The sequence below is a fragment of the Brugia malayi genome (genome assembly GCF_000002995.4).
Source record: "Brugia malayi strain FR3 genome assembly, contig: Bm_v4_Chr1_scaffold_001, whole genome shotgun sequence".
Classification (NCBI taxonomy): Eukaryota; Metazoa; Nematoda; class Chromadorea; order Rhabditida; family Onchocercidae; genus Brugia; species Brugia malayi.
Window position 1 is genome coordinate 1,139,310 of NW_025062475.1, and position 59,804 is coordinate 1,199,113.

The window sequence follows — 59,804 nt, forward strand, 5'->3', positions numbered from 1 at the left end:
GTCTGTGTGTGTGTGTACGCATGAAGTAATTAGATTAAAAAATATTTCCATTATCTATGTATTACATTGAAAAAAAAAAATCTATGAAAAAGAGAGATCTTTTAGCTGTTTAGCTTTATTATTGTTAATTAATTAATTAATTAATCAAGAAAATAAATGGTGCGGAATAAATAAATATTTCATATTTATGTGTGTTACACATTTTTTCATACAAAAAATACATGGAGCAAGAAGATATTATTCAGTTATTTTTATTATTAATTAGTTAATTAATTAATTGAACTTTATAACTGATAATGGAAAAGGAAAAAAAAAAGGAGAGAAAGAGAAAAAAAAATAGATTGAATTATGAATTTTCATCCCTGATATATCCTATAAAATAATTCATTGATTAGAAGAAGCAGTTTGGAATTGAAATTTTCCCCATAGTATTAGCATTATAGTATCATTACTCTTTGATTATATTATATGAGAAAAAAGTCTTTGCAGTTTGTTTTTATTCAAAATATAATCGATTGAATTATTTCTTAAGTGACATCTGTGGAATACTTTATAAGAAAATAAAGAAAAAAAAAAATGATGAAGATTTGAAAACTCAAAATTTAATAATAATAGAAAAAAAGTTCGAGTGATTTATCCAAGTTTCATATCTACTTGTAGCATAAAATGCGTAGTCAGGAGTTGAAAATCTAGAATCAAAATTAGAAAGTTGATCGGTTCTCTGAAGTATTTCTGAAATCATTTTAATTTTTAAAATTATTTTTAAAATTTATTGGCATATTCATCAACATTTCCATAATTTCAATGCGACAAATTCAGTTTAATTTATTTATGTTTAAAGCAAAATAAAAATAATTTTAAAAATTTAATTTGCAATCATTAGAAATGAGTGAAGGAAAAGGAATGAAATAGAAAGAAAAAAAAAAAAAGAATTATAAACAAATTGATTGAATCAAAAGGAAATTTTTCATTCTTCTGATTTTATGACAATCACTAAGCTAAAGTCTAACTTTTGTTAATTTATTTCTGAAGATACAAATCAACAATAAAAAATGATCAAAATTCCATATTGTCTTTTTCATTATAAATAATTAATCAAAATTAAATAACAAAAAACATCATACATAAAATTAAATTAAATAAAAATAAAATAAAAAAATAAGGTAATTACTGTAATGTACGAAATAGACTTTTATATAGTTACTAAATTGCAGAGAAGACATCAAGTATAATCGAAATAAACAAACTTCAAAAAGTTTACAATGCAAATCAAAATGCATACAATATTTTTAATTTTGATGGGAAAAAAAGCTAGAATTGGTTAAAATATCACTTATTCATGTGAAATTTTAAATTAAATGAATTATAATTTTTAGTTCAAATGAAATCTAATAGCGAAAAATGGTCTAATTGAAATAAACCTTTTATTAATTGCACTCATCGTGTCATCAATATTTTAATTCTCCGTATATGGTGTTATCATCTATTTGCTAATGTAACAAAAAGAGAAAAAAAAAAATGAAAATGATCAAATGGTCCGTGAACTTTCACCCTGAATTTTTATCATAGCTTTAAGTGTTAGAAAAAAACAAAAAACAAAAAACAAAACAACAAAATAATCTATGTTTTAGCTATAGATTATAAATATAATTGATGTCATTTACGTAATAATTGATACGTGTTACTCACGTGAATACTATTGTCCGTACTGGATGAAGAATTAATCCTGTCTATGCAAAGATGAAATATTTCAGAAAATATATGCGAGCTTCTGTATACCTAAGTATAATTTACATTATTCAGCAATATGCTATCAGTTTATGGATTAACTGAATCCCTCAAATACCGCGAAGTCTCGAAGATTTCGTAGTCTGTATATCATCTGAGTCTCTCAAACACCGTGAAGTTTCGAGGACTTCGTGGTGTACGGACTACTGAATCTCTCAAACACCGCGAAACCTCCGAGACCCCTCAGTCCCATGAACTTCTGCTGTCGTTCACTCCTGCATTACATTGCACCGGCCAACGGTGAAATACCGTTACCGGTCATTCACCAGTGTTTCTATTAGTGGGCACCGATAATCATATCGCGGTGGCTTCTTTTCAAGTTCGGGAAAGTGACAATGCGTGATGGTTGTTACGTGTAACGTGGCTATAGTATTAGTGCTTTTTCAGAAATAGAACTGAAGAAAAAAGAGGTATCTTCTTTTATGTATTATAATATTTGATGCAAAGGTACTGTTAAACATTCACGTCGTTTTTTTTTTCCTGTAAGTTAACGAAAAAAAGAAAAGAACAGAAGTTTACTTTTTATTTGGTGTTTTTCACTACTGATAGTTTTATGTGTAACTTAATAGTTTACCCAAAAATATTGTCCGACATTTGCTTTGCTTTTTTTTTCCTTTGCATAATTTTACAATATTTATTCTTCGATTTGTTAATGTTATCAAAATAGTTCGATTGATTAAGCTAGTTACGTGATTTGAAAAAAAAAAAAACTAGGTTTTATCAAATATCTGACTGATCAGGTGCTTATTACTTAATTGAATGAAAGGAAAAAGAGGATTTAAAGGATAAATTTTGTAGTTTGTTAATGTCTAATTGCAGGTTGTGGTTTAAGAAAGACGTATTTTGAAGGGATACTATTGATAGCTTGAATAATCTGATGCACAAATAATGATGGTTTTAAGGCATCGAAAAGTAAATAGTCATGAATTGGATGTTAATAATCATGATTGTGTGAATTTGTCTGTGGCTGAATGTAAGTTTAATCTTTCGATTTTCTTTTTTTTTCTATATTTTAAAAATTTAGAAAACTAGGTTAATGGTATTCAATCTTTTTTTTTTTTTTTGCTCGAGAATGTATACTTGGACTTTTCCTATGAATTTTTGGCACTATTCCTTATGAATTTTGAAGTGAAGTGATAATATGACTTATGATATTCTTCATTTAATTTTTTCATAGGTTATTGTACTGAATTTTCGGTCTGTCTTACGTAAAGTTTTATCAGTAACTGCTACTAACAAGGTGTAATTTATTATTATTGTAACCTTATGAAGGAATTAGCTCTTTTAGTTAATTTTATATGATTATTCTTATTTCAAACGATAATGATTTGTTCTTTGCAGACCAAATTATCGAAGCTCCAGACTGGGATAATGGTAATGCTTATGATATGAAGAGAGATTTGGGAAAAACGATGACTCGAAGATTATTCCATTGGGGTCCACTGGCAGTGATTTGCATAACATTAACTGTATGTTCCAATCACTGTTTGTGCAATGATTCATGAAGATTTATAAAATTTTAACCTACTGTTTTGTTGTTACCTTTCAATTTTTCGATTCTTTAAATTTTGAATTGTTCTAGTTTCTAATTTTTGCCTCAATTACGCACAATATGTATTTAAACTCATAACTCGAATTTTTCTTTTAGATTGGAACTGCTACAACATATGTGCATTTGCAGTGGTGGCCTTTAACAACAATAACTTCATTCTTGCATCTCTCACTTTTCCTACTATTCAATTATCTAACTCTAATTAATCTTAGCAGATCATCATTCTTTGGTCCAGGATATGCTCCATATAATTGGAAACCACCGAGAAAGGTATGTATCATTTTTAGTACAATTTGTCATGTTATTCACAATCGTAGATATCCAGTGAACAGATTAAAGAAAACAGCTTTGATTGGTGGAATTATATGTTAACTTCTTTTGAGGTATGAGCACAGCTGTCATCCTGTAATTAGTGCTAAATAGGATTGTTTATGGATAACTTTTATTTTTGACTGTGGAAGAATAAAAATTTCAAGAATTCATAGTTTTAGGAGGATGAAGATCGATTACAATATTGCCGCATATGTGATGGCTTTAAGATGCCTCGTTCTCATCACTGCTCAAAATGTGGTCGCTGCGTTTGTAAAATGGATCATCATTGCCGTATGTTTTTTGATTGTTTTGAAAAGAAATTGGATTTATTGCGCTTATAAAACTTAGGGGACGCATCTTGAAGGAGGAGTAGGCTGCATTCAAAATTTTATCAACTTTAATTATACTTAAAAAGAAAAAACATTCCCAATAGGGCTCACCTAATCATCATGCTCCTCTATTTCTCTTTAGTTATATTAAGATAACGAAACTAAAAGCTAAACAGTAATTTAAATTGTTTGATCAGATTCAGTATTTATTTTGCTAGATGATGTTTATCTGTCAGTTTTTCAACTTTCCTTTTTATTTCACATATTATACTTTTAGCATGGATAAATAACTGTGTTGGATATCGAAATCATGCACTATTTGTACGTTTTCTTGCCTCAGCAATATTTGGTTGCATTCATGCTGCTATAATTCTATCTTTTGCTTTATATCGCTTTTTATTTCGGGTAATTTTTGTTTTCATTTTTTTTTTTTACATATCTGCTATTTGCGCAAGTAATTTATCCTTCTCTCTTTTTGTTGTTATTCGTTTTGCATAATGTAGTTATCTAATATCCATGCGTAATTGTAGTTACCCATGTTGTGGTTTTGCTGCTTTTTTGTTTCCACAAATATAATTCGCAAAAAAAAAGAAAATTTTTGATAATCAGAAAGCACTCTATTGTGATAAGTTACGTTCAGCTAATATTGATTAGCATTTATTTGCTTGTGGTGAGATATTATTCATGATATTGATGTTTTCTGAGCTATTCATTTTGTGTATTCTTGATTTTTTTTTCCTTTTTTTTTGAACATTTTCCAGTTTTTTTGCTTTTATAATTAGAGTCTTTAAGAATGCATGAATTCTATGATTTTTGATTGAAAGTTATTGTTAACAGGTCTTCCTAGTTTATTGGTGACCTCTATTTAGAAGAAGTATGCTGTTTATGAAATATATTTTTATCGGTCGACTGAAAGTTTCGAAATTAATCCTTTGCTAAACTTATTTATATTCACAATTTCAGGTGTGGTATTACAATTATGGTGGTAGCAATGAAATGATTATTTTATCATTATATTCATTTATTTTTGTTATATTTGCATTTGGTCTTACATTAGGTGTCATAATTTCAGTCGGTTTTTTATTAGGTATACAGATTCGAGGTATAATTCGGAATCGTACTGGTATTGAAGATTATATCGGTAATAATTGTTGAAACGATTTCAAACAACTCTTTACTAATATTTAATTTTTTTCTGAAATTGTTAAATGAGAAATTATTATAAGATGTATTAATACACATCAATTGCAGACGAGTTAACTTCTGAGTGAAATATATAGTATAAAATTTTTAAATGTTAACATCAAATAATTATGGCATTCATACTTGTTGCAGTTGATAAAGCAAACGCACGTGAACGAAATGCTGCATTTATCTATCCGTACGATTTGGGTTGGCGACGTAATATTTCTGATGTGTTATTAACATGGGATGGTATGCCAAAAGGAAATGGAATTTGGTGGCCTGTTATACATCCAACTACACAGTTTACACTTTCGGTTCGTTATTTTAAAGCAGAAAATTTTTTTTTTTGAACTAATTATAAATATAAAATCGAAAATGATTTAGGAAAACTGTTTGAATATAGCCCATTTTCTTTATGTTTTATAGGAATAAATTATTCTAGGTGGTCTTTGTCATTTTTCTAATAATAAAAGTTGGGTTACGTTTTTCCTAAATATATGTTACTTTTTTTTTTCAAAGGATCTTGTATTCGTTATTTTTTTTTTTTGCTAAGAATTTCTTTCATATAACTACCATAACTATAATTCCACTTCAGTTTTTGCTGAAAACAAAAAATTCAGTCAATAGAATTTTTCTGGTACATCTCAGAACACTTTTACGTATTAGTGCCTTTCTAAATCAACGCTTCAAGCTTACTATCTTGAATTTTTTCAGTCCAAGATGATATTAAATCTAATTAATTCCTCTAAAGAAGTAAAATAACATCAAGTAAATATTTGAATAAAATTATCAAGTGAATATTTGAATATGTAGTATTAAATATCTGAAGCTGATTAGGAGAAATTTGTTTCTCCATAACCATTGCGTCTGCATAGAAAAAGGAAGAAAAATTGATATTAAAAAGAATTGTGCTCTATTAAAGTTTCTAGACTTTAGAAAATTATTTCGAATTCTATCACAAATTCCAAAGGAGTTGAAAAAAAAAAAAAAAAAAAAGAAAAGAAAGAAAGAAATAAATAAAATCTGTAAACATTTTTACTTCAGTTTTTACCAAATATTTTCTGACATTGTTTGGACGAGGTTTATTTTCTTTTAAATGTTACTGTTATGCAAAATAATTATGAAAAGAAAATGAATTTTTCCTAAACCGTATTAGCAAATATTTTGTATAAACTGAAGTAAAAATTATCCCTCATCCTGATATGTAAAAAGAAAATTTCAAGTCCCTGTTTATTCTCAAAACTCAGTAGACAGTTAAGATTGGCGACATATTCATACATGCATTATTTAATATTTGCTATGTTGCGATGATTAAGGCATTGACTCAATGTCCTTCATTCTTCTTTTGAAGTATGCCTCTCACTTCTATCACAGCAAAGCTTTTAATTCGAGCCATTTAAGAGATTATTATTGTTATTATTCACAGTTTGGTTGATTTAGTAGTGGCGGTGATGGCGGTGCATCCTTTAGTTGTCAAATGACACACACATACGGAGACACTTATGCATAAACAAATGGATTCATCAATTTATCTAAAAGAAATGACATTTTTGGCTTAGCTCATTTTGATTATTAATTGCTTCATTTAGAGAATTTATTTTTTTAAACAAAAAGAAAAGAGATGGTTTTCTTTCATTTTATACTAAAGTTATAATATTAAAGTTATATTAAATGTTGCATGCAAATTACTTCTTATTGTCAAAGATTCTTGCATAATTCGTTCAAAGATAAGTACCATAATAATTTTGAAAGTAAACTAATTTATGATTATTCATTTTTATTACTAATTCTAATGGTATTTTTGATATTTGAACTTTTTTTTTTTTCGGATAACAAAATTTGCTGTTTTTTTTTACCATATTTGAACAAAATATTTTGAGGAAGAGCAGTTGTTGCAAAAGAAATACAAACGAGATAATGCTCATAAAGTTGAAATTATACGGGAATTCCCGGGTGGTTATTGTACATCTTTTAAATTTGGTATTTCTGTTTGGTTTTGTCAACCATGGTCAGACGAAATACGACAAATGGTTAGGGTGAGTTTTCATTTTTATTAAAGTTATCTAATTGTAAGTTATTGTTCATTCTCCACTTGCAATTTAATTTACAACACATGAAAATTTTGAATTCCAGAATCAAATTTTTGTTTGTGAATTAAGATTTGATCATAAACTTTTCCTGCTATAAGAAAGATTTTTAAGATTGGCGAAATTTGGATGGTAACTCGAGTCCGTAAACATTGGTTTTATGGTGCTTTACTGGATGGGCAGAAAGCTACGGAACAGGAAAAAGAAAAAATTATAATTAGAGGATGGTTTCCGCGAGTATGCGCTCGAAGATTATGATAAAAAATTAGAAATAATAATCTTTTTCTGCTTGAATTTCAAACCTTTTGAAAATTTTCGTTGTTATTTCATCGACAACATTCTTAATATTGTTGGAAAGGAGAAGTTGGACTATAAATCTGCAATATTTCATTTATTTACTTTAAATTTAATACTGATCAACCAGTATATCGTTGTATTTATGCTGGCAAATTTTTTCAAAGATTAGCAAAGCTTTTTTTGTTTGATTTTGGTGTATAATACTACTTTTAAAAAGAAATTAAATATATGGATGGTTCAAAATCTGCTCTCTCAAATTCTGAAATATTTTACTGCTGTTTAACATATTATAAATATATGAAAATTATTAAAGATTCGAAATCTCTCTAATGCAGATTATCTTTTTTTTTTTTTTCTCAGAAAGAAAAAAAAAAGAAATCTGAGATATGATCTTAATTAATGTTATTTATGATACTATTTTCTAGAATTTTCTGCAGCAGTATCAATCATTCTTTTTGCTAATAGATAATAAATGCTATTGTTGAATACTATTATCAGCATTTTCATTTAAAATTGTTAACATTATGTGCTAAATAGATTTTGGCAAATTTTTGTAAATCATGAACACATCATTTAGGCATTTTTATAAGTTGTGTATTGCCAATTGATATTGATTGGTGATTTTTTTGATATTATTTTTGGTCTTTTTCTCTGTTATTTATAAATTTTGTTTTCAATATTTTTGTGATATTTATATTTTGGATTTGTATAATTAGTAAAGCATACAATTTGACAAATGTTGTAGATTATAATGTGTGTTTGGCACAGATGACGAAGTTTATGAGTAATCTGAAGAAGATATTTTGAAAATGTAAGATTTGATGAAATAATTATGATGATCGTATCCTGTGATGATTGATACTGTAGGATGGATTACTGTATGTAAATTAGCGCTTCCTCTTTGAATTTATAGTTTTGTGTTTGCTGGAAGAGAATTTTTTATAGTTTCAATTTTAGTGCATGTATATTAACAAATGGATAATGCTTGGATACGGTAATGTTAATTGGTATTGATTTAATTTCATTTTTGCTATTATTTCTTTGTTATAAGTTTTTAAAATTAACTCCAGAGTTGCAGAAATTAGGAGTGAATGTATTCTGTAAGATAATTTATCAGATTTATTTATTGAGGAATAAAATTGTTAATCAGTTTCCTTAAGTATATGAGTTAGTGATATGATAAAATGGATTAATTGATGAGATCAGTATGTTTCTCATAAATAAATTTTAATCTAAAAATAAAAAAGAAAGCAATGAATGGAATAAATTTAGTTGCAAGCTAAAATTTTGGAAACATATGAGAAATTTCTGTTAATTATTAATTTTTTTTTTATTAGGATATATGTTGAATATTACTGCTGAAAGTTATACTTTTCCTGAAAATTATATTTTTCCTGAAAACTAAAATTATACTCAAATTGCAACATTTTATACGATTATATCTCCGATAGAATTATATCATAGAAAATTTCAATTCAATTTAACATTTCCATATAGTGACTGGACATTACTGATTTAATCAAATAATAAGAACATATATTTGTAGTTCAAAGTTATTGCTGGATGAAAAGTTGAAATACTTTTAATAAATTGAATGCATTCATGGTATTGTTCAATGATTTTGATTTTCCGGAAGAGATTGAACCAAGAAATTTGTTAAAGTATATAAACTTTATAAAATTCATAGAATGTTTAATTTAAAATGAGGATAAAATAAAAATTAGCTTCCATCTTTCGATGAATCATTGTAATATTTTATGAAACGATGATGTCATCATCCGGTAAATTATAATTGACAATTTTCATTCATTCATATTCATTTGTTTTTCCGATTCTTCTCATTGCGATAAAAAAAGAAAAGGAAAACACGAATCATCGATGGTATACGGTATTGATTATAGGTTATGATAAAAAAAAGAATTCAATTTTCATGCTGAAAATATTAAATGAGGATGAGAAATTTGAAAAGAATTTAAAGATATGATCAATAAAATTAAAATTCATCAATTTCACATATTATGTAAATTATTTAGAAATTGATATAATCTAGAATGGAATTTTTTAAATTCATGATATAGATTTCAAACACATAAAAGTGCGCTCTTACGGAATTTTTCTCAAATAGTTATGACTAACAGAGAATCATGAAGTAATGATAGATCGATAATCGATATGTTGATTATATTTTAAACGTAAGTAAATATCCTTAAGCATTGATTAAGCATTAATCATTATTGATTAGCTAACATAGTATTACTCATTCTATAAAGATCACAGTTTAGTGAAGATGTTCTTCTCAAAGGATGAAAAAAATCTTTGTATTTTATTAGCTGGAAATATGAATCATAGAAATAGAAAGGTCAACTTAATCAGTTAGATGAAATCATTATGTAAATATCGAACTTTCCGATAATTACGATGAAGGTAATTAAGAACTTAAAAAGAATGATAGAGATTTGAAAGAAAAAGAAAAGAAATTGCAAAAAAATAAAGTTAGAAAAAAGATTTCTGATTTATTTTTGATGAATTTCAGTATAATTAGTATAATGATTTTTCTTATTTTTAACTTAATATTATGGTAAATGATTCAGTAAAAACAAAATTTGCAAATGAAAATGTTATTTGATAGATCAATAAATTTACTTAATGCTTAAAAACTCAAATTATAATTAGCAAAGTTTTAGTTTTTCTCTTTACATAAATCTATTTATTTATTTACTTATTTATTCATCCATTTAAATATGTACAATTGCAACATAATAAAATTTCTTCCTTCAAAAAACTATTTTCATTTTAAAATTTAAACTAAGATCTTAATTAATGAATGAATTATTGAATTATCAATTAACTTATTTGATTTTGTCTTTATTTTCCCAATCCATAATTTACTCTTTCGCTTAATTTATAACCATCGAGATATGAGTTAAAACAAAATGAAGAAACATATACGATAAAGTCTTATTCAGGAAAATTCTATCAAATTATTCCTGTTCATTTCCGGATTATAATCATCCGGAATGTTTTCTAATACTAGTTTTCAAATCTTTCACAAATAGAGCTACCAATTTGTTATCCTTTTATTTCCTGATATTTTTCTAGGAAGCTATGGAAATTTTCGGTTATCCCTCAATTGATTAGCAAAGAATAGATCATTTCCGGCTTAAAAAATTTGACCTTTCATTTCAGGTTTAAAATTTTGAAAATGCACTAAGACAACCGGAAAGTATGTCATCATCAAAGACGGAGCACACAGCATGGAGACGACATACGATGACAATGACAATGATGATGACATCGGCGACACGAAAAATAATCTATCAGCTATCCGATCTACGAAAACAGAACAGACCTCCCTCTCTCTTCCTCTTCCTCCTCCTCCTCCTTCTCTCTGTGTACATTTAGTTATTGCTATTGCTGCTGTTGCTATTGCTTCGACTATCCCAATTCATATTATTTAGATCGAATCAGACTTGATCGAATTAGATCTGATCGAATTAGATTTAATCTCATTTAGAAATGCTTCAAGTTTAAATCTTATAAATTTGACAGTATATTTGACAAGCCGATTCAATTTCTCTCTTTTGTTGCAGTAAATTTACATCATTAATTAGTAGCTGAAATGAATTTTGAACTTTTTCATTTCTTTAAAAATATAACTTTAGTCAGTAGACGTAACCTGAATCCTAACTTATTACGTGTATATCAAGTTTTACGTTTGTATATAGTAAGCTAAGTTCCACGTTTAATATAAAATGATAATAATTATTAATGAAATTTTTGTTTCATTCAACTATTAAATATTTTTTCCCATAATAATTCGATCGTTTATCATTGCATCGATAGTATACAAAAATGTACAAAGTGTATTACTGTGACTATAAGAAATCTTAATTTATCGATGTTACGTGAAACGTGTAATTGTTTTTATATCGAGAAATATCACAAGATATAGTACGTCAGTTTTATTTTATATTTAATCAGAATTAATCTCAATGAACTAATTACCTCTGAGATAAAATATGTGAAATTTTACTACGTATTATCAAAATATTGCAATTGATTATTATTACACTTAATTAATATTGCATTTCTGTAATTAAAGCTAAAATTAGATCAACTTACTAATCTCGATCAAATAAATGGCGCAAAGTTATGTCGATATTGATTCATTGCTAGAAGATTATGCATGGCGGCATTTCAAAGATATTCAAAGTTTACGCAAAACACGTTTGGATGATTTCAAAGGTCTTGAGAAAGAAGACGTAGAATTTATTTTGGTAAGTTTATAATTTTATAACGCTAAAAGCAAATGAATTCTTTTTTCTCTACTGATAAAATTTAATTGAACTCTCAACTAACAAGTTTTAATATATTTTATCTTTTTTGTAGAATTCATCATTTTTACTGATTATTTTAAAAGTTTTTTTTTTTTTTTCAGAACCGTTAGCAAAGTTTTTTTTTTTAAGTTTTTGAATTTGCTGCGAATTGTTTGTATGACTATATCTTAGCTGATAAAAATGATTATTTAAGAGATCATTTCTCAATTTATCAGCTAATAATATTTTTACCTTTGCTACATTGCGGAATAATTTTACACATAATTTGATGATTAGATATAATTCATTTTTCTGAAATTTGATTTTATTTAGAAAAAGTTTTTCATGAAATTTCAATGTTTCTTTATTTTTATCACTATTTTCTCTTAATTCTTCAATTTTAACTCAATATTATCAGTTGAATTTTGTACACTAAACGATTAAAATAACACTAATCTATTGAATAAACATAATGTCAAATACTTTAGCAATTCTAAACGATTACAAAAATTTTTATTAATTTGAAAAACACTAATTATTTCATTTTTACTTACTTAAATGACTACAATTGTAGAATTACTTTATTCATCTAAAAATTAAATTAATTACTTGTTTACAACAATTTCATCATGTCTTCTTACCTTTATAACAATTGCTGTCCGAAAGGAATTATTTGACATTTTCCGAACAAATAATTTGTCGTCAACAGATCGACTGATATCCATCTATCATTAATTCTTTAATGTTTAACAGTTGATATCAAGTGAGTAAGTGATTCTTATCAAATCAACATAACTGTTCTTATCTTTTAGTAGGAATGTAACATTTTTGAAATGATTTGGTAAATTCCAACAATTTTATCTCACAATGAAAGCAAAATTAATTTGTTTCTTTTTCCTGAAATTTTTTTGTTTATTTTTTTCATTCTTAATGCATAATGCTTAGATTTGAACAATGCGAATAATTTTTAGATTTTAAATTTGCAATTATTTTTTTTTAATCTGTTTATTTCTTTTTACTAATTTTAACTTTAAATTTGTTTTCAGATAAAATCATTTTCATCATTTTTTAAGTATACTGTGATACATTTTTAAAGTTTTTTTTTTTCGTGCTTTTTCGAAATTTTATTGCATTAGCAACAAGAACAAAGTATGTTGCTGTAGTAAAGCAAATGTTTCATTCATTTTTCCTTTCAGTTTTTTTTTCCCCTCCGTTTCCTCATTTTTGAAATACACTAAACGAATAGATTTAGTTAAAAAAAAATAATGATAATAAAGTTTTGATATAAATGTAAAACTTAAATATTATCTCATATAATTTGAACATTCTGATGTAAATCTTAAATTATGTAAGGAATATCGTCGAAATGATAGAAAACTTTTCAGTAAATTATTAACTTCAAATTATCTTTTAAAATAATGAAAATGAAATTATATGGAAGATAAGACAAGATGAAATATAAAAGTGTAATTAGTGCTCTATTGAAAATGCTTAGCTTAAATAATACAAGCAATAAATAACTTTTGCTTGATTAGCTTTTTGTTATTTCACTCAAATAGTTGTTGATCTTATCATAAATGCTAATAGTGAAAAGATTGATATTGAAGAATTCAAAAATATTACAATCAAAATTTATAAGGAGATAATATCTTCATAATATTAATATAATCAATTCAATTTATAGTATTGATATTTCCAATCGATAACATTTACCACTTTTTTCTGATCCACCTATTACAATTCATTGAGAGACAAAGGGAGAGAGAGGGAGAGAGAGAGAAGAGAGAAAGGTAGAAATAAGAAATAATTCTTAATGTTGATTTTAAAATTCTATCCCTTTTCCAAATTTACTAATCCAAATGTTAGTAGGAGAAGCATTATATTTCCAATCATCGTTATCTGAAGTGCTTAACAAAATGGTACTAATCCCATTGGTAAATATAAAGCTTAAGCTTTTCGCTTCCAGTTGCTACTACTTATCTATGACAATAGCGCCAATGATGCTTCTCCACTTCTAGAAGTGAGAATATTTTCTCCTTCAGTGAGAAATAACACTCTCAAATTATTTCTATCTCTTATTTTTTTCATTGTATTTTATTAAAGTACTAAATAAAAATATTTCTTTTAAATGACAAAAAAAAAAAAACGGAAAATTCTAATACCAAATAGAATAAATAGTAAAAAAGATGAAAATTAAAAAAAAAATCAATTTAATAAATTAAATTCAGTTAGCAAAAATATACGTATGTCTATTTTCCTATGAATTATTTATCAGTTAATATGTTCATCTCCATGCAATCATCTAAACCAAATTTTCAAAAATGGCAAAAAGAAGGAAATGAAATATTTTTCCTAAAAAAAAATAAATAAATAAAAAATAAACAATTTAAAAATTTTTCTAAGATCAAGCAGTGAAAAGTATTATGAGGTGTCTTAGGGTGGTTGGTGAAAAATATCAAAAATTACATAAAATTCAAAAAAAAAGTCAATTTAGGAGAGGAAAAAAATATGTATTTCTGATTGAATTTTATTTTCTCAAATATTCAAATTTTTGTTATAGATTTAATGATAGCACAGTAATGATAATGATGATAATGTTGATAATGATGATGCTATTAAAATATCAGAGGAAAATGAATGAAGAAGAAGAGGAATCGATTGAAATGTGATAAACATTTTCTTAAAGTGGTCGTTTTCGAGTGAATGTAGAACAAAATGAAAGCTTTAGTAAATTTAAGCTATCCGTCAATCAAATGGTCGCTTCAGGGCTGTTTCAATCAATTTACGTTTCTATCTCGCAAATTCAAGATTAATAGCTTAGAGCAAGGGAATGAAGAAATGCAAGAAAATAATTATCATTTCCACTTAAGCTTTCCCCAGCAGGTGTTTAAATTGGGGCAAAACAACAACGAATTGCTTTAGTCATTCACATTTAATTCTTCTATAGAATATTTCCCTTCCTTAGAAAAAAAAAAAATAAAATAAAATAAAAACAAAAATTTTTTTTTCCTCTAAAAATATTTTTCTGAACAAATCTTAACAAAATCAATAAATTATGCAAAAATATTTTCAGTTTTCAAAATTGCAAATTAAATAAACTTTTAAGCTAGGAGTGATAACAAATATTATTTCATTTAAACTTTCCCGGAAGCAGGTGTTTTGGACGATAAAGCTAAAACCATTTGCCCTAATCTTTCTCATTTTATTTCCATAATGAATAAATGATTTCATCCATGATTAAAAAGAAATTTTAAAGAAGAATCTCCTCTTTTTTTTTAGGGGAAAAATTTTGTGTAAATTTTAGAGAGACTAATAAATTATGTATAATTATTTTATTTTAAAATTGCAATGAAATAACCATTATATAAAGGTTTTTTTCCACTTTAAAATTGTATTGTTTCCTTTTTGATCTTCATTGAAATTTCGTGATATTATTTGAAGGAAATGTTTTGTTAAACAAATAATGAAAGGGAAGTACGAGTAAATTCTGAATTTTAATTCAAAAGCAACTTTACATCAAATTTATTAATGACAGGAATCATTCGATATCTTCGTCACCATGCTAATGAAATAAAATAAATAAACATAAAAATTTAAGATGAAAATAATATTAAGTTATTGATACAATGTGAATTTACATCAATAATTGTTAATAACTTTTGAAAAAATAAAATATGAAGTGGAATCGAAATCAATTGATTCATTTGATTAATAAAAACAATTTTTATAAGTTTTATTGTGGTATTTTGCAACTATAAATTAAGTTTAATGTAACTTTGGATTTCTTCCAATAAAGTAATTCGAAAATTTTCCACTAAAAAATTTGAGCTTCTTCAAGTAAGTACTCGGATTTCTTTTACAATGATATTTCGAATTTACCCACTACGACATTTCAAGTGAAATACCTGAAATTTCTCCCACTGAAGCATTATTTTAATTTTTTAGTTTTTACCTCAAGGATAAAATACACGGTGTTTTTCTTTTATCATATCACTTTTTTCCCTTTTAATGTAATATATTCAACAAAGACAAAAAAATGTTGTATATGTGTTTCTCAGTAAACAAATTGCTTTTATTTAGCATTAGTTATTTTTTTTTTCTTTTTCATCACTGAAACTTATTCACAGATAGCATAAAGTAAATCAATATAGATCATTTATCATATTTGATCATTAATGACCGAAAAATTCATTTGCTGTTTCATTTTAGATACTTTATACAAGTATCTAAAATATGTCAAGAATTATATTATAACACATTTTATACAACTCTATTTTCAATTTACCCAAATGTAAAAGATACCCATTCTATCTTCTTTACTAAGTTTTTGGGTTTACCCACAAAAATGCAATGAAAACTGCAATAATTTCAAGCATTCACCTCATCAAGAGAGCAACCGATCATCAACAATGCATGCGATGTCGATTGATAATGCCTATCTGATCACAATCGTCTCTCTCTCTCTCTCTCTCTCTCTCTCCCTATTCCCTTATTTTATGTTTGACTCTCCTCTCTCCATACAAAAAAGAAAAAAAAAAGAAAAAATGGTATTATGCATATATCTCTCCTCTCCTTTCTTCCAAAACCAAATCAGACATTTTTGTACAAAGGATAACAAAATGATAAAACAGAAAAAAAAAAAAAAAAAAAAAAGAGAAGAAAAATCATGATAAAAAAAAAGAAAAGAAAAATCATGATAAAAAAAAGAAAAGAAAAATCATGATAAAAAAAAGAAAAGAAAAATCATGATAAAAAAAAAAGACAAAACCTCCTAATCCTTCTCTTCTGACAATTTTTTTTCTTTTATCATGATTGAAAAATTTTTAGTTTCATTAATGTTTTATAGACGATATATTGATGTTAAAACTATTATGTTAAGTAATAAAAGAGTTTCAGAAAAAAAAAAATTTTTTTTAAATTTTTTAGCTAAAGAAGACATTTAAGATTGTTTTACAAATTAATGTCCAATTATTAACATTGTAAATTAACACTAATTACATTTAATAGACTAAAATTATATGTAATTATGTGCATATATGAATAAAACACTATGAAATATACTATGCTTAACGGATTTAATTTATTTTCAATTTATTTTAATACATATTTTGTCCATTATTATAGGCATATATGTATCCTTAGAAGTGAAACAATCATCTGTTTAACCTTTTTTTGTTATTTATAATTTAGTCCAAAATTCCTCAAAATCATCTATACACTTCATTTCCAATTTTTATCTAATTAAATTTGTTTTGAAAAGAAAAGAAATCCAACGAGAAAATAAGGTAATTAATTAAAATGCCCACAAATTCTATAAATTATTTAACCTGATTCTTTTTCATACTTTGGCATTATTAATATTAACTTTTCCCTGCCATACAATTTTGATCTTCATAACCGAAATAGTCAAAGAATGAAATCAGCAATTTTAAATAACTCTCTTCTTTCTATATTCAAATATTTTAAAAGGGAAAAATTAGCATTTTCTCGAAGAAGAATTTTTATGAAAATTGTATGGCAGAGGAAAAAAATACAAAAAAAAAAAAAAAAAAATACACTTATAAAATAATTTATTTTTATCCTGCTACAGAAAAAAAAAAAAAAAAACTTTTCTCTTTAAAAGTTTCGAAAAAAATATTTGCAAGTCATGTGTAAGAAAGAATGATTGTTTTAAAAAAAGGAAAAAGAAAAAGTGAATTTGATAAATTTCAAATGTATTGTAGATTTTAATGATTGATATTGTAGGTATTAAAAAAAAAAAGAAAGAAAAAAAAAATCATTTAAATAGATAAAATTTCTCAAATGAATTGATTTAACAAAAGAATTTAACTATTTTAAATTTCTATTTGCAATACCTCAAATTGTTCACATTTTCAGCTTATTGAAAATTATTAAAAATCTCTTTTTTAACATAACTAATGCTTTTTTTTAAAAAAAAAACAATCTCTCCTTCTTTTCTCAATAAGCTTTATTCAACTTTTTCTCTTTTCTTTTTTCTTTCTATTTATTCATTTTTTTTTTCTTTCAACTAAAATTTTTCAGCAATGAAATGAAAATAAAAGTTACCGTAACCATCATCATATAGCACTTCACCGTCGTCATCCTATCATGTTTGTTCGTTTGTTCACTTCACATCTTCCTAACTCCCATCAAATGTCACCATTATTTGACGTCTCCTCTCTCCCTTTCTCTCTCTCTCTCTCTCTCTGATCTCTACTTTGCTTGGTCCAATTGTTATCGTTTCACTTTTTTCAACTAACCAGTTCATTGAGGGAAATTCGCAAGTTTAGCGCATTTTCAAATGGATTTTTAAAACTTAATTAACGTCTAGAGAATTGAAGTAGTAAAGCAAATGCAGAACAATAATAATTTAAAATGTATCAGATAGGATTTTGAAAAGCTTAACAATTTCATAAAATCAATTAAAAGGTCAACTAATAAACAATTATTAAATGAATATTTCGATTTTGCAGTCAATTCAAAAATTATGATTTTGAATTTTTGTATAAACTTTAAAAAAATTCGGAAATAGCTCTAAATAATTTCGTCCTCGAAAGCAATTTTTAAGTTTGAACCAATAATGATAATATTATATTATAAGTGAGAAAAATTAGTACTTAAATTAGTCAATAAATGGAGAAAATGTCATTTCGGTAGAAATAAATGATTAATTAGCAGTTATTGCACACAAATGTAGTTTAGAAAATATTCAATGAAAATTCAGTAAATAAAAGAAATAAATTTTTTCATTTATTATTGGCCCCGATTTTCGATTAATTTTTTGATAGGCTGCAAAAATATATTTGAAGAAATATGAAAATTTAATTTTGCTAATAATTGAGTTGTGCAAAAGGTGTAGTTTTTTTTTCTTTTTCTTTTTTTGAAAATACTCTTTGCCGAAGTGAAAGTCAATGAGTGAGTTAAAATCAATTTTTAAAAGAAAGCCATTAGCATATGCACAATAAATGAGAAGGCAGAACAATTATTAGTAATTACTTTCACTTCAATTTAATCACTTTATGACCAAAAACTTCTTAATGTATTAAGTAATTTTATTCCCTTACTGTTTTATGACAATTTTATGCCATTTACTTCATCTTGAAAAAAAAAATTACTTTGGAAAATTAAAAAAAGAAAATAAAAATTAAAATTTTTGTAATAACTATATTTTATTATTTACTTACATCCCATAGGAATTTATTATTTGGAAGATTATTTTAAATATATAAACTAAAATTTTGTTTAGAATCTTTTTAATAAATAGAATATTATTTTGATTTGGTAAGAAGTTTGAAATGTTGATCGATTCGACCTCGCATTATCGAACGATGATTTGGCACTTATCGCATTAGCAAGCGGAATTCCATTGGGATTGATTTCGGAACTCAATTAGCATTTTACGACAACTAACCAATTCTCATTCCTTCCACTTTTTTTTTCTTCCTTCCTTTTTCCCAACTGTCACCCATTTCATTTTTTTTTTTTTTTTGTCTAATAATACTGCCAGTTTTGACTAGGAAAAAAAATTATCACTTAAGCATTATATATTTGTTTCTCTCAAATTTGAACTTTATTTCTTAAAAAATTTTTAAAAGCTTACCAAATTAATTACTATTCAGTTCTTTCTAAAAATTTGATCACATACAAGTAGCAATGATAATACAATTACGTTTAATAATAATGCATACAATAAAAAAAATTTTTTTTTTCAAATAAATAAAACCAACAAAATTCAATTATTCAACTAGCATTGAGATGAGCATAACTTATAGTATGCAAAAATTATTTTTTTCAATTGATTTGATTTAATTGGCATGCTAAATGTAATTATATAAAATGACCTTATGTTTAATAATAAAATAAAGTTGCTATACTTCATCTCATTTCAACCATCTATTTAAAAGACATTAATGAATCTTCAAGATAAGATTATCCTATCTTATCTTTAATCATCATTACTTGATCGTTGCAAAATTACTGCATCAATGATAAATTTGCAAATGGAATTTTAAGTGAAAATACCTGAGATATTAGTCTCTCTGATTGTATTTTCACTTGTTACAGCATTCATTCTGACATAACTTCAAGCCACTATTATTTTACTGAATAATAAGCTTACATTTTAAATCGTCTTAACTATTTACTTTAATGTACCCACTGTCTAGAGTATCTCTTGCTGAAAATCTAATATCTGAGCAATCTTTAGTACTTTTAGCACAATTTATTTGCAATTCAGTTTTACCGTAATTTATCGTAGCTTTTTACCGTAATTTATCGTAGCTGTCTACCGTAATTTATCATAACTGTTTACCGTGTTTTCTATCGTAATTTTTTTCTATATATCACATACTTTCCTTTTTTTTTGTTATTATAAAATTAAACAATTGTAGAATCGGCGTAAATTGGTTGTAAGACATGAAGAGCCACAGTATTCACAATTAAACTGTCAAGGAGCTCGTCCATTTACGCTTTTCAAATCAGTTTATACAAATAATACTGATCGATCGCAGGAATATTCTTTTAAAACTGAACGTACCACCGAAAGTTTATGTAGCGTTGTACGTGAACAAGGTTATATGATCGGCGGTGAAACTGAATTAACATTAAAAACACCATGTTTGTTTGCTTTTTTTCTTCTTCTTCTTTATTTTTATTACAATTTCAAATTAATGAAATCTTAGAAAAATTTTTAAATTTGGATTTAATTCCATTTTATAGCATATAAAAAAGAATTTTTTAATTTATCGCATAAATTTATCAGAAATTTAGTGTTAAGGAGAGAGAGAGAGAGAGATGAAAAAAAAAAAAAGAGAGATAACGAATTATATATTTTATAAACAAAGTATAATTTAATCATTCAATCTGCCAAAAATTTCTCACCAACCTGCTCAGTTATTAACTCATTGTGCATGTGATTTTTGTTTACATTTCGATATTGTCGCTTATAGTCTATTCGGTTCATTTTATGATATATAATTTTTGTTTACCAGGCTATTCTCACTCACTTATCCAGTTTTTCCCTTAGATGCATGCATGCAAAATGTCAATAAGATGATTGCAAAGCAAATTTAGTTTTGAAAATGGGTTAAGGCAATTCGTTTTCGCTAAAATCAAATATTTTGTCGAATTTAAATTCTTTCTTCTGTAAACATTCATGAAATTTGATACTTTATTTACGCTTGCAATAAGCTTGCAATCTTAATCCTTAAATTTAAAGCTAAAACTATAGCTGAATTCAAATTTTTTTGATAGCATCACAAATTGTTGAGAAAAAAAAAAAAACGAAATGTAATGATAAAACAGAAATCAATTAAGCAAGTAGGCTTAAAATTTAATGAAGTTAAAAGAATTTAAGCACATTTTTTCTGAATTTTTTAAATTTTAGAAATTTATTTCTTATTGAATTTTCAAAACTCATTTTTCATTTCTATAGCCATCGGATTAAAATTAAAAGCATAAAAATTATCACATAAAATAAATTTAAATTTTTTTGAAAGTCAAATATTGAAAGGAGAATTTGATATCTGATTTCATGCTGAAAAGTGTTTGTATAGCGGTGCAAAGGTGAAAAACCTTCTATTTGCTATGTGAATTCATCAAAGACAATAAATTCAAACAGTGAAAATTGAAAGAAGCAAAGGAGGTGAACAAAGCAAATATTGTGGAAATTTTTTTTTTTCACAGGGCTTCCCGCTGATTAGCGGAACTTGTCAACAAAATGATGTAGTTAACAGTCAACGATTTCCTTTTATAATTCTGTTTCGGAAATGTCAAAATGATGACGGATAGTAAAGGACAACAAACTATTCAAGAAGGTCATTTAAGTGTAGTTCGAGAAGTTTAGTACGATTATAAATAAGGTAAAAGTAAATGAATGTAAGTAAAAGGAAGAAAGAAAGAAAGAAAGACAGGAAGGAGATTACAACTTCTATGACACTTGATTGACCTTCTGTCCCACTTTTCTTTAAATCGAAAATCAACAACTGAATTTTTTATTATCGATAGAATACGCAAACTCTTTTTTTTAAAAAAAAGTTCAAAAGGTTAGATTAATGATGATAATAATATTCATTTACTTCGTTTTAGACGAACAAAATTTTGAATAGCGAGAAAGGTATTAGAGAGATTTAAAAGTAATTGAAAAGACTTCACGGACGATTCACAGCAATTGAAAAAATTTTAAATAAGATTAATAATGGTTGCATAAATTAACTATTCAAGAAGGTCATTTAAAAGTAGTTCGAGAAGTTTAGTAAGATTTTATGCTATTTTCCAAATGATATAATCAAATTTTACGCTTATTTTCTTTCATTTTTATCCTAAAATGAACGAGAAAAAGCAAAATTAAAACTTAAAATCGATGAATTTCGTTCGTACCAGAAATGCATTTCTTTTTTTCTCTCTCTTTTTGCCATTTTTTTTTTCCTCCTAAAATTCGTTTATTTGCCGATCCAATTTGAAAAAATAGTAGTTAAATCATTATGTCTGTGATTTATGGGAACAAAACCTACTTGGCCTTCTCTTCATTTTTTTGCATTTCTCCTTTTTTGGCTTTTATTTTCTTGTCTATTGGCATGCGTGTTAAATAAGGCTTAGGCCAATGATTGATTGGAAGTAAAAATTGAAATTGCATGAATTGCATATTAAAGCACGAAGAATTATTTCATTTTATTTCATTTTTTCTTTTTTTTTTTTCTTTTTTTCAAAAAATAAAAGCAATTTGAACAAAGAAAAGAAAATGATAGCTAAGAAAATTTTTGATGCTAACAAAACAATAATGTAAAATAATCAATTTGCTTACTATTTTTATTGTATTATTTATTGCTTAAATTTTAAAAGAATAAATTTGAAGTAGTAATTGTTAAATTAACTAAATTATTGATAATAATGAAAAACAATAATAATAAATTAAAATAATAAAAAAAAAAAATAAATTAAACCAAGAAATAAATGAGGAAAAAAATTCAAGAATTATTTCACCTTTTTTTTTCAACAAAAAGAAAAACGAAGCAAAATTGATCAATATTTTCTATTAATTAAATGTTTTTGCAATAATTTTTCAGTTTATTTTTTCATGGGTAAATATTAGATTAAAACTCATATCATTAACTGTTGATTGTACCTAAAATGAAGTAAAATGCGAAGTTTGCTGTATTAAACGGAAATCATAAAATGTTTTTTTTTTTTTTTTTTTTTTTTTATGAAATGTTTTAAAAATACTAACAAATAATTTTACATAATAAGTAAGTAATAAATAGTTAATATTATACAATTGTTAATTTTTCTATGTATTGTTTAGGTGAAATAGCTGAATTGAAAGCAGGTTTCAAGAGTGAAATGAATTTCAATAATGTAAATGAAAATGCAAAATCAGAAATGATGTCATGGGCTGTTGATAGTACTGTTGTGGTACCACCACATTACAAAACGGAAGCATCAATTATCATCGAAGAAATGAATTATAAAGGCACATATAGTGTTGTTTCAGTATTGTCCGGTTTAGTGACAATATCAATTAGAAGGTTTGTTATATTATAATTTAAATATGTAAAATTTAATTTCAGTAATGAAATTATTCATGAAATATAAGTTTCATTTTGCATTCATAGAAAATGTTACAGACTTTAATAAAATTCATGGAATTAAAGATAAAAATAATAGGAATACATTTGTTTACTATATACATGTTAGTATTTATAAAAAAAATTAAATTCAAAGTTCTATTTGGATAGATGAAAATAGAAATGAAAAATATATTAATTGTTAATTTTTTTTTTCTTTGTATTATAAATTTGAATGCTATTTAGATTTAATTTTTTAGTGTAGAAAATATTTTAGGAGGAAAGATGGTGCCTTAGTATTACCTTTAACAATGAATATAGTTGAGATATTTCGTGATCATCTGGAATCAAGATATGCCAGGAAGGAAATTAAATCAGCTGTTATGATAGAGGGTACACAATTTGTACGATTAATATCAAAGGGTACCTGCTCATTTCAGGTTAACTTTTCTTTTTTTTGTTTTTGTTTTTTTTTGTAATTTTGATAATAATACTTTTATTAAGTTTATTTTTATTATTTTAGAATATTTTTTATAAATATAATGTTTGAAGATAGAAATTATTATTTATTTGCAAATTAGAAAGTTTTTTTTAAAAAATTTTTTTTTGATTAATTCAGCGTGAATATATCCTTTAAGTATTTACTGTAAACATTGTAAGTTGAATGTTTGTTTACTCAGTATTGATTATAAAAAAGGAAAGAAAATTTTTTTTGATTGCTATGAAAATTGCAATTGCATTTCATTTCATTTTTTTTTTTTTCTTTTTTTGATATGAAATAATGATAGGAACTGTACGGCAAAAATAACAAAAACTAGTTTCATTTATGTCAACAAAAATTGCCTTATGAAAAAAAAAAAAAGAAAAATTGAAAATTCAACAAAATTACCCTCATTACTTGGTCGTTTCTTTTCTTTTCTTGTCTCGAGATTTAACAATAAATAACCTTGAAGAAAAAGAAGACAAATATGTTGTTGACATATATATTATAAATAATTCTGGAAAAAGATTACGATATAAGAAGTACGAATTATAAAAATACTATTTTATTTTAACATAAAAAAAAAGAAAACATTACAACCACTTTTATTATTTCAATTTTTTATTTATAAAGTTAAAAAAAAAAAAAATTAATTAAAAAATAAGTTGAAATGTTTACAAAAGTCTTAGTTGCATTTATTGTTATTACCGGTTTTTCTCTTTTTGTTGATTTATAACATGCAGCTGTACGTGATATATTAGGTAGTTACTTTTATTTAAAATTAAGATATCTTTTAATTTTTTCAAAATACTATAAAAGGCTCAAAATAAAATTTAAATTTAATCTGTAAAAATATAGTGAGAAATTTTGAGAGAAAAGAAATATGCATAAGAAATTATGAAAATGAAATTTAAAAAATTGCTATTTTTTTTTTGCTAAATGTTTTATTATTTAGGAGATGAAAAAATAAACTCCCCGTATTAGTTATTTTAAAATTTTAATTATGTTTTAAAATTATTATAAAGAGTGCATGCATGAAATACCTGTAATTAATAATGAGTTGAGATGCCGTGACAAACAACGATAAATAATTTTGCTAAAATTCATATCGATTATTTTTCAATTTATTGGAGGGATGAATGAGCGAAATGTGTTTTCATAAGAAATTATACCAAGGCATGCTGAAGAATTTTATAAATTTATTAAATTTGAAATTTTATTTCAACTTCTTTCCCTCTTTTTTTTTTTCACTCAAATTACAAAAAGAAAAAGTATGGAAGAAAATTTATAATAAATTAAAAATTTTTTTAAACTATTCTAACTAAATTTTTGTTCCTATATTTCTTACTTAATGTTATAAATTTGTCACATTTCATTATTGAGTGAGTATTTTACTCTATCGTCTAAATCACTGCTAAACAATTTTTGCTTTATTAATTGATAATAATTTCAGGTAGTTTCTTCCTAAATTTCTGGTTTTAAATTTCTTTTTCTTTTTTTTTTTTTAAATAAAGCAAATAATTTGGAACAAATAATTGTGATAAAAATTTTTTTATACGCTTTTTTCAAAAAATAAAAGTAGTAATAATAATAAATTTTACCTCAGTAATTTGAAATGATAATTTAAATTTCAGTTTGCATTGAAACAACGAATCGATCTCAAAGAAGAACCATTTGGTGATAAAGAGAAAATGATGGTTGATTAAATTTTAAAATTCTCCAACAAAAAAAAAAAAAAAAATTTCATTGTTTATTTTTGTGTATAAAATATATTTATTTTTACTTGCATCATGTCAAATGTTTCAAATAATTTGTCCATTTATAATGAAATTGCAAAGAGGTAGAAAGAAAAAGGATGAAACAAACATTTTTTTTTTTAGCATCCGAAAACGAAAAAATAATTCCGGATTTTTTTTTTTTTAAAGTTTAATAAAAAAGTCGAAACATTATCATATCATACTTAACGGAACATTGATTCTTCTTCCCTTCTTGTTACATTTGTTCGAGAATTGGTTTAGTTTATAAATTTTGCTATTTTTGAAAACTTTCCGGAATCATATTACATGACCAGAATTATTTAAATTAGTGATTATATGCTAATTATTAGGAAACGATTGAATCCAGTAATCGGTCAATTAATTTACACTGTTGTACAGTTCGAAATACTTGATCTTTGATCTTTGGTTTTTATCGGTTATTTTTTTGAAAATTTTCTACCCAAAAGATTGTATGATTATATTATATCATAGCTTAATTAAAGATCAAAAAGAAAAGTCTAGAAATTCTGCATTATAAGCAAGCATTTTTGCAAAAGAATGGGAAAGTGTCGGGAAAATAACCCTAAGGGGTGGGCAACTTGTCGATTATCTATTTTCAATGTATTGAAAAATCTATTAGAATAATATCTTTTTAATGACAAATTTTGCATATATTTTCATGTTAACTTTTTATGTAAAATTTAAATTTTCATAATTCAACTTTCATAAAAAAATTATTGCATAGATCAAAATTTTCAGGAAATGAACGAAAATGATAGTTAATTTAATGAAAAACCATTGAGTGCCTAAATTTTGACATCTTCTTAAGTAAACAACCAATGTTTAATTCTTATAAAAGAAATAAAAAAAAAAAAAAAAAAGGTTTGATTCTTTCAAAAAATAACCAATCCGGAATCGGAATAGACTATTTTTGATTTGATTTGCGTAGATTGTTGTTTCATAGATAAAATAGTTATTAATCAATACAACAAGTTTTCTGCCTGATTACTGATAAATAAAGAAATTGCTTTGAAGTTTGAAAAAGAGGAAATTGGTAAGGAATTGGTTAAGTTAAGATAAGAACTTGATTAATCTAGGAGAGCACAGCTCTTAAATTGTCGAAGTTAAAATTTTCGGTAAAGAATGGATAAGTAAGTAAGTAAGTAATTGCTTAGATATGATAAGTAATAGCATTAATTTCTATAATATGGAAAAATTCACAAAGATATTTTTGTGATAAAATTCTATTCGATATAAAAGATAGTTATGCGGGTGAAAGAGCTATTTTACATTTTATAACTTTGAATATAATCATTAAATATAAATTTTTTAAAATATTTTTTTTAAATAATTTTTAAAATATAAATTTAGTTTTAGAATGCAAGAATTTATATGTGAATTAATTCATCAGATGTTTACGATTTATCAGTTCGTTGCTTAAAGCATAAAAAATTTAAACCGGAAAAATTTACATATGAATTTGAATAAATGATAGAAATAGAACAAATTTCTAGAATAAAAATATTTTATAAGATTATTTGCGCTTTTCGTCACTTTATTATATCGCAATTTATAAGCTACCGTTTCAGGATTTGAAAATACAGTTTCAATGAAATGATACAGTAACACAATTTTTTCTTTTTTGAAAGGAAGCGGCAAATTTTACTATGATTGACTGACATTAACTGTTTGCAAATAAATTTAATTTAATCAGAAATTCTTCCAACCTTAATTAAACCAAATTTTAAATACCTATGAAAAATGTCAATAAAAGCAGAAACAAAAATGAGGAACGAAATCAAAATTTCATTTCTAAATTACGGTATTACGGTAGAAGAAAATAAAAAAAATAGAAAATATGATATTATATAAAATTTAAAATATTATCTACAAAAAAAAAAAATAAATTTTTTGCAACAGATGAAAACTTCTATATAATTTGTGCTATTTGCAATATGCCAATATATTCGTATAATTTTTTTTTTTTTTTTTCTTTAAATCATCATCCAATTATTATTGTATCATAAAATTGAGATAAATGAATTAAACAAATTAGCATAAATGAACAAAAAAAGGGAAATGACAAATTATAGTTAATGGAAAAAATAGAGGTATGAAGCATATTAACTTCCATACTAAATTGAAATAAAAATATAACTTAATTTAACTTTTTTTTTCTTGTTGTTTTGAGGAGTATAAAAAAATGTTTTTTCTTTTAAAACTTAATAAAATTAATTTTTCATTTTTTACTACTGTTATCATTGTTACCCGTATCATATCAACATCTACATGGTATTTTCTTCCTCATTTTGAAGTTGATCAAATTGTACAATTCGTTGACTGCTTAAGCGCAATCGTCGTTTTCGTTTCCACAATTGTATACCGCCAACTATACTTAGCGCTACGATAAGCACTAAACAAATTTCACCGAATGTACTAATTGCGCTTATTGATTGAGTTGATGGCACTGGTAATACTGTAAAAGAATTAAATAAACTTTATTTTTGTTCAAATAATTTCACAAATTAGAAAATTTGAAAATTAACAATTCATTAATTATTGATAGTAATTGTGATATAATTTGAGGGAGAGAGAAAGAGGGAGAGAAGAAGAAGATAAGAAATAGAAAACTTAATAATTACTTTATATATTATAATGTAATTTAGATAGAATAGAAATGAAAAACTTAATGAATATTAAAATATTGTAAACTGTTGCATAAACTATAATTGAATAACTATATATAACAGTGAGCAATTAATATCAATATTTCAATTCAAATTTTGACTACAGTTTATACCGTAATTGCTATTAATAATTAATCAGAAATGAATCTAATTAAATAGCCTATCAAGTTTTAATTTTAATTAAGCCTTAGAAGAAAAATCTAGCACAAAGTAAGAATAAAACATTATGATAATTAACTTTAGTCTTAGGAATTAACGATATTTAATTTCAGATAATTTGCTTCACATTTAGCTTTTGAACACTAACTTTGTTATTTCTTTTATATGCTATAACTTTTAATTGAAAGTAAATCTTAATCAGGCTAAATTAAATTAGACTGAATTTGAGTTTTATTCAAATATTATATAATTTATCTGTCAATCATGATTCTTGCATAGCAACATACATAATTTTACCTATTCCACTGCTTTCTTTTCTTAACAACAATTCATATAAGTTAAAAAATATCAATTTTAGCACTTTCAAATGATTTAATCAATAAATCCTTTTTATTTTAAAAATTTAAAACAAAAAAAAAAAAGTAGTTAAAATGTAAATACTTACAACTTTGATCTGTTTTACTAGAATAACTATCATAATCGTTGGGTAATTTCTTCCTACTATTTCGTTCCTTATCATATGATAATTGTTGCGATGAAAATCCTTCATTTTTATCATTTTCTCCTAAAACAAAAATTTTTCATTAAAAAAAAATTAAATTAATCTAATTTAATAATTAATTACCTTCATCGATTTACTATTTAGTTATTGATGGAAAAAAAAAAATTTTTTTTTTTTCTTCATAATACATTCAAAATTATTTGCAAATAAATAATAAAAATTTGAAATTTAAATTTTAGAAAAAGAAAAAGTTAATATTTTATAAAAATTACTTGCAGAAGGATTGTAGTTTACATTAACAACTGGTGTTGAACATAAGAAATGTGTACTTTGCCAACAGCTAAGACTATGCCAAGTGTAATTACCATTAAGTTGCATTTTCACACATTGTTGAATTATTCGACCTTTCGTATCAGCCGGTTCATCTTCAGCCCAATTCAGAAATGTCACCGGTGACAAATCTTTCCAAGCATATGAACCTGAAAAAAAATATTTGTCACCAACTCTTCTTTCCCCTTTTTTTTTTCTTTTTTCAAAATTTAATTTTAATTTTTCAAAGAGTTAATTGTATAAATTAAAATTTTTGTAAAAATTATTTTACTCAATTGCAGTTTATTTGAAATCATTGCTTCAATTATTGTTTGTTATTGATGTTACTGTTGTTGTTGTTTTTTTCATTATTATCACTATCATTACTATTATCATTATGAAATACCTACTAGTGTCATTATTATTCACTTTTCTTATTAAAAATTATCATAATTATCAATATTATCACCAGATATGAGTCCCTTTTTTCACTCTTTTTATCATAATTATAAGAATAACAATTTATGCTTATCATTTATATTTGCTATTTTTTTATCATTAATTTTTTTTTTTTTTGGAAATTTTAGAGTAATGATTACCGTGTTGTTGTCGAATGAGCCCAATTAAAGCATTTGATACGGATAATTCATTATGCAGTATGTGACTTTTGAATAATTCAAAATCTTTTTGTGTTTCAAAACTTGCCAATGTTGCATTAAAATACTAAAATTAATTAACAATTAAAAAAAAAATATAAACAATTTAAAAATTCACAAAAATAAAAATATGAAAATATGTACATTTAACAAAAAAAAAAAAATGAATAATCTTCGAAATAGTAATTAGCAAGTAAAAAAAGTAATTAAAATTGTAACACAACAATTATTGTTTAAAAGTGTTACTCAGAAACTAATAGAAATTCAAATAGAATAGAATGAAAAATAATAGAAATAGAATATTGAAATAGAATAGAATGAAAAAAAAAGTCAAACATCAAAAAGTAATACTCTATTTGAGTAAATGCATAAACATATTATTTTGTATAATTAATTTCATCTACTAATTTGCATAAATTTCAGAAAAAAAAAAAAAAAAGAAAGTAAAAGTAATTTTGTAGCAAATGATGCAAATTAGTTAACAGATAAATCATTAAGGAAAAGTATTTAAACTATCACAATTCAATAAAAATATTTCATTTCAATTTTGCTTTTCGACGTATACCGTTACGAACGATTTCACGTTTTTACGTTTAGTCATTTATTTACAAAAATATATTTCAAAGGTACTATAATTTAGGATGGCAATGAATATCGATCCTCCCGATGTAACATTCCAAGCATCTGGAGGTAACGCTACTGTTAATATAATCAATCAAACCGAAGGCAGACTTGGTTTTAAAGTTTGTTTCATTCTCATCTATGAATTTTTTAAAAATTTTTATTTTGTAAAATAGTTTTACAAAAAAAAAAAATGTTTTAAAAATTTTTTATAAATTAATAAATAAAAATAATGTGTAATTTTCATACTAATTATCTTATTTTTATAAATTCCTTCATTTTTTTTTCTTTTTCTTTTGTAAGATTATCAGTATTGATGATAAATTATAGTATAAATAGATAAAATTTGAAATTGAAATTTCAGGTGAAATCAACCAACAATGATCATTATCGTGTTACACCAGTATATGGTTTTGTTTCAAAAGGTGACAAAACAGAATTGACAATAATTCGTCTAGAAGGACCACCTAAAGAGGATAAATTTGTCATTCAATGGGCTGAGGTACCAGACGAAGAAGATGATCCACAGGCACCATTTAAAGCTGGAGCGCAAGCAGGCGAAGTAATTTTGCCCATTAAAGCAGAATGATTTTGATATCATATTAAAATTCTCTTATCAATAAATATTTTATTTGTATAAAAGAATTAATTATTATCAAAGTATAATTAATACATAATTAATTGAAAAATAAAAGTAAGATTTGAATAATTTTTGATAGAATAAAAAAAATAAAAAAAAAAAAATCCGATGAATATGTTTTTTTTTTTTTTTTTTTAAACTATATGTTACAATATTGATTCCCTGTATTATTAATGAATTAGCTAATTAGCATACTTTTATACTTACCTTGAAACAATCATGATCTGCTTTAAATCCTGAGCTAAACATTGATGTATTACTCACTAAATGATAACAATGTGTTTCACCAAGAATCCAATCCTCTTTACCATCTGGGCAACGTACTGTTTGTGGTACCATACTCATTGGTTCTTCTAAAATTAAGTTTAGCAATGATTTAGTAATAATACATTAGCCTATTAAATATATCACGTAATTATAATGTTATCCGATTAAATATATCACGTAATTATAATGTTATCCGATTAAATATATCACGTAATTATAATGTTATCCGATTAAATATATCACGTAATTACAACGTTATCCTATCAAACATATCACGTAATCATAAATTAGAAAATAGTAATATTACGTATCCTATTAAACATATCACGTTGCTATAATCTAGAAAATAGTAATATTACGTATCATATTAAACATATCACGTTGCTATAATCTAGAAAGTAGTAATATTACGTATCATATTAAACATATCACGTTGCTATAATCTAGAAAATAGTAATATTACGTATCATATTAAACATATCACGTTGCTATAATCTAGAAAATAGTAATATTACGTATCATATTAAACATATCACGTTGCTATAATCTAGAAAGTAGTAATATTACGTATCATATTAAACATATCACGTTGCTATAATCTAGAAAATAGTAATATTACGTATCATATTAAACATATCACGTTGCTATAATCTAGAAAATAGTAATATTACGTATCATATTAAACATATCACGTTGCTATCAATTAAAGTAACAATTAAAAATACCATTTTTTTTTTTTTTTTTTAATCCTTTAATGTTAACTGATATAGTCATAACATCTATCAGAAGACTTTATGATTTATGTGTTTCACAAAATATTTCAATTAATCCACATTAATTATCAACAAAGAATGATTAAATGTTTAAATTTTGTAATTTATCGTAGTGTTTTACAAAAGTTATTTTTAAATTTTTTTTCAATTCAATTAATTCACATTAGCATACGTAAAAAAATTGTCAAAATTAATTTCGCAAAAAAAAAAAAAAAAATTAATGTAATTTAAATTTGAAATAAATTTTTACCATTTGTAAGTCGACAAACGATCGGTTTACGTTTCATACAATCATCAATGTACCATGCAGGACCATTTCTGCCAATTTTCAAAACAACACAATTGCCATTTTTTAAATTTGGTTCACCAATATCCCAAGGTGCTAGACGTAATCGAAGGTTATCTGTTCTTTCAAACCTGAAAAAGGAAATGCATTCATTCAGGAAGAAATCGGTATTTGTTATCAAAACAAGAAAAGACTATATCCTTCATTCCGGATGCTTTATTTCAAAAAACTGATCAAGAAAAAATTGATTTAATTGATTGAAAATTGCATCTTATCTAGAAGTAAAAATAACACTGCGATCAGAATTTTATAATTTAAAACGAGTAGAAAATAAATTAATTAATAAATATGGATATTGAATTAATAATTTCTAAATTATCCACAACATTCTCGAAATTTCTGAATTTTATTAAACTATTCAGTGAGATAAAATTTTTAAATATTGCATGCGTTATTCAACAAATTTCAAAAAACATTAAACTATCGTTTTTATTACTCTAATATTTAAATTAATTCGCATTTGTTCTTGAATTTCTTATATTACTTTATTTTTAAAAAAGTGTTTCATCATTTTATCTAAGATTCGCTTATAAATTACAATCATAATTAATAATAATGGTAATACTTGTAACCATAATAATAATAATCTTAAAAAAAACAATGATAGATTAATAAATTAATAAATTTAGCAAAAATTATATTACCTAAAAAATACTTTTAGCAATAGATTAGATAATTTAAATTGTAATAAATAGCAAAAGAGAAGGTGGCAATTTTTCAAAGTACTCTAACAAATATTAAATTTTAGTAAAATTTCAGCTAAAAATTTGCAATATCGGACTGACCCAACTGATTTTCGGAGTTTTAGAAAGTGATTAGATAATTTAAATTATTGTAAATATCAAAAGAAAGTGGCAATTTATTTTAAAATACTCTAACAGTTATTAAATTTTCAGGGTTTTTCATGCAAGTTTCATACAGAAATTTGCAATGCCGGACTAACCCAACTGATTTCCGGAAACGAATACCCATAAAGAATTCATCGTAATCATTCTCCAATGCCATTGCTGTCAAAAATAACCATTCGAAAATGTTATCAGCTTGTGCTAATTGACCATATTTTCTACCGTAATTTGTATATTTTGTTGGTAATGTTGCACAAATTTCAGATGCATCAACAAAATTAAAATGACCATTAACTGAAAATTTTTATAAAAATTTTCTAAACAAGAAAAAAAATTTTTAGCAAAAAAATTTTAAACTAATATTTTTTGCATCATTTTGTGCTTTTGTCTCAAATTACATGAAAATAAAACAAAATGAGAATTCAAAATTATCAAAAAAAAAAAATGGTAATTTTGAAGAAAATTTTGATGAAAAAAAAAAGAAAAATTTAAACAAAAAATTTTTAACTTTCATAGTTGAAAAAAATGAGTAAAATGCAAGAAATACAAAATAATTTTTTTCAACAAAAATCAAAAAAAAAATGAAATTGTAATTTAGAAAAATTCATAAAAATTATAACATAAGGAAATTATTGAATTTGAAAAGAAAAAAAAAGGTTAAATATGACTAATTAATATTTCATATTTGAAAAAATAAATTACAAAAATTACAAAAAAAAAAGGCCATAATCTTTTTCATTCTTTAGTAATGGTAATGTAAAATGTATCAAATACATTTAAATATTTCTTTTTATTTTTGCATTAAAAAAAAAATTTCATTTTTGTTTCAAAAAAAAAAAAAATTAAAAAATGAAAAAATTTCATTTATTGATAACAAACTATGCTTATTAGGATCATTGAGAAGAAAACAGTATGTAATATCATCGATTTCATTGCATGTCTTTTTGTTTTGAATTACATTTGCTGATTCATCTGAAATATTTAATTGATTAATTAATTAATTAAAACTGTAGAATTCATTAAAAATTAATTCTGACATCATACCTACATTTTATCTACTCTTTTTTTGTTGGTACTTCAAGTTTGAATTTCTTTTTTTTTTAATTAATTAAATAAATCATCATTCAATATAATACATGAAATAGTTTAAGTTAAACATTTAATAAACTTTCAACAATTCCCTCTTATCTTATCTTATCTTATCATTTCAGACTTAACACTTCTTAAAATAAATGATAAATGATAACAGTGCAAAATCATTAACCTGCATAAGTTTCACAAATATATGGTAATTCCATTGTATCACACTGATTTGATTTGTTATCTGCTTTTGTTGAACCACTAGGAAAAACATAATCTAAAACAATCAATAAGTTTCATTTTTCAAATTACAAAATTTGAATTTAAAAAAAAAATTCCACAATTTGAAACTAATTATCTCTTAGCAAAAAAAAAAAAAAATCTAATTGAATCATTTTTCTAATAAACAAAAAAAAAAAAGAGAAACTATTTATAAAAGTAAAATATATGGAATAATCTAAAATAAAAGTTAAATTTAAATTTCTCATTAGCTAAAGCTAGTAAATTATTTGAAATTTTTAATAATATTGCTTCAATGTTTTAACCTTTTTATACCATTTAAAAGTTTAATTTGAAATTCGCTTAGTATAAGCTAGACATTAAGATTATTAGTTTATTAAATGAATTTAGTACTCATTAAAAGATCTCATTAATCAAGATAGTTCATGTTTGATAACTAAAATTGATAAATGAGTACGGATTGAACTAGGAAATTAAATCTAATTAAATCTAAATTAAAATTAAATCTTATTTAATCTAATTTTAGCATTTACGAAATGATAAAATTGAATGAAAAAGTAGTTATTAACTAACTTATTATACCAGCAATTCATAGATAATTATTAGAATGAATTAAATTTTCAGTTCATTTCAAATATTTTTGAAAGAAATGGGATTTACTAGTTTTATTGAAGATAATATTCCAATATCCGACCATATTAGTAGCATCTAATGCAACACAAGCCTAAAAATATTTACAATTAAATAAAAAAAAAAAAACATTTTTTTTTTTTTGACATATTTAAAATGTATTTTTAGCAAAATGAATTTGCTAAATAAATATAAAAATATATAAATGATAAATTAAATAATAAATTAAATTATTAAATGTTGAAATACATAAATATATGTAGGAAAATAAAATATATAATAACCTCATTGGAAAAACCAGGTTCACCAACATTTTGAAAAATATGTCGATCACCGCCAATCCGGATTACTCGATTATCTGGACCAAAACGGATCAATTTTAACGGTTCACCATCCAACCATCGTACTCGTCCATCTGTCATATCCATACCAATCCATGCATTACTATTTAAATTTTGCAACATTGATGTAACAAATCCTATTAAATGAGGTTTATTTTAAAATTTAAGTTAAATAATTGTAGAAATAAAAATATAAATTTTTTTTAAAAAAAAGAAAAATTTAATTTTTACATATTAAATAATTTTGTGAATATTTGCATGCTTCGTTTTATTTAGAAATGAGAAAAGAAATATTATATCTGTGCAAGTAAATTAAAACAATAAAATCAGTTGAATGTGTTTAGTATTAATTAGGAAATTATTAGACAGCTTGAACAATACCGAAATTATAAAGAAACAATAATAAAATTCAAATTTACTTGCATAATTGTTTTTGTTAGTAAGGAATAAATTTAGTTGTTTGTTTGTTTATTTTTTTAGTAAGGACTAAATGTAGTAGTTGTTTGTTTGTTTTAAATAAAGACTAAATTTAGTTGTTTATTTGTTTGTTTTTTTTAGTAAGGACTAAATTTAGTTGTTTGTTTGTTTATTTTTTTAGTAAGGACTAAATGTAGTAGTTGTTTGTTTGTTTGTTTATTTTTTTAGTAAGGACTAAATGTAGTAGTTGTTTGTTTGTTTGTTTATTTTTTAGTAAGGACTAAATTTAGCTAAAAATGTTTGTTTATTTTGATGATATTTAAATTATTAATTGAAATATTTCCTCCTAATTTCTTTTCCAAAAAAAAAATAAATTCTTACCATTTTCATACATATCAGTTAAGCTAACCAAATTAGCTTTTTCATTTTTGCAACGTTGAATAGCTTCACTGAATGTTACACCATTATTATTTGTTCCATATAATTTATAACACATTCCTCCTTAACAATAAATTAAAGATTAAATTTTTTTTTTTTCTAAATTTAATTTTGACTCTTTTTTTTTCTAATTCTTCACAATTTCTCAAATAGCTAATAAGATTTTTAATTTCTCAGTAACATTTTGAATTTTTTCAAAGAGGGCAATCAAATTTTAAATCTGATATTATTAATTACTTCAATTACAAATGCTAATCATTAATTGTAATTAATTTCTATATATTAATTATATAAGCTTCTTTTTTTTTCTGTTAATTATTTGTATTTATTTATCAATGTTGGAAATTAATTTTAATGGTAATAAATAAAGAATGAAAAAAATACATAAAGAAAATTAATTAATTTAATGAATAAAAGAAAGATAAAAAATAAAGTTATTTGATTTAATAAATTTTTTACTAGAAATTGCTTGCTAAAATTCAACTGTAAGAAAAAAAAATTAAATTCAAATTTTAATATCATTTCAAATTTAAGTTGCAAATAACTAAATTATGAATCTGATATATAAATTAAAAAAAAAAAAAAATCAACGGAAAATTTACTGTTTGAGCAAAAAAAAAAAAAAGAAAAAAAAGATTGATGAATAATTTAGTGTAATGAAATTCATTTCATCATTTAAAAATTTATTTTTTAAAAAGAAAAAAAAAAAACGAAAGAGAGAGAGGGAGAGAGAGAGAGAGAGAAGAAAACGAACTGAATAATTTGTATCCGTTTGAACATTTCCAGTTGCTTTGCTTTTTCAATCTTCTTTCTTCTTTTGCTGATAATTCAAAACGAGAATGATAATCAAAGCCTGGTTTACGACATATCGCCAAATGACGATTATCACATCGTTGATGTGTCCAAAAATATGCTACAAAAATATTTCATTCATTTTAAAATTTTTAAATTTTCATTTTTTTTTTTTTTTTTTTTAAAATATGCTAAAAAAAATGATCCGTTGATTAATGAAACATTTTAAATTTTTAATTTAAAAAAAATTAAAAAAAAAAAAAAAAAACAGAGAAGCAGTGAACCTGGAGTATTCTTTGTTACTTGAATTGGAACACCAAAAAGATTATATAGCGGTTGTTTCTGGAGTAATTTCGTACTAAAATATTCAACAATTCATCATTCAAATATGATTTTAAATTTTTAAATCAAAATTTGTAAACTTTCAGAATTTTTAAATTGAAATTTATAAATTTTCAAAATTTTTTAAATCAAAATTTCTGTTTTCTACATTTATAATCTCTTTTTTCATTTTTTTTTTTACTTTTTTAAAATAAAAATTATAAAATGAAAAAAATATTTTTGTGGAGAAACAAAAAAAAACAAAAAACAAACCTAACATTGAATTGTATTGCAACACAAATACCTCTCTCTTCATCCGGATCGTCATTTCTTAATCGTTCCAATAAATAATCAAATGATGAACCATCAGACCATTCGTATTGACTACAAATTTATTTCATTTTCATTTTTTAAAATTATCTTATTTTACTTAAAAATTTTATTTAAAAAAAAAAAAAAAAAAAACATAAAGAAAAATTAAACTTTCTTTCTGTTCATAATTAATAGAATCAAAAATAAATAAATAAATAAAATAAAATAAAAAAGATTATTTTGATGATAAAATAAAAAATAAAAAACGATGATCATAAATTGATTATTTTGTTTAATTCGGTGATCATTTCTGGAAATTTTTTTTGACTCGAATTATTAGCAGTAGATAACTACGACAGGTAAAAAAAATGATACCTTTGGGCATTTCTTCGATGCAATCCAATCCAATATTTTGTTTCACCACTTATTGATGGTTGTAATTGTACCTTAATAATTCATTTTTCTTTTCCAATTTATTATAATAAAATTATTGTATCTAAATTTTTAGTAGTAAAATTAACAAAATTATTTTGAATGAATTTTTAATCAAAATTAGTAAAATTATTTTGATTCAATTTATCATTGTTAAATATTTTAAAAAATATTTTAAATTTGACTACAATGAAAAGTTATTCAAAAAAAAAAAAAAAAAAAAAAATGTTTTTATTTACTTTATCCTTAATAAAAATATTTGTGATAATCTTTCCCACATCATTAAGCTATTTTAAGTAATTAAATTAAATATTTTAAATAAAATTGAATACTACTGATTAATTTATAGCATAAATTTTAGCTAACTAAAAAATTTTTTCACACTTCTTTAAACTTCTCAAAATGGATATCTTACCTAATCAATTATACTGATAAATTTACTTCTCTTTATGTTTCAATCATTTTAAAAGTAACGTTTTTTTTTTTTTTTTTTTTTTTTTTTCCAGGAAGATAAGAAATAAATAATTTATCTTAAGTTGCATTCATTTCAATTCTTTATCACTTCTTCAAATTATCCAAATTGCATGGATATATCCTTATCTAATCAATTCTACTGATAAATTTGTTTATTTTTTCTTCTTAATAAACATATTTGTTTACGAGAAATTTTTCGTATTAAAATTTAAAAAAAAAAAAAAGAAAACACTGCCATTTCATAAATGAAATTTGCTTCTTCTTTTGAATGAATTGAAGTAAGATCAGATTGATGTTTTGCATCACATTCTTTCATTGCTTGTTCCCAATAAAATGGCTCAGTTTGTAAACGATAGCATACAGTTCCTTGGCTTGTTTTTAATGGACAAAATAATGGATCAACACCACATGGAACTATAATTTAATTAATTAATTAAAAATAATATAATAATATATTTATTCATTTAATTATATTTTAAAATTATATAATTTATATTTTATTATATTTATCTAATTATATTTTACTTTTTTTCACTTTTTTTTTTTTGGCCAAATTGTTAAAATTATTGTTAGTAAATATTAAAAATGATAAAAAGTTGAAATTAATTTTTTTTTAAATGAAATAAATAAATAGAAAAAAAAAAAGCAAACAAATGGCTAACAATCAGCGGTAAGTTCACTATTTGCGCTTTCCGTAATTTCTACTTCTTCCTCTGTTACAATAGCACTACCACCACTAGAAAGTTGATCCTAAAATATCAATCCAAAATTTTTGATAATAAAATGATAAAAAACTTAAAATTAAATTTTTTTTTTTTAAATGAAATAATTAAATTACATTATTGACAGAAATTTTAGAATAAGTTCTTCATTGTTTATTTTTTTCAATTGTTTATTTATTTACTTAATAAATTTTTCTTTTTTTTTTCTTTTTTGAACAAAATTTTATTTATAAGTTCAGTGTTAAATTTACCTGTGAAAAAGCTGGCATTTGACAAATAAATCGTCGACGATCTGAACATGTGGTAATATTGAATGTTCGATGTGTTGCTAATCCGGTAGGAGATTTTTGAACTGTAATTTTAGTAATAATAATAACAATACGGAATTTGATGCTTCTTTTTTTTTTTTTTTTTTTTTTTTATTAAAACTTTTTTCTTATTAACTACTTCCTGAATTTTTACAAAAATTCATATTTATGCTAATTAATAATTTCATTCCTAATTGATATATAGCACAATTTAAGCAAATAATAGCAAAAATTGATGAATTAAATTTTAAATTTTCAGAAAACATACAATCATAAAAAACACAATAATGATTATCCCATTTGTTTGATTTTGGTACGGTAAGTTTTACATCACCAATTATCAATTTATCATTTGCAAATAATTTTCCATCAGTCCATCTATAATTAAATATTATTAATTTTTAATAAATTCTGAAATCATTTATTTCAAAAATTTTGCCGGAAATTTGCCGAAAATATGAAAAAAAAAAAAAAAAAAAAGAGAAGAAAAGAAAAAAGCAAATAATGAAGAGAAAATTTTTATTTCTTATCAACATTTACCATTATTAGCAATCCAACAAGAAATTAAATTCAACTTTTAGGTGAAAATTTTTTGACTATATTATTGCTATTGATAAGTAGTACTTATAAGACGTATGAAATATCACGTGAATCACGTGTATTCTTGATGGTACAATGATTTTTATTCTCTCTTTTTCTTCCTTTTTTTTTATCTTGGAAATTAATTAATGTATAAATTTTTGATTTCATTTTAAGCCATCTTTTTTTTTTTTTTTTTTTTGTTTTTTGATACATTCAATGAAAATGCAAAGTTGTAAATTTGAAATTGATATAAAACTTGGAAATTAAACCTGAAGGAAGGCATTTGATCACTTTGACTCTTCGGACATAATTGGCCAAGTCCAATCCACCAGCCAGAATCAAACCATGGAGAATTTTTTGGAAATAATGTATACAATGATTTCCCTTTTATTTGCATTTCTCTATCAATCTTTAAATAAAGTTATTATCAATTATTATCAGTAAAATTGATCTATATATATTTAAATTATTATATTTAAATATAAATTAGCAAGAAAAGAAGAAGGGAAAAAAGCAAAATAAAACTAAATCAATTATTTGATAATAAATTAAAATAAATACAAACAATTAATTTTATTTTATTTTTGAGTATTTGTGTGTGTGTGTGTGTTGTTTTCCCCAAAAAAATTTAAAATTCAAAATATCAAAAATAAATTAAAATTTGTTATAATAACACATCAGCAATTTCTATTATTCTGCTAATAATATTTATAATAATTATTTACAAATATTTGAAGTTGCAAATTTTGAAATTGAAATTATTTAAAAAATTAAACCGCTTCTGTAAGCCAGCTAATTTGTTCCATAGTTTGTATCGAAACTAGATGAGCATCTTTTCCAACTTGTCGACAGCTTTCTTCAGCTTGTTGCCATGTCATCCGGAATACCGTTAAAATCTTCAAGCAATGAGTGTATTTAACTGATCCGGTTGATGCATACGGTACCCAGCCATTATGACACGATAATTTATTTCCTAGAAATTACATTAGCAAAAAAAAAAAAAAAAAATTATTGACAAAAAGGAAGTATTTCATTATTTATCCATTATTTAAAGAGGAAAACTGAAGAAATAATTTTTATCAGAAATATCACGAAATATCACTACTAATCAATAATTAATTAATTAATCAATTTTTATCAGAAATATCACTACTAATCAATAATTAATTAATTAATCAATTTTTATCAGAAATATCACTACTATCAATAATTAATTAATTAATCAATTTTTTTTTATCAGAAATATCACTACTGATCAATAATTAATTAATTAATCAATTTTTATCAGAAATATCACTACTAATCAATAATTAAATAATTTCATCTCCATCGATTACTAATTTATTTATAATTTCTTCTTTTCTTATATTCAATAATCTATTTTAACATTTTTGCTATTATTTTTTTTCAAAAAAAAAGAAATAAATATTAACTTTCTATTTGTATTTTTGCTTCTGCGATATTTTCCTTCTTACCATTTATTTTATCAATTATATCAAATGTTGATAATAAAAATAGAATTAGCATATACATATGTGTATAAGCAGGCAAATTACAGTAATAATTTAATAGCCAATTCTTAATTCTGTAAATTAGACAATGTAATTAGAAAAAAAAAAAAAATTTAAATAATAAACCAACAAATGAAATTTATTGAAAAAACGTTTAAACATAAAATAATCATTGAAATTACATATTTTTATTATTTAAAAGATTTTTTCTTTCTTTTTTTTTCTTTAAAAAATTTAAAAAGTTTTTAATTCTTAAAAAAAAAGACATTATTATTTATCAAAAATAGAAAAAAAAATTTCTTTTTTAATTAATTAATTAATTTTTTTATTCAATGATCCGATTGATACAAAATATTAATATCACTACACTTAGCAACATCAAATGAAATTCAAAAAATTTCAAAAAAATAAAAAATAAAAAGACGACGATTGCGGTGAAAAGTGATTTAGAAAGAAATTAAATTCACTTTTCAATCAATCTATAATACATTTTGGCATTGCTACAAACAGAAAAAAATTCGATGATTTTTGGCTTTTAAAAAAAAAAAATAAAAAATTAACTAAAAGTTGAAATATTTTCCAAAAAAAAAAAATTTAAAAATTTAAAAATTAGAGAGAAAAAAAAATTGAAGAAAATGCGATAAAATAAAAGAAAGAATAAAAAAAGTATTTACTATTATAAGAAATAATAATATGTTGAATGTTTTACTTAGTGTTTATCTTCTAATCAGTAAATAAATTTGACCATGAATTATCATTTTTGTTATTTTATTTTGAAAGTTTTTAGAAATGAAAAAGGAAAAAAAAAAAACAAATTAAAAGTAAACAGTATCAATAGAATAAGGAGAAAAAAATGATTATCAAAATAAAAAAAAAAAAAAAATAAATAAATAATAAACAAAACAAATTAAAGTAACAATATCAGTAAAATATATAACGTAAAAATGTCAGCAAAAAAATGATTATCAAAATTTTAAAAAAAAAAAATAATTAAATAATAAACAAAACAAATTAAAATAACAAAATCTGTGGAATAAGGAGAAAAAATGATTATCAAAATTAAAAAAAAAAAAAAAAAAATTAAATAATAAACAAAAAAAATTAAAGTAACAAAATCAGTAGAAAAAGGAGAAAAAATAATTATTAAAATTAAAAAAAAATAAAAATTTAAATAATAAAAAGAAATAATATTTTATATAGCGCTAAAGTTTTACATCGTTACAATTGAAATTGGTCGATGAAATTGCTAAGAGAAGTAGAAAAAATGTTTCTCTTTTCTTTTCTTCTCTTCTCTTCCCCTCTCTCTCTCTCTCTTCATTTTTTTTCCTCTTTCTTATCAATATCAAATCAGCATGATTTCATTGGTAATCACTACTTGATCATATAAAAAAAAAACCATAAGTGTCAAAAAAAAAAAAAATAAAATAAAATAATGAAAAGCTTTTATGATCCGTTTTGCAGATATATTACAAATAAATTTATAATGCAAGTATTATCATCGCATAAATAAAATAGAAATTCTTATTTTTTAGTTTTATAAATTTTTAAAATAAACAAGCATAAAAGCAAATTGTAACAAATAAAAATTTGATAAAACCAAATAAATAAGTGAAATAAATAAGCAAATAAAATAAAATAAAATAAATAAAAATAAAAAGCAAAGAGAAATAAAAAAAAAATTCAAATAGCGTTCTGTTAGAATTAAATTTTTTTTTTTTAATACAAGCAAAAAAAAAAATTATGTATATATTTATAGCACAATAACTTTATTTATTTATTTTTTTTTTTTTTGATAAACAAATATAAACAAGTTGAAATAATTAGAATATGCACAAAGAAAAAAAAAAGGATAAGCAAAATAATTAGAAAAAAAGAAGAAGAAAATAAGCAAATAACATTTTTTGGAATTAATTTAAATATCAATGATTAAAATGAAATGTAACTCTCTTTCTTTTTTTCTTTGCATTTATTTATTTATTAATGCATTAGAAGAAACGTTTACATTACTAATATGAATCATTGAATTATTTGTGCTAATTGAGGTGAAAAAGAAAAAGGTTACAAAAATTTATGAATCATATAAAAAAAAAGGTAAAACTGTAATGGAAAAATGAGAGAGAGAGAGAGAGAGAGAGGGAGAAATACAACTGAATTTTCATATATTATTGTTAGATGAAATTGTATCAACAATAAGTAAATAGTAATAACACCAACAACAACAGTAACAGTGACAATAACAATAACAACAATAGACAATAAAGATATAGTACTGAAAAATAAGTGAAACATCAGATTATTACTTTCCCAGCATTCTGATTAAAAAAAAAAAAAAGGAATGAAAATAAAAAGTAGAAAATGGTAAATGGAATAATATTAGAAGTTAATCACGTTGAAATAATGACGGAAGTGATGGTCGAATGATAGTGAATGGACGTGAGTGACGCTTAAATAATGACGGAAATGATGGTCGAATGATGGTGAATGGACGTGAATGACGCTTAAATAATGACGGAAATGATGGTCGAATGATGGTGAATGGACGTGGGTGACGCTTAAATAATGACGGAAATGATGGTCGAATGATGGTGAATGGACGTGAATGACGCTTAAATAATGACGGAATGATGGTCGAATGATGGTGAATGGACGTGAGTGACGCTTAAATAATGACGGAAATGATGGTCGAATGATGGTGAATGGACGTGAATGACGCTTAAATAATGACGGAAGTGATGGTCGAATGATAGTGAATGGACGTGAATGACGCTTAAATAATGACGGAAGTATAAGTAACGCTGAAATAATAGCATAAGTAAGTGATATATGGAAGTAGGAGCAGAAAAATAAGTATATGAATTGTGTGATTTGACCACGTGGAAAGGATCCATTGAATCAATCGGTGCATTCATTTTTGCAACACGTTTTAGCAGCTTCGTCTTCTTCATTATCATCGATACAATCAATCAATCATGATCAAATGGCAATGGATCGGAGAAGAAATGAGCGCTGAGCGCAGAAGAGTAAGCTAATAGAGGCGCAGAAGACAAGGAAATATGGGAAAGGAAGGGATTTATTTGGGCGGAAAGTGTTGTTATTGCTAGCAAATTTCTAAAGAAGGATGAAATAGATGATATGCTTTTTATTGTTTATTTTATTTCATTCAAATTAAAACAAATAAATTTCTCTCAAATAACAGTTGGCAAAAAATTATTCTAGTAAAAAAAAAAAATGAAAAGAATTGAATTTAAATTAAACTAAATTACGATGAAAAAAAAATGAAAAAAGGAGAAAAAATTTAAATCAAATATTAATAAAATATTAGCGATAAAAGATAATCTAAATATTATATAAATTTCTGGTATAAAAATTTATTAAAATATTTACTAATAGTTGTATTTGAGTCAAATTTTATTATTTTAATATTTTACTAATTAGCTATTTCATTTTTTTTTCTTTTTGCTTGTTTCAAATTTGAAATTTTCAAAAACAAGAAAAAAAAAATTCTAAATTAAGAATTAAATTAGATTTCTCTCATATTGTAAATATTATAATTTGTCGTCGTGAATTTAAATAATATTTTGAAATTTTAAAATATATAATATTACGCTTTAAATTTATCCTATAAATATGTAACATCATCAATTGCAAATTGTCAATATTTTAATTCATCTAAAACATTATTAAACAAATTTAATGCTTAATAGTTGCTTTGAACCAAATTTTATTGCACTATATACTGACTAGCTAATTTGGATTTTCAAAATTTAAACTTTACATTTTAATCCTATTTTCGAAATGCTACAAATGTAATTTCGCTTTGGTTGACAAATTTTGAGAAAGCTAAGCAAATTATCATTCGTCAAATAAACAAAATGACAGATGGTGATATTTGCACTTAATAGTATGCAAAAGCAAACAAATCGATTTGTTATATTTTTACATTAAATTTAAAAAAATAAACAAACAGTGTACAAATAAGGCTCCTCCTTAATTATTTAAAAATATTGCAAAAAAAAAAAAAAAACAAAAAAAAACAAAAAAAAAAGCAAAATTTGGGTAAATTATGGAAGAAAATATGTGTAAAAGACAATAAAGTTATAATTTATCTTTTTTAATTTTTTTTTTTTTTTTTAAATATAAATGGCAAATCTAATATGAAAGAAATTTTCTATAAAGAGAAATTCTTTTATAAATGGCATACACAAAGCAATAGAAAAAAATATTGAATATGAATTGAGAAATAGTTTGAATTGAATAATTAATAAAATTTAGTTAATTAAAATATTGGTATTTCATCTTATCACTTGCATAATTTTTTCTAATTTATTCATTTCTCAAATTCTATTAGGTATTTGATTTCTTTTTTGTTTACACAACAATTAAGTATCAAAGACAATTTGTTTACACAACAATTAAGTATCAAAGAAGGAAAAATAATTAATTAACAAATAACAATTATTAAATACTTATTCGTATTACTTAATGCTTTATTTTGTATTATTACTAATTTGAATGATATCAATTGGTCACACAGAAATAAAATAATAAAAAAGAGAAAAAAAAATAAATAACAAATAAACAATCATTAATTAATGCTTACTCATATTAATAATAACTTTTTAATTTTTATTTTCCTCGCCTTTATAATAGTTTACAACATGAGAATTGCACATGAAAATAAAAAATAAAATAAAAATGAAATTTAACAAATATTTAGCTTTCATTTTTTTTTTCCTTTTCGATGATCACAACGAATTTTTTTGTCTTTTTTTTCGATCTGCTTTCATTATATTAATATTATATATATTTGTATAAACAGAATATTTCATTAAATTTAATTATTTGAAATAAATGTTCGGTGGATGCGAGAAATGATAATAACCTTTTGCTGACAAATCATCCGATCAAGCACAAAATAAATTCTGACAAATTAGCAATTCTATCCATTTACTAATTAGCATATTAATGATGAAAAAAAAAAAAAAAAGTATATGATTAATTCAGTTTTAAATCAGCCATTTTTGAATGCTTTCTCATGAAAATATTATCAAATAATCATAGCAAATAAACTTTAAACATTTGCAAAGTATTACTTAAACGATTTTAAAAAATAAAGTTCAAAAAAAAAAAAAAAAATTGGAAGATAATTATTTGGAATTTGCAATAACAACTGCGAAGTGAAAAATGGAAGCTAATATTAGTAAGCATTGTTTTGATCAAAGATTTGTCAATAGAAAAAACTTTCAAAAATGAAATTAATTAGTTAAATTAGCAATTAGCAGTTTTTTTTTTTTTTTTTTTTGTTTTTAACATTGAAATTTAATGAGAAATATTATATCAAAATTGTTTACAAAATATTGTTTACCCTTTATTTTTTTAGAGATTAACAATAAATAATTGTTTATTATTTTGTTATATACAAATTTTTTATGTCATATATAAATATACCAAATATTAAAAAAATAAAATGCAGAAAAAGGAGAAAAAAATAGACGAAAAAGATGAAAAACTAAAACATTTCATTAAATGATCATTTATAACTGCAACTTTTTTATCCTTTATCTCCTCCTCCTTTTTTTTATTTATATCCTTTTCTCTCTCTCTCTCTCTCTCTCTCTCTTCGCATTATTATTAAAAACTAAAATAAAATGAAAGAAAAATAGAGAAGAAATTATAAAGTATGAAAATATTAAATATATTTTTAAAAAAAAAAGTGTTTGATAAATTTAAAAAAAAATTTGTGTTTTGTTATTTCAAATTACGCAAATTTTAATTTCAAATTTAATTGATATCATTTTATATTTAATTTTTTTTTTTTTTTATTTTGCATGTTTTTTTGATATTATTTCGTTTTCAAATTTATTGAAGTAATCCTTCTCATACTACTAACTTTTCCTAATTCTATCGTTTTCCTCATTGCTAATAATTTTTGATGACAAATAAAAAAGTATGATCAAATCTATGTCATTGATCAAAAGACTAAAAGAATTGATCAAAAGACTGAAAGAATTGATCAAAAGACTGAAAGAATTGATCGAAAACTGAAAGAATTTGTTTGATTCTAAAATTCAATTGAATCGAACATTTGAATTAATGGAATAAAAATGGCAATATATGATGCTGAAAAAATTTTCTCTATTTTACGGCAATTATTCTTCTAAAAAATTTAATTTATTACTAAAAAAAAAAAAATTAATTTTCACATTTTTTTATCTCTTCATAACTTCTAAAGCTTTTTTACTTTAAAAAATATTTTAGCCAGTGGCAAAATTTATGTTTCTTCCCTTTTTTTTTTTTTTTTTTTAAATTAAAATGCTAAAAATATATTATAGAATTTAATTATTTGCGGATAATGTTAAGTGCATAAAATACGATTGTCTATGTTTTTCAAGAAATAAAAAAGTTTAATATAAAAGTTAAAAAGTAGGCCATAACATAACGATTATTAATCTTTAAAATTAAAGTGTATTATTTAAGAGAGATCGATAAGAAGGAAGCAAACTACGTCATCGATAATATATATATGATAGCTTAAAATTTATCTTTGTTTACGAAATGGCTCGAATTGGATCAGCATTGGTTGGCTTTAAATTTCATATTTTTCCTTTTATGGCTTAGAGATGAATTTATTCTCATTTTAGTTGTAATATGAGATTAGCAAATGAAATTCCCATAGAATTAGCTAATTAATTAAGAGCATTGAAAATCTGTATAAGAAAATCACATTCAAAAATTTTGCATACATATGCATAAATTATGTTGACAAAATTATTCGCACTTAAATTACAGGGAAGATTTTAGGATTACGTGAAATACGTGAAGGTGATCGTGAAGAATTGACATACATTAAATATTGCTTTACATTGAAACGTCAATTTATCTTACTTGCATCACGTATCTGATCTACATCGCAACGCTAGCTTTTTAATTTTTTTTCGTTTTTCTCCACGTTTTAAGTGATTGTAAAGTTTGATGAACAAAGCGCATAAGTCACATTTGCGCTTTTTTACTGCTTATTAAAATATTTATATTAAAAAATTATTTAAATTTTAGCAATGAAATTCATATTTGGTTGAAAATAGTGCAAGCGATGCTTCTATGAAATACATTAATTACTTTTTCTTACCTTATGCTTCAATTAACTCATACTCTAATTAACTCATCTTTAATTAACTTACAGATATTACAAATAAAGTTTTAAAATTTAAGCAAATCGCATTATGATCAAAGTAACTTTGTCAATCAGAATTTGCAAGAAAATTTTTCTAAATTATTATTATTATTATTTAATATTTCTTAAATCATTTTAACAAATTTAATATTTATTATATCATTAATACTTGATCAATATTATAAAAACTTATATTATACCTAAAATGCTTATATATATCTCAAAAAATTTTTTATAATTTTAATAAAATTTATATTTGCTAGAAAAAAAAAATGTAATAAATGTGTTGGAGAAATTAACAATGTATGCGTAAAAATTAAATATTTTATTGTGAGAAAACTGTTTCAATGTCATTTTTCGTTCTATCTTCAGCATAAATGATACTATTGCTTATGTATTTGATGTTTTTTTTTTTTTTTTTTTTTTTTTTTCTGAATATATTTCTGATTAATTTATTTTAAATGAATAGAAAGACATTAATTAATTTATTACTTAGAAAATTAAGAGTTACCGGAGAATCAATTTTTTCATTTCACTTAAAAATTTCATTTCTCATTGCATATTCCACTCTATTTCAGGACATTATCAACACCATTGACGTTACCTAAAAATTGAAATTATTATTTCGAGTAATTTCGAAACGTACGATTTTAGCATTATAATATCAATCTAAATATCTTTAATTAAATTTCTTATCTGCGCTTGATATAAAATTTAAGTTTCAAACTTCATTATGCTTGAAGACCATTCGAGAAAATAAACCAAGATAGATTTTTTTTTCAAGATTCACATAATATTAAGTCATTTATCAAGCATAATAAAATATATTAACTTACATTGTTATTACTCAAAAATGAAAAATAAAGTATTAGTAAAAATTAATTGATTAATTTATTCAATTATCATTTAGTTTACACCGGGAAAATATCATTTAATAATCACAGAACTATCATGATTTATCTTGTGAAATTAATAATTACATAAATGAAATCATGCAGAAATCCTTCATTTTATGCGATTGATAAAATTGCTAAAATAATTTTCTATTATTCAACACTTTGCTGTAAAATAAATTAACCATAGCAAACGACGGTTACCATTAACATTATTATTAATCATTATTAATTTCATTTTTTGGTCAACTATGTATTCTTTTGCTTCATTTAAGGATTAAAATCATTCATAGCTTTAATCCATCACTGCAAAGTCAGTTTCTAAGCTTAAAATTGCATCAAACTTCAAAATTTTCAAAATTTTCCAAATTATTAGTTTGCTTTTATTGAATCAGACTAAACTTTAGGTTTTGTTGAACTTTAAGTTCGCAATTTAACACTACAATCATAGCTATTGATTTAAGATTTATAAATTTTCATCTAAAATGCTAGACATTAATTTGGTTTTTAGACAGCGTTAAATTGAGCATTTAAATGCTCAAATAGAAGATGTTGATGTTGATTTCATGGAATAAAAGAATTGAAACATTTTTTTTTCTTGCAAAATATTTAAATCATTCAGAATATTTTAAGATTATTGTTCGTTACTCAAATATTCTTGCATATTCTCGAAAATATTGGAAGGAAAATGTACTTTTGATCGTATTTAAAAAAGAAATGTATGATCATTAGGTTTAATTCTTAGTAATAATTCTGCAAATATTTCTTCTCCACCTATTATGCAGCATTGTATTCTTTTTTTTAATTCTATCAATCTTTTTCTTTCTTTTTTTTTTTAATTTTTCATTCAAATTAGTTTGCCGAAATATTCTTGTAAATGATGAAATTTCGACTTGGGTTATAAAAAAAAAATTGGAACAGAAGAAGGTAAAAGGTTCAAACAAATCTTGACATCCTTGAAAGCTAAAATGACTAAGATCTAGCCGGTATGATCAAAGCAATTTTACTTCTAGTAAATTATGATATTCAGATATGAAATTTGATAATTTCAACATTCGAATGTTTGACTTAAATACGTTTTCGCATAATTCGTTTTACGTTCTGTTTTCACTGTGATTCTTTTTTCAAGACCATACTTTTACCAATATGAAATCTCAATTTAATTTTTTAGAGCATATTAATGATTATTGAGATTTATGTGAATTCGGAGAGAAAAGTAGTACTTATGCATTGTATTATTTTTTAATTCTGATATTACTTTTATCATATTTAATAAAGAAAGGAATGATGAGAAAATTTTTTCTGGTGCAAAATTAAATTTCTCTTCAAATGTTGCTTTATTATGATTTTGATGAATAATGAGATTTTCACAAGTAGATTCCTCATTTAAATCTATCCATTGAAGTACGAAGTGCTCGAAGGTACTTTTTTTTTCTCCTTTTTTAATAATAATAGACTAATTAACGGTTGAAATGTTCAGCAATTATATAATAATGTACTGAAAGAGCATAAATAAATTTTATCAATTAATTTTTTGCTATTCATTCGTAGACAACTCATTTTAACTTATTGAATAAACAAAATTACAAGAAATATAACTTTTATTAATATACAAAGCATAAATCTGCCAATTTTGATAAATTTGAAAAATCATTTTGCAGAAGAGTCGCTTTACTTTGAAATGCTAGAAAATATACGAAATGAGCCTAATCTTTAAATATCTTTTTCATCTTGAATTAATATACTTACTACACTTTTAAACTTACTTGCTTAGATCCGAAAGCCTTCAATAGTGAAAGCTTTACCAACCCACTTACCAATGGCTGCTGGTTGTGTCAGAAACCAGTTCTTACACAATAACTTGAAATGTTGACGGGTCAACCACAATTGGTAAATTTAAATTCGTTTGATTGGTGTGTTAAAAGGTTTACCATGAATAATTTGAATTCGTTCGGAATTGCTGTTATATTTTCAGAATGCACTATATGTCCCCAATAAATTTGGGAACTTGAACAGATGACAAATCCACAATGTCACAAAGTGCAGAGACAGAATGGTAAGTTTCACATTATACTACTACTACTATTGTTAAAAGAAAGAGCAGTTTTAAACTTTTTCAAAATTCCTTTGTTAACATTAATTTTAGCTAAGAAAATAAGACACTTTTCATTATGCTATGTGCATTTGCAGACTTTTGCAAAAAAATGCAGCTATTTCAGTGATATGTGTCACATGTCATCTCTGCTGCAACTTTTCCTTTTTCTATTGATTACTTTATTTTGAAGGTATGCACTTATTCTTTCTTTTTTTTTATAATATTACCTCAGGCAGAGAAATTATTTTATTTTTGACTTTTTCAGATTAATACTGCAACTTCCTGCTTTTGCAGAAGCCTAAATGTGTTATTTGTTGTTTTAATTATCGTGATAAAGGGATTTATTTGCTCAGGTATTTTGTTTTAATGCAACGTCTGCAATAAGTAAACAATTGGTTTTTTATGTGGATTATGACAAAGATTTGAGCCGTTTCCAATTATAAAAATGGATCGATTAATCATAGAAATATTATAACATGTTATAATTGCTATTTCATGTTCCCTGAGTTTATTTTATTTATTTTTGCTGATAATTTGCATAAGAATTTTGCATATCTTTTCCAAATACTACTATTTTTCCCCCGACAATGCTTTCTTCATATTTGCTATAATTGCTAGTAAATATTAGCTGTGCATATAAATAAATATTTTAAAATTATCTTTACGGTGAAAAAATGAAATTTGTTTCATTTGTCAACGGTTGTACGTTGTGCAGAAATTAAATAACTTGTTATTACTGGTATTGTTTCATTATTGTACACTGTTATTACTTATTATTTATCATTAATAATTATTGGTTATTACTATTAATTTGTATTATTGTTGTCACTCACCAGTGTCACAATTATTTCTACAAAAATGGATTTCCCTTCGCTTTTTTTTTTCTGAAATTTTAACAAATTAAAAAAGGGTCTTTTTTTAGTTTTAGTTAAAAAATTTATAGGCTTTTGCACTCTAATTTAATGTTTAAGATGATATTATTAATTTCGATGCAGTGATAAAGAGAGCAACTAATTTTCCATTAATATAAAAATTTTGTTGCATGAAGTTATGATGATTATTTTATATGATGCAATTGCGAGTTACTGTGCCACAATAAATTCACACACATCATAAAGAAGACTCATTCCCTAAAATAGGAAATATTATTTAATTTGTAAATAAATCAATAGAAAGCGATATTAAGCTTATACTTAACCGTATTTAAATTTTTCAAATTTGAAACATCTAAAGGAAATATTTGACAGGAAAAGCCTCTGATCACCAGTCCATCTCTGCAGTTCATCGAATTGCTTCTTCAGAGATAAACTAAATTTGCTGATCAGATTTTCTATGTTCCAGAAATGATTGATCACTCGTTTAGCATTTAACTCAACAGAACCACTTTCCGCAAACTAACTTTTAATATCATTTCTTACATCCTTTTAAATCTCAATTCTCTACATTTCAAATACGACAATTCACATTTTCTCATTCACCTCGAGTAGTACTACAAATCCAACCGTAAATTTAAAAAAAAAAAAAAAAAATTATTATCCAAATATTATCTCGTGCAACATTAGTTACATCAGTTTCATCATACATATATAGTCTGTCAAAATTTTCCACTAATTTTTGAAAAATTTTTAGTTTTTTCTTGAAATTTTTAAAAATTTTAATTGAATATGAAAGCGCTCTTTTACCCGAAATTTTTTTTTCTTTACAGGAAAGTAAATTAAACTTTCTTTCTGTTAATAATTATAAGATAAAAAATATAAAAAAAGATCATTTTGACGCTAAAATAAAGAACAAAAAAGAATAGAAAAATGAGAAAAGATTGTGATCATAAAGTGATTATTCGTTTAATTCGGTGATCATTTCTGGAAATTAATTTTGATACATTTGTGCATTTCTTCGATGTAATCCAATCCAATATTTTGTTTCACCACTCATGGATGATTGTAATTGTACCTAAAGATTTCATCTTTTTACAAAATTATTTTCATCAGTTCTATCAAAATTATTTTAACTAAATTCGTTACTAATTTAAAAAAATTCAAAAATATCTTAATTGAATTTGTCGTCTTTATATATCAAAAATGCCTTTGTATGTGCTGGAATAAATGTTTATGAATTATAAATCTATTAAATCAGGAAAAAATGATAATGGAGGGTGAACTCTTTGCACAAATTTACGTATTTTCTTTTTTTTTTTTTTTGCTTCCTTTAATAATCGAAATATAGCAAAGCCATTTATCAAACTGTCGAAAATGAAAAAAGATAAGTTTAACTGTTTGAAATTTTAATTAGTTTTATAACTTATACTTTATTATTACTATTCTTTTATCATTTGGAAATATTATTTTTAATCACTGTTTATTATCATTATTATCATTACCGCTAATATTAATATTACTATTGCTATTATTATTAATTATTATTATCGTCTGTATATTAATAATATTATTAATACCGTTAATATTACTATTGCTACAAATTCAAGTATTTCAAACATAAGTTATTGCATAATTTGATTTGGTTTTTTTATTAACATTATCATTGTAAATAATTAATTTAATTTTAGTGATCAAAGTTTGAACATTTTAAAATTCTTTTAAATCAATCGTTATAATGTGAAATATTTTGTTCTGGTGATTCATTTAGTAATTGTTCCTTTCTACAAGTTATCACTTCAATGTATCAGTAATTATTCACATTTCTTTTATTTCATAAAATTTCATAAATTATTATTTTGATTTATAAACGATTCATTAATCGTTTGAATTGTTTCCAATTCTAAACTTGAAATTTTTTAATGCATTAAATTATGGAAATTATTTCAAAAATTTTCATTTGAAAATGTCTCCATGTGCTAGCTTTTATGGGTTACATAATTTAGACTCTCTGTTCGTTCTGTTTGTAACTTTTAAATATTGTCATTTAAGTTAATTCAAACTTTTTTTTTTTGCCATAGACTTGCAAACTTTTGATTAATTTATATTGCAAAAATGAGAAGTAGTAATAAGAATTTTATTTCACTGTGGAAAATAGCATTTTTTTTTTTTTCGGATTTCAATTTCTGGCGCAAATTTTTTACTATTTCACATTTTATAAAATGAATCAATTAATTGCTTGAAGAATGTGACAAATAAAATTTGCATTGTATACCATTTTTAAGCCTAATGAAAAATCATTTTCAGATTTTTGCTACCAGATGAAAAGGATTTAATTATGGAATACTGTTGTAGTTGATAAAGAAATGAAAGAATTAGCATGCTAATTAATGCTAGTTAATGTTATTTCGTTTATTTGAAATTTTTTATATTAGAAAATTATTTACCTACTATATTCCTTGCAAAAGCAAAATGAAATATTCCTTTCATTTTAAAAGTAAAAAAAAAAAAAAAAAATCACTTTCAATAATAACAAATAGCTAATCAAAGTATTTTGTCATCTTGCAAAAAGCGCAATCAATTTAGAAATTAATTGCAGATTATATCAATGTGAGTTGTAATTTCGGAAATTTATAAAAAATAAGCAAATTATTTTTCATGTAAAAACAATGCTTAATTCTTAAAAAATTTTTTTATTCTTAAAAAAAAAAAAAAATATTTTTTCTAAATATTTATTTGCACTTATATAATTGCAAAATTAAACGAAATAGCTTAGTAATAATTTGTAAATGTCACATTTAATTTTAAGTAATTTCATCAAAAATGGTTAGTGCAATTTATTATTTTTGAAATAATAATTTCTAAAATTAAATGACATATTTGAAATAATAAATAAGTCATTCAGCTTAATTATTTTGTCATATTTGTTTTATCAAAATAAGAAAAAAAAGTAAGTAAATAATTTATCTAATTTTCTCATAAGATAGTTGTCATAAACTTTTCTTATAGTATCTTTAATTTATATGAATTTTTTGTCAATTTAGAAATCAATTTTCAAGAACATTCTTGTAATACAATGAAATTAGGAATGCACATAGTTCAAAGTTCAAATATTATAGAAATTTTTTTGTTTTAAAGTTAGACTTTTTTTACAAAGTATTTTCTTTTCTCTTACATTTATTTTTTAAAGTAATTTTCATGTGACATATTTTTCTTTAAAGTAAAATGCATATTTTAATTTTTTTAATTAGCTATCTAATATCAGTTGCATTAAAAAATTATTTATCTGATAATTCAATAAGCATAATTTACTCTAACCGGATTCAGTCCTGATTTGGATTGTAACATAATTTTAATCAAACATATCAATTCTATGCAATTTTGATAAATACTATAAATTTGTTCTTTTTTAGTAAATTATTGAGAGAATCAAATTAAGAGAACATTCATTTGTAATTTTATTTAAACCAAAAAAAAAAGAGATGAAAATTTTTAAATTGATTAATTTTTACTTTTATTTTAAATCTTGATTTTTGATCGAATTATGCAATCGCTATATAATAACTATTGATTTTCTAATAATTTATGATTTTGACATTTTTAAAATAATGTTGACAATGGTGACAATAGCAATTCAATGTTGCTTCATCTCTCAAAATACATTGAAACTATCAATTGTTCGTCATATTGCTATTATTTTTATTTTCATTTTTTTTTTTTTTTTTTTTTTTTAATTTGTAAAAGACATGCAAAGAAAAGTAAATAAATAAATAAATCATTTTATTCGGGAAACGATTATTCATTTCTTTTAATATATCTATCAATCATTCTAGTTTAGATGAAAAATAAAGCTAAATTTCGAACATTCTCCGATAAGCGTCACAAAAAGGACGTAAGAAAGTAAAAAAGTTCCGTGACGTCGTTCACGCTATCATATTAAAATGTTGTGGCCAAATTATAATTTCATTTTAACATTTAATTTGTTTTTATTTTCTTTATTATCTCATATTTTACAGGAAAGGCATAAACATACCACTTGAAGTAAAATGTAAAATTCAATGAAAAGTATTTAAATGTATAAACAATTGAAATAATTTATAGATTTGAAAATGTAGAAGTTAGCACCGAATAATTTGCAATGAAAATTAACACAACAAATAAATTAAGCAAATTTAAATATAAAAAAAAAACCTGAAAGTTTTATCTTTATTTAATTATTACATTTTCTTTCTTATTATTTTATTAATTTCAATTTAACATGCAAAGTATTCTTTTCAATTCAACATAAGTAATGAAAAAGTATTGATAGAAAGCAGAAGTAACATAAACTTAAACATATCGAACAAATTTTCTTCTCTTCAAATTTACTCAATTTTAAATGATAAATTTTTTTTTTCTATTTAAACTTAAAAAAAAAAAAAAAACTTCTACCAGGTATCTGTTGATGAAAAGTTTTGTAAATTACCCGTTAAAAGTGATAATCAGAAAAACTTTCAAACGTTTTTAACTTTCTTAGAAATGATTTTCACTTACTTAATATATGAAACTTACTAATATATGGAAAATACTTATTAATATACTTACTAATATATGGAAAATAAGTTTTTTTTTACTTATACTTATTATATAGAAATATAAGTAAAATTTTTTGCTTATTATATGGAAAATAAGTAAAAATGATTAAGACAAGTCATAATTAATTATAACTGTGATAAAACAAAGTATTAATTATTTGTCATTTGTCAAAAATTCTGCTTTTGCGCCATTCCGTTCGTTTCATTTCACAAAAATGCAATTGCAATTAATTTTTGTTCACAGTACATTTTAAAATAAAATGCATTCAAATTTGAAATATTATAATAGAAAATATCGAAAAAATATTGTATGCATTAGTTATAAGATAAATTAAAATATTTTTGAAAGTAAAATTTCAAATATTTCAAATACGTATTTGAAATTTAATTTAGCGTTGATATTTTAGAGATTACAATTTCAACAAAATTTTAATTTTTCTCATCGCAACTTGCTTATTGCTCAAAAAAATTTATTTTGGATAGTAATTATTCATATTCACAGGCGAAAGAAAAAATTAGCTTTATTATTACTGTTTCTAATGCTTAAAGAACTTTTCATTTTTATTGAAACTTTTTGAGTAATTGCAATCGATCAAATTGAAAAAACAATTCAAATTTGAAATTTGTTAATTTAAATTTGGCGAATAATGGAAACTCTTAGCAAAATTTTATATTTTCAAGTGATGAAATGAAATAATTGGCTAAACGAACCAATAATTAATGAAATTATGCAAAAATTTAATTGAAAAAAAAATAAAATAATTGAATTACTTTTTGATTTTCTAAATTTGCATTTTTTGATTTTTCAATAAAATTTATTTTTGATAGCAATATATTTTATTCTATTAACTGATTTTGCATTCTTTTATTTGCAATTCCTTTTTTTTTAAAAAAATTTTTCCTATCGCCGAAAAATTCTTTAATATTCATTGCATTTCCATATGTTTTAATTTTAAATTAAACGATTTTAAATGAATTTAAAAAAAAACAGAAATCAATCATTGTTGTTTGAATAGAAAGATGTTATCTTTATTAAAAGAATGAAACATATTTTTAGTTTATTAAAAAAAAATTTTTAAATTTGATTCTACAAGTAACACTTTTTGCGGCTAATAAAAATTATAAATTCAAACAAATAAAATACCAACGAATTACTTTTCTTATTAAAAAAAACTTTAAATGAATGCTAAATTTATGAAACGAGACTTATCCCAAAAAAAAAAAAACAGCAAAATTGAAACATTACGCATAGAAGTAGCATGCATGCATGCATGCATGAATGCATATCAGCGCATTTTCCTGATTGTAAAAGTTACAAAAGATTCTAATTATTTAAATTAGAATAGATAAAATTAGCTAAATAAAAAAAAAAAAGGCTACTTAGATGTAGTAATTTAGATAAAATAAAATATTAGCGCAAGAAATAGTTTGAAATTCTTTATTACCATGACATTTGCGCCTTTTGGATTTAAACATGTGCTAATGTCATCCGTTTTGCTTTGAATGACATTTTCAACATTTCAAATCCAATTTAATCACTTCAATGATTAATTTCAAATATTTCAGTCATATGTTTTTTTTCAAATATATTTTGCTACAAAATTTTTCATTCATTCTTTCAGCTTTAATTGTCATATTTAATAACTTTGCTTCATTTGAACAATTTTTAGAAATATTTAGAAAATAAAACAAAGTAAACAAATATTTTGAAAAAGAATAAATGGTTTCTTTTTTTTCTTCTGCAAATTCTTTTTCTTTTTATTTTTGTAAATATTAGTAAAATAATTAATGTTAATTTCTTTGATTAAAAAAAAAATATTCAATCAATGTGTCACATTTAAAGGAAAAAAAAAAACAAAATGAAATAAAATTTTAATTTATTTTGATAAATTGTATAATGAATTTTCTTTTTTATCCAAATTAGAAATAATGTAATAATAATAATAATATTAACAATAATTTTAACCATAACTTCTTCGATGAATTTATTTTTAACTCAAATTATAAAGGTAATATAAAAAATTAAACTTTGAGCATCAAAATTTTGATTTATTTTATACGTTTGCATAAATGAAAATGTCAATTGGTAATTAAAGTTATTAATTGATAAATAATTATATTAATATTAT

At 23.5% G+C, this 59,804-nt stretch overlaps 4 protein-coding genes across 8 annotated transcripts; 3 read left to right on the top strand and 1 right to left on the bottom strand.

Moving 5' to 3' along the window:
• Window positions 1-2,676: 2,676 nt before the first annotated feature.
• Window positions 2,677-7,511, top strand: Bma-dhhc-6 (DHHC zinc finger domain containing protein; the record flags this gene model as incomplete). The annotated part of the gene is made up of 9 exons (XM_043076168.1): window positions 2,677-2,761; window positions 3,130-3,257; window positions 3,437-3,610; window positions 3,832-3,943; window positions 4,259-4,386; window positions 4,945-5,122; window positions 5,317-5,480; window positions 7,047-7,202; window positions 7,368-7,511. 9 exons carry the CDS (start codon window positions 2,677-2,679, stop codon window positions 7,509-7,511), a joined length of 1,269 nt encoding a protein of 422 aa, XP_042932102.1.
• Window positions 7,512-11,689: 4,178 nt separating this feature from the next.
• Bma-lin-24 (Uncharacterized protein) lies at window positions 11,690-25,614 on the top strand (the record flags this gene model as incomplete). Of its 2 annotated transcripts, XM_043076169.1 has the most annotated exons (5): window positions 11,690-11,827; window positions 20,257-20,482; window positions 23,166-23,388; window positions 23,705-23,867; window positions 25,543-25,614. In XM_043076169.1, 5 exons carry the CDS (start codon window positions 11,690-11,692, stop codon window positions 25,612-25,614), a joined length of 822 nt encoding a protein of 273 aa, XP_042932103.1. The 2 variants fall into 2 exon arrangements, with proteins under 2 accessions (XP_042932103.1, XP_042932104.1); XM_043076170.1 differs by lacking the exon at window positions 11,690-11,827 and having other exon boundaries at window positions 20,443-20,482.
• A 2,336-nt stretch (window positions 25,615-27,950) lies between these two features.
• On the bottom strand, window positions 27,951-42,086 carry Bm8663 (Uncharacterized protein; the record flags this gene model as incomplete). 4 transcript variants are annotated; one of them, XM_043076172.1, is made up of 23 exons in its annotated part: window positions 27,951-28,141; window positions 28,957-29,076; window positions 29,286-29,492; window positions 29,922-30,045; window positions 31,447-31,592; window positions 32,530-32,696; window positions 33,569-33,764; window positions 34,350-34,442; window positions 34,735-34,827; window positions 35,451-35,514; window positions 35,732-35,898; window positions 36,560-36,679; window positions 37,371-37,529; window positions 37,693-37,766; window positions 38,003-38,113; window positions 38,417-38,487; window positions 39,183-39,361; window positions 39,610-39,697; window positions 39,921-40,021; window positions 40,246-40,355; window positions 40,829-40,968; window positions 41,336-41,532; window positions 41,993-42,086. In XM_043076172.1, the coding sequence occupies 23 exons, from the start codon at window positions 42,084-42,086 to the stop codon at window positions 27,951-27,953; spliced, it is 3,012 nt and encodes a 1,003-aa protein (XP_042932106.1). The 4 variants fall into 4 exon arrangements, with proteins under 4 accessions (XP_042932106.1, XP_042932105.1, XP_042932108.1 ...); XM_043076171.1 differs by having other exon boundaries at window positions 35,705-35,898; XM_043076174.1 differs by lacking the exon at window positions 41,993-42,086 and having other exon boundaries at window positions 41,336-41,437.
• On the top strand, window positions 30,620-31,188 carry Bm4411 (major sperm protein 3, putative; the record flags this gene model as incomplete). The annotated part of the gene is made up of 2 exons (XM_001894806.2): window positions 30,620-30,721; window positions 30,964-31,188. 2 exons carry the CDS (start codon window positions 30,620-30,622, stop codon window positions 31,186-31,188), a joined length of 327 nt encoding a protein of 108 aa, XP_001894841.1.
• Window positions 42,087-59,804: the final 17,718 nt, after the last annotated feature.